At 41.0% G+C, this 72,089-nt stretch overlaps 1 protein-coding gene across 2 annotated transcripts; it reads right to left on the bottom strand.

Annotated features, from left to right (window-relative positions):
* Positions 1-20,712: 20,712 nt before the first annotated feature.
* Positions 20,713-52,175, bottom strand: CAT (catalase). 2 transcript variants are annotated; one of them, XM_032770672.2, is made up of 13 exons: positions 51,958-52,175; positions 46,554-46,725; positions 43,584-43,694; positions 41,983-42,113; positions 38,381-38,485; positions 37,015-37,140; positions 34,880-35,071; positions 33,001-33,153; positions 30,804-30,942; positions 25,803-25,936; positions 23,468-23,575; positions 22,014-22,100; positions 20,713-21,529 (listed from the first exon to the last, which is right to left on the bottom strand). In XM_032770672.2, exons 1-13 carry the CDS (start codon positions 52,021-52,023, stop codon positions 21,464-21,466), a joined length of 1,590 nt encoding a protein of 529 aa, XP_032626563.1. In that variant the 5' UTR covers positions 52,024-52,175; the 3' UTR covers positions 20,713-21,463. The 2 variants fall into 2 exon arrangements, with proteins under 2 accessions (XP_032626563.1, XP_032626564.1); XM_032770673.2 differs by lacking the exon at positions 46,554-46,725 and having other exon boundaries at positions 51,958-52,165.
* Between the last annotated feature and the right edge of the window lie 19,914 nt (positions 52,176-72,089).

Genomic DNA, 72,089 nt, shown 5'->3' with positions numbered 1-72,089 from the left:
GGAAGATCTGGCCAGCTGAGAGTCGTCATCCGTTCCCCCTCCACCTATATATCTACAGAATTAAATCTGTCTAGTCAAGCCAGTCAGCCATAAGAAAAACAGGGTTTTAAGCACTAATCTGATTTCCTCACTTAGCTACTAATTTGACTTCTGTAAATGTATTTTGCAGGTTTTACTGTACATACTATGAACGGTTCACTGCAAATATTGAATAACTGTTATTTGTGTTATGTTAGTTAGTTGTGATTGAGCACATGGTATTAATTCTGTTCCTTGATTGGGTTGGCATAACTCTTACTGCAAGCACTTTTGGTGCAACTATTTATCTTTGAACTAAAAATTGACTGTCCACAAACACTCACATGGGAGTTTGAACCTCCATGAAAGTGAAACTCCAGTGTTTGGGGAAAGCAAGCCTGAAAGGGAGCAACCATCATTAGAACAGATGCAAATGAATATTTGTTGAAAACTGTATAAAGAATTCACCCAATTTCTGCAGAGAATGGCTGAGAGCTTCAAAGCAGTCTTTTAATTTAAGTTAATATGTAGCTAAATGCCATTGACTGCTCAAATTTCAACCAATGAGTACATTTGTTAGAGTAGAAGGTGGTATCTGAACAATTCAATGATATTTTTGAAAGCTTCATAGATGTATTATATTTTAATAAAAATATTGCCCTTTCCACCTCAAGGGCTCAGGCATCCCCTCTTAGTACTGTCTAAGATGGCACTTTGAGGGTATAAATGAGGTTCTTTTCTTGTTTTCAAATGAGTCGCTCTTCTGCGTGTTTCTCTGTGGAACCTGAATGTAGTTTTGTGTGTTATCACCACTGTCCCCTTTACATGAGTCTGTTTCTTTTAAACTCAAAATATAATTTTACTAGTAACAGTTGTTTCTTTTTGTTCATAAAGACTTGGGTGGTGGGTCCTATTAGTCAGGACTGGCCAACAAGTAAGCAGCAAGCTAAATGCTGCAATGACACTTAGGCTGGTGCTGTGCTCAGGACCCTGGGAAGTCAATGGGGATGCAGAATGGCTTCAGCTGACTGTAGCAGGCATTGGAAATGTGCTTCTTGGGCTTGACCCCTGCTACAGGATGCAAGATCAAGCCCTAAGGGTCACACGAGAAATTCCTCTTACTGCGTTTCCCAGCTTCATCCAGAAATCCTGTATCTCTGTGAATGGATTCCTGTAGTTGCAGCTATTCAAAGTAGCTTTTGTTTTTATTTGGGTAAATGCTATGTAGGTTTTGAGTAGGCAAGAGAAGTCCTTCAGAAAGACAGATAGGGTATCAAAGTGGTATCAGAAAGTTTGAGTGCTGCCAGTTACTGCTGGTGCGCATCACTTGGCAAGTGAGAGCAACTTTGCAGAAATAGAATATTATCATTGTGTATCATGGCCATGACAAGGGTATTAAACCTAGATTCTAAAAAAACCCTCATTTTAGGACCAAAACACAATATGCAGCTGAAGGTTGAACATTTTAAAATACAATCTAAATTTTACAAATATTTCACATAATGAAAATATTATGATCAGGCTTCTTGGCCAATGCTAATACAAGCAGAGTTTTTCTACATCTTCATAAGTGGCAGAAATAGTCCAGGCATTTTCTAGTCAGGCACTGTTAAGTCATCACTGGCAGAATCTATTCAGAAGTACTGTATGATCCTCATTTCCATTAGACTAGTACCAGCAAAGAGAAATCAGCAAGATAAGAAGCACTGAAGTGCTGTATGGAGTAAGAAGCACTGATGTGAAATTTTACTGTAAATGTGTTTTTAAAATGTAAATTACTGTAAAATATCTATTTTTGGATTGTGTATCTTTTCCAACTATTGTAGTTTGTAAACAATGAATGAAATATTTAATATGTAAGATATGTGGCTTTGTTAGTTTTTTGGTTGGTTGGAGTCTTTTTGTTTGTTTTTTGGTAACTCATGCCAATGGTGCACAGAGTGCCCATAAACCTCTATCAATTGAAACAAATGTTTAACAAACTCAGGCAAGCCATGTCAGAGATACCACTGTAGACCAAGGTGCCCTTCAATTGCTTTTGCAATTCAGTTTATGATTTGAAGGCTATGGCTGAACTACAACCCTAGATTATACTTACAAGCACGTGTAGCAAGAGCCTGAGACAGACATTTGAAATAGTCCATTTATGGGCACTATGCTTTGCCGTTCCACTATAGCACAGACATGTAAGTAAAAGACGGGGTAGTCTATTATGTTCTTGTCAAGGTCCAAATTTTCTTGGTCAAGGTTCAGACTCCAGAAAAAATAATTTAAAAAATAACAACAATGATATGTAAATAAAAAGATTTCGGGATCCTTTCAAAAGTGTTTGGTGGTCGAGATTTGGCCCGCAGTCCACCTATTGACTATCCCTGTTCTAAGATTAACCTTAATAATGTTTACTCAAGTTCCATATTCACTGTGGTTGGCTCTCCGTGCACCACATGTAGGCATATACAGTGGTCAGTACTGTTGCTCCAGCGGGGTTGGTATGTCTATGTTCATGTTCAATAGCAGTATCACAGTATTGCTACTGTACAGGAGTGCTGCTCCATGAACTTACCTCACTTGCTGAACAAACGTATGAGCGAGTAAAACACTGTAAAGCTTGTCTACCCTCAAATAGTTTCTAAAATTTCAAGTGAAATTAGATTTTTTTAAAATTGATTCATCAGTGAGTCAGGAATGTGCTGCCATTCTAGATGCACGTTAAGATGATATAGGTAACTGGTATGCTGAACACATTGTAAAACATTTTACAAGGGGAGTGGCTGTTTGGACAGAGGAGAAACTGCCTGCTAGAAATTTGAAGAGAGAGTCTTAAAGAGCCTCAGCTAGTATAAATTGTCATATCTCCACTGACATCAATGGGACTATAAAAATTTACAGCTGCTGAGGTTCTGCCCCTTAGAGAGCGGCAAGTTAACATTGCTAGTAGTGCTCTCACCTCAGAGGTGTCTACAGCTCTTCAAACAATTCATGACTGGTACATTCTTTATTATGCACAGTTTTCAGACACACCCAAGGCAACTTTGAACCACAGCGGTATATTGGGAATAACTCCATTGAATCCAGTGGCATCATACCAGTGTGATCAAAATCAGAATGAGGTCCATAGACTACCCAACTAAAAATGCAGGTAATTTTGTACAAACGTACATACACTGTACATTCATTTCCAGAAGGAATCATTTTAATTACTTTCAAATACATTACTCTGTGAAAACTAGTGTTAAGCCATAAAGTTTTAAGCAGCAGGTAATTGCATAGGTATTTCCTTCCTTTATACCTCACAATTTACTTTTGTTTTAAAACTGCACACACTGGCTAATATTTATTTTTGATAATACTGATTGATATTTAATTACATAGAGAATTATAATAATACAGATGATTCTTTTAGTAATTTCATCTGCCGAATCAGACCAATGAATGAAGAGGAATTAAAGCAAATTCTTATGCTAATTAAATGCACTGAATTTAATTTACAAAAGTAAACAAATCATTTGGCCCCAAATTGAGATTGCCCAAATAGATTCATTATTAATAGCCTATAGCACTAGGTTATTAGATTCAATCACCTTCTATAGCAAATGTAAGCAAACATTTGTATTACCACATCAAGCCTGCAGACCTGCCACGTTCGGTAATGCCTTGAATAGCTTAATCTCCAGCTGGGTGAATGTAAAATCCATGCACTAATCTTGGGTCACAGTTTACAGATTAGAACTTTCCTTTGTAGACATGTGAGATGTAGTTTGCATGTGTGTGTGTTCTAATCATGTCCCTAAAAATAAAAAGTGAAATTGTGCCCCAAATTAAGTTATGTAAGAAGAACAATTAATACAAATTCTATTAAAGTTTCTTAAACTTGAGTGCAATCAATCAACGCTTGAAAGAAAATAACTAATGCTCATATAGAGCACAGCACAAATGAAACATTTTATTTGATAACTGCAATCTTAGCCCCTTGCCTTTATGGAATTTTAGGAGGTAAGGTTATCATGTGCTAAGCAAACTACATGAACACCATCCAGAATACAAAAGTGCTAAAATCAAGTCCTTGTAAGGAACAATCTAATTTGCACTGTGTCCTGCAGTTCGTGACATTCTCTCATTGTATGACTATCTAAACCCTGGCCTGGGCTCTGTTTTTTTTGTTTTTTTTTTAATATGGATCTTAAAATTAAATTCTGCTAAGATGGATAGTTCTAAAACAAGCTAAGATATTCAGCCAAAGCCTTGTTAACCAGAAAGAAACCATCCCTAGCATGCAATGCTGAGGCAGACATAAATGTATTTGTCCAATGGAGCTTGAAAACAGGCTCCAAAATTAGGAAGAATATCAGTGAAGTTTTTCACCTGAAATGGCAAGGCAAAGCAGGACAAAAATTTCAGTTCTCTGTTTCAGAGTCTCTTAGTTCTCATCTCCACTACAAGGCCTGCAATCAAGCTGCAGTTTCTACTCAATCAGAAGTGTGATCAACACTTCCCCCGACGAAGCACTGATTCTCAATCTCCAGTTTCTATTAAGTCACCTAGGCTGATATCCTGAGCCCTAGAAAATTAAACAGGCTCCCCAAATGTGTTTTCCATGGAAGAAGAGGAAGCAGGTGAAGAGCCATTAGTACTATTAGTACTGAATACTGGAGCCTCAGAGACACAGTAGCATCCAGAATCTCTGTACCCTCATCCTTGAGAGATTTTGGCCAGTGGACTCCTGTAGGCACAGATTCTGTGCCCACACACTCATGTTTTCCTCTGTGATGAAGCAGCACCAGTGTAGAATACTGGTCAACAGAGTGCAGATGAAGTACGAAGCCCACACAGTCCCTTCATAGTGAGGACTTAAAAGAGTGCCATGAAGAAAAAAAAAGCCACATCTGAGGCCTTTGACAGGCCACCGCAGTTGACACTAATGCATTAGTGAATGCATCAAAAGACTATTTCCATCCACCTACCAAAAAAACTAAGTGTTTTACATCTGTGACTATTGTACATCACAACCCAGGAAGCATGAGTCCTCTGCTACATTTCTGAGCTAGGGCCTGTCGCATGTGTTAGCATGACATTGGACCAGTGTGGAATTCTTCTTTATATACGAGTTAAACCTGTAAAATAGTCACATCATGATTTTCTTTCCATTGTGCTGAACATCCTCTGTATAAAATAAAGAAACAGAGCATCACCTTGTTCTCCAAAAATACAATTTTTGACCTTCACCATTTGTGCAAAAACTGTTGATTACCTGCAATACTGTAATACACCAGCAAAGGCTAGCCTGAAGCTAACAAAGTAAGATGCTATTTACATCTTCTGAATGAAAAATGGCTAGCAGTTATCTCATAGTCCTTGGTGAAAGAGAACAAATGCCACCTTGGTATAAAACACATCTATCCAATGATTAAAATGGTAACAAAAATGGGACTTACCTTACTTGTTAAATCCAGTTTTTAATCTGAGTCTATTAGCAGCTCCTCAGTAGTAGTGGATAAATTGCTAGAGCTCACTGTTTAAAAAATTACAGGAAAGCATAAAATATTGGTTGTTGTTTTTTCCAGCACATTCAAACTGCTTCCCAGAAGATATACAACTCTGCAAAGCTTTGACATGTGGGAAGGAATAAGAAAAGCCAGGCTGCTTGTGAAAATAACTCTTCCAAATCAATATTAGCTCAAAGATGCAGCCATTCTGCTTTCTAGCACCGTTAACACGATTCTCCTGAATTATTTGGTAAAGTGAAATTTCATGTCAGCTTTACCAGATGAGTGACTTTTATGCAAATCAATTTCCAACAACTCTTTCAGTTTCTAAAACTAATAGACTTTCAAGCAGTAACTGATACATTTACATCTGAAAAGCTATAGTATTGTTTTCTCTTTTGGAACAGTGTTTAAAAAAAGACAAGCTACTTAGTTTACAAATAAGACTATTTGCTAAAATATTGGCTACACAGGTCATTTCTACCCTGAAGGATTATTTCAGCAATTCTGTGTTCATTACATTATGTCAAATTATCCAGACAGTGATGCAAGTTGTGACAGATATGAGAAGTTCCTGTCATATCTAAGAAAAAAAATATGGACTGCAAAAGTTGTGTATTATGAGCTTGGATAATCAAAGGATTATATTGAACAAGATGGTAGACAAAGACTTGTTTTCAGACAATACATGTGACGTGGACTTCCTGGGAAAATATCTAGGGGGAAGTAAAGACAAACTCCCCACCCATGGTTATCCAAAAGCCTATCTTTTTGAAGCTACATCCTAAGGAGTGGGGCTCTGTCTGCTGATCACCTGAGCTACTCATGGGCGTGGTTATTCTGAACTGTTATGAATTTGTAACCACAGGAAAACCTGTTGTGGGATTTGAAGGATTGACTCCTACCATGGTCCTTATTGGAGCTGGGAGTGCGGGGGAGGGGGGAGGTTATCGCTTGTAAGCTTATTAGCACGTGTGTTACGATTATTGCTTTTAATATGTTCTCAACTTCAAAATAAATGTGCTTGCTTATAAAGGATTGTGTGGTAATTTATTACAGTTGGCAATTACCGCTATTTATAGCCTTCAAAGAAAAAGCAAAGTGCAGATGCTAGCCTGTTTAGGAAATATCACAGTGTAGCAGTGCTTAATTTGTGCCGGGGCTTGTCCAGGCTGAGCCCTGGCACCTCTGGCTTGGCAGTTCATAGCCCCGGCACCTCTGGGCTTGTTGCATCAGTTATGAAAGTAAAAAGAACTTGTTTAAGAAAACAAGTTCTTCCATGTGCATAAGAGATTCAAGCAGCAGCAGTACAATGCTCCCCCTCCACTCACAGGTCATTCAGCTGCCGGAGGAACCTCCCTGGAGAGTTATGTTACTAACACCTCTTGCTTGAGTGTTGTCACCTCTTTCAAGTGTGTTCAGGGAACTGTGCAGCCTGGAAAAAAATCCTTGTCAAGAGAGAGAGAGAGACATGGGTCTCTCTGCCCAGGAGAGGTGAGAAGCCGGGAGCCAACAGTGGGTATCCTGGACTCAAGGGACCACAGAGGGGGAATACAGGTGCAGTGGCCCCAAACAAAGGCCTGGTCTACGCTACGCGTTTAAACCGATTTTAGCAGCGTTAATGCTGTACCCGTCCACACTACGAGGCCCTTTATATCGATATAAAGGGCTCTTTAAATCGGTTTCTGTACTCCTCCCCGACGAGAGGTGTAGCGCTAAAATCGGTATTACCATATTGGATTAGGGTTAGTGTGGCCGCAAATCGACGGTATTGGCCTCCGGGCGGTATCCCACAGTGCACCACTGTGATCGCTCTGGACAGCAATCTGAACTCGGATGCAGTGGGCAGGTAAACAGGAAAAGCCCCGTGAAAATTTTGATTTTCATTTCCTGTTTGCCCAGCGTGGGAGCTCTGATCAGCACGGGTGGCAATGCAGTCCCAAATCAAAAAGAGCTCCAGCATGGACCGTACGGGAGATACTGGATCTGATCGCTGTATGGGGGAAACAAATCTGTTCTATCAAAGCTCCGTTACAGAAGACAAAATGCCAAAGCATTTGAAAAAAAAAATCTCCAGGCTACACAGTGCTGCGTGACAAGCGTTAACGGGAAGCCAGAGACTCAAATGGACGCTCATGGAGGGAGGGAAAAGGGGTACTGAGGACTCCAGCTATCCCACAGTCCCAGCAGTCTCCGAAAAGTATTTGCATTCTTGGCTGAGCTCCATGCCTGTAGGTTCAAACACATTGTCCTGGCGTGGTTCAGGAATAGCAGTTCAATCAATTTACTCCCCCCCCCCCCACGTGAAAGAAAAGGGAAAGAAATAGTTTCTGACTTCTTTCAATGTCACCCTATGTCTACTGAATGCTGCTGTAGACGCGATGCTGCAGCAGTGAAGAGCAGTATCCGCTTCTCTCCCCTCCCTGGTGGCAGACAGTGCAGTAGGACTGGTAATCGTCCTTGTTATCAACCGTGAGTGCTCCTGGCTGGTTCAGGTGAGGCTGGCGGGGGCGCCTGGGTAAAAAATAGGAATGACTCTCGGTCATTCCAGTAGATGGTACAGAACGGCTGGTAACCGTCCTTCATCATAGCAACTGGGGGCTGAGCTCCATCAGCCCCCTCCCTTTCATGTGTAAAGAAAAGATCTGTACTGCCTGGACTATCATAGCAGTGGGATGCTGGGCTCCTCTCCCCACACCACTTAATGTCCTGCCTGGACTGTCATAGCACCGGGAGGCTGCCTCCCCTCATTTTATCTCACTAACAAGTCACTGTTTTCTTATTCCTGCATTCTTTATAACTTCATGACACAATGGGGGGGACACTGCCACGGTAGCCCAGGAAGGGTTGGGGGAGGAGGGAAGCAATGGGTGGGGTTGTTGCAGGGGCACCCCCGTGAATGGCATGTAGCTCATCATTTCTGCGGGATCTGACATGGAGCAGCTGTGCTCTCTGATACACTGGTTCTCTAGTACACTTGCCCCATATTCTAGGCAGAACTGACTCTATTTTAGAAACCATAAAGGAGGGATTGACTCAGGGAGTCATTCCCAGTTTTTGCTTTGCACCCCCGGCCAATCTCAGCCAGGGGCACCCATGATAGCACAGACAGTACAGAAGGACAGATAACCATCATCTCATTGCCAATTACGCCCCGCAGGTAGACAGAAAAGCCCCGTGAAATTTTGATTTTCATTTCCTGTTTGCCCAGCGTGGAGCTCTGATCAGCAGGGTGGCAATGCAAGTCCCAAATCACAAAAGAGCTCCGCATGGACCGTACGGGAGATACTGGATTCTGATCACTGTAGGGAACAGATCTGTTCTATCAAGCTCCTGTTACGAAGACAAAATGCCAAAGCATTGTAAAAAAAATTCTGAGCTAACAGTGCTGTCGTGCAAGCGTTAATGGGAAGCAGAGTCAAATGGATGCTCATGGAGGGAAGGGAAGGGTACTGAGCACTCCAGCTATCCACAGTCCCAGCAGTCTCCGAAAAGTATTTGCATCTTGGCTGAGCTCCCAGTACTGTAGGGTCAAACCATTGTCCGGCGTGGTTCAGGGATAGCTCATCCAATTTACTCCCCCCCCCCCCACGTAAAGAAAGGGAAAGAATAGTTTTCTGACTTCTCTTTGAATGTCACCCTATGTCTACTGATGTGTGGTAGACGCGATGCTGTAGCAGTGAAGAGAGTATCCGGCTTCTCTCCTCCCGTGCGACGACAGTGCAGTAGGACTGGTAATCGGTCCTGTTATCAACCCGTGAGTGCTCCTGGCTTTCAGGGAGGTGGCTGGGGGATGCTGGTGAATAGAGGATGATCTCAGTCATTCCGTAGACTGGTCAGAATGGCTGGTAAACGTCCTTTAGTTTCATAACTGGGCCTGAGCTCCATCAGCCCTCCTTTTGGTTGTAAAGAAAAATTCTGTATACTGGACTATCATAGCCGTGGGAGCTGGGCGGCTCCTCTCCCCACATCCACTTAATGTCCTGCCTGGACTGTCAGGGCACCGGGAGGGCTGCCTCCCCTCTTCTTATCTCGACTTACACGTCTGTTTATATCTGTTCTTATTCGCTGCATTCGTCGTTTATAACTTCATGACACAATGGGGGGACACTGCCACTGGATGATGAGCCCCCTCCCATAGGAAGTGTTTGAATGGGAGGAAGAAAGGAAGCATGTTTAGGGGTGGGGTTTATCATATGCAGTATGGCACCACTCCCGTGATGGGCATTGGTAGCTATCATTTTGGCGGTCTCAGACACAGGCAGAGCTGTGCTCTCTGAATCTACCTGGTTCTTAGTACACTTTGCCCGCAAATAGAACTCAAATGAATTCTAGCAGAACGTGACCAATTTTTTAAGTAAACCATAAAGGGAGGGATTGACTCAGGAGTTTTCATGTCCCAGGTTTATTGCTCTGACCCCCGGCCAATCTTCGCAGGGGCACCCATATATTAGGACAGCTACTGAAGGACACGAATTATCTTCATCTCGACCTCCTCGGGGTTGGAATATGGGCAAATTCTTACACCAGCAGACAGGATATGGTAACAGAACACTAGATTAACACCCTAGGGAGGTGATAGAAACTCTTTCCTTAGAGGTTTTTAAGGTCAGGCTTGACAAAGCCCTGGCTGAGATGATTTAGTTGGGAACTGGTCCTACTTTGAGCGGGGGGTTGGACTAGATGACCTCCTGAGGTCGCTTCCAACCCTGATATTCTATGATTTTATGATTTTATTGCTTATAATGAAATAGCTTCAGTTATTTGCAGAATTGTATTAAAATGCAATATACTACATACATTTGTATCAGTGTTACCTTTGTTAAATCAAAGAGATTAAATAGTAATTTTTCTGCTGTCTCAGATATTGTGACCTGAAGTAGAGACTCCAAGATGGATAGTTTTCACTGGTGATAACATTGTAAAGATCTCACAATCTGTAATGATTATAAAGGACTGATATTCCTGCTTCTTTGATACAAAGGTTTTTGATGTCCTCATCAGTTTGAAAGCAATATAACAAAGACGTGATGTTAATTACAATTTATAATACAGCAAAATTGGCTAGAAAGTATCATAGAAATCAGAACAGCAAACTTAGGAACTATCAGATTGTGTGCCAAATTCTACCTTATATATGCCACTTTGAAAATCTGAATATTGGTAGGGAAATAAATACATTCTGAGCAGCATAACAGAAACCCAGCCCTTTAAATTAAAAAAAAAAAACAATAGATACTACAATTTTGACAAAAAATTGGCTAATGCTTTTTAAAGATATTTACATTTGCATTTTCATTCATGAAATTTCTAGGGCTTCTTTTCATTTTGTCATTTCTAAATATAAGTCTCCACACTCTATTGCATGTGTACACTCAGTAAAGAACATGTAAGCTACACTTCTTGTTAGAGGGAGAGCAGCAGTGGGGAACAGGAAGGAAGGGATTTGCTGCAATCAGCTGTGTTTCTATATATACGCAAAAAGCAAAGCAGGGAAACAGCTACAAGCGCAGGGACCAAAAAAAAAAAAGATCTAGAGGAGAGGGTGTTGTTAAGTACTTGAAGCCAACATGGAACTTGTCATGACAGCCATGTCTCAACAATCAGCACACAGGGATAATTGAGCTGAGATTATATGTGTGGGTCAGAGCCCTCCATTTTGTGTAAATTGGCTTAGGCCAATCATTATCTAAGACCATTAATAATGCCACAGCTGAAAGCCATGTTAAAGACACTTCTGAAGACTGTGTATTGAGGCACTGTGGGGTGCATTACTATTTGCTGCCAATAGAAGACTGCTAGAGAGGTTGGAGCTTGCACTAGTTTGGGGAGTTTCTACCTGGGGAACTTGTAGCTCTCACTACAGGAGAGTATCAGATGGGTAGCCATGTTAGTCTGGATCTGTAAAAGCAGCAAAGGGTCCTGTGGCACCTTATAGACTAACAGACATATAGGAGCATGAGCTTTCGTGGGTGAATACCCACTTCATAGGATGCATTTGACGAAATGGGTATTCACCCATGAAAGCTCATGCTCCTATACGTCTGTTAGTCTATAAGGTGCCATAGGACTCTTTGCTGCTTCTACTAAAGGAGAGGCTATTCTGGATTTGTTTCTGATAAACAGGGAGGAACTAGCTGAGAACTTGAGAGTGGAAGGCAGTTTGGTTGAAAGTGATCGTGAAATGGTAGAGTTCATGATCCTAAGGAATAGTAGGAGGGAAAACAACAGAATAAAGACAGTTGACTACAAGAAGGTAGACTTTAGCAAACCAGAAGTCCTTTCTTCAGCAATAGACTGCAGGCAGCAGAGGAAGAAGCAGAGCACAGCAGATTTCAATGAGTTAATTCAAATTAGCCCCCTAGAGACAAACTGTGGTGGTTTCTGCATGTTTGTTAACTGCCTGCAGCAAAAGTCTCTCCCTATTGCCCTGCTCTGGGAATACCAGGCCCAGCAATAGGTAAGTTTTTTTTTTCTCAGTTTGGGTGAGAGGAAGAGCTTTCACAGCTGTGGGGGGATCCTGAGCCTGGAAGGGGTGTCAGGTAGAAGGGGGAAGGATTCTGAGCCACCAGATGGATTTTCTGAGAGAGTTGGAGAGTTTTTTGTTGGGAGGGAGGCATATGGGGTGGTCTGAGCTGGGGTTCTCAAGTAGCAGAGGGTTCAGAACTGAATGTTTGCCTTCTAGCTGTGGAAAATTTAAAAAAGCAAGAGGAGGGGGAAATGGGTTCGGGGAGATTGTTACTGAGTTGGAGAGGACTGCAGTGTTAGGGAGGATCTGAGCAAGGAAGGGAATGGTTGGATTAGCAGAAATGAGTGCAGGGTTGAATGGAGCCAATTGGTGAATGGGGATATGGGTGAATTAGTGAGTCAGCTAGATGGGAGGGTAATGGCTGAGAAAGAGCTAGCTTAGAGGATGAGAGGTTGGAACTATGAGAAAAATGAAAAAAGTATCATGGAGAAATAAATACTGTTTTATATTCACTTACTCTTTACCCACTTCCCCACAAATATGCTTCTCATGCAATCTGTTTGAAAGGATGGTAAGCCTGCAGCGGAGGGAAGGCAGCCATAGCCCTCTCATATGCCTGGTTGGTTCTATCAGTGGGGCGGCTTCTACAAGGCGGTGAGCTCTCCCTTCTTAATCCAGAAAAATATTTAAGTGACGTGGGGAGAGGCTACTCTGGATTTGTTTATGACAAACAGGGAGGAACTAGTTGAGAACTTGAAGGTGGAAGGCAGCTTGGGTGCAAGTGATCATGAAATGGTAAGAGGGAAAACAGCAGAAGAAAAACAGTGAATAAAGACAATGGATAATAAGAAGGAAGACTTCAGCAAACGCAGAGAATTGGTAGGTAAAATATTGTAATCCTTGAATGCATAGCCCTGTCATTGCCACTCAGGGAATTTGTAGAAGATAAAGATAAGGTGGACCTAAGTTGCCTGTATGTGAAAATAGGCACAAGCAGCTCCTAAGGCTAATGCTGAATCAATCTGCAGAGAAAAAAAATGTTCTTTTGGAAAAGCTTTCAATCCCATGACATAGGCCTGAGACATTTATCTGAAAAGTTGATGTGTTTTCTATCTGCTTAAACTGAGTTTTGAAATATTAGAATAAATCCAGGGGAAAGAGTGGGCAGAGGACAGATATGGCAGTCAATGGGTGCATGATAAATGCATATTAGAACTTAGATATTTATGTGATAAATTGCTATCTCTATCTAAAATGTCATCTGCTACCCCCACGCTAATTACACAGCCTTACCAATAGTGGAGTATCAAATAGCAATTGGGGTTCTTTTTCAATGTACTTGAATACTTTTGCATTACAATATTTGCTGATATGAACCATTTCAAAATTGCCAAAGGCTCCTGAAAAGGAGAACCCAGAATCGGGTCTATATGTCATTAGACTCCAGGGATGATCTAAAATGACCAATGCCACACCTTTTATAATAATGGAAAGGGTCATCATAACCAAAGTCATATGGATATTAACTAAGTACCAAGATACTGTGTGTTAGCTTTCCTTAGATGAGCTTACGTACAATTTCACAGGTCAAGCTATGTCTGTTAGTTCCTTTCTCTCAAGGTACAGAGTGAAGTTGTACCAACTAGTGAAATGGATCATACTGTAATTTATGGATTGACAAATAGTCTCCTTTACTGTGTAGCAGGCCTCCTTGAGCCAACTGCCACTAGAGTCTTTTATGTAGTAGTTTTATTTTGTTGCTTTGTACTAGAAAACTAACTGCATGGGTATCAGTGCAAAGTTTCAGCAAAATAATTTTCAACATACATCCTAAGGGCTTATCTACATTTCACATACACCCACATTATGTTACCCAGTTACAATATGGTAGAAACTTGTCATGTGGCTGAGATCTAACTGTGTTGGAACTGGAATAAAGCTCAAGGCTTTAATTCAACTTTACAACACTGCCAAATCATGTGCACTATACAGACTTAGCCATGTTGCTACAGGTTCCCCTAAAGTTGCTATTGCAAATGGGTTGGGTCTTACATTGTATATTTATTATTATCCTTTTCTATCATTTTTTACAATGTTGCCTCATTGCTTATTACACAGACTTGATTGCTCTTGATTCTTTGGCTTTCCCTAGCTGCTTTTTATAAATCCCCAAGTTCCTTTGGCATGTACAACTCTCTTGGGAATCCTCTCTTGATCCAAGTGAACCATATCATCAGTGAAAACTACATCTTAATAAGAAAAGGGCCCCATGGCCCTACTGTCGTGATGTTAAGCTTATCTCCCACTGAATTCCCAGCCCCAGGGTCAAGGCTACCACCTTCTAATTTAAAACAAAAAACCAAGAGTTGCACCAGTGGAAGTAACAATGTAACTCCTATATGATGACTATTAGCTAAGCAATGTAGTACAGTGAAAGTTACCCTGAATACACAGAATAGTTCTTGAAGCTATAGGAAAAGTTGCTTCCAGAATCAAGGCTAATCTCACTAACATTCAAGACTGATTCCTATTTGAAATAGGAAGATCACTACAAGACCCATTCCAATTACACAGATTTTTGGACTTCTATAGAGAGAATCAACATGCAATAACAGATCTAACAAGTTATCATTCAAGTGTTCTGTGCCATGAAACTTAGAAATGATGAACAGCTGTTGCTGAAAGGTGCTTCTTATCTTTGAACTGCCAAATGAGCCTAAGCAAAATGGTTGGTTGTTTTTTTTTTTCAAACTATATATATGAAAAGTTAATCAGACCTCTTCTACTTGAGCTAAAGAAGCAATTGAGAGAAGAAGGCTGTCTTACGTCCTATGTGGCCAGCCACTAGGAAGGGACATGACACACACTTTGCCAGTGGGTTATACGGCTATTTGTGAGAACGTTGGTTAGAAGGGTGTCTGGATTCTGCTCCTCAGTCAGGGAAAAGAGTGTGATAGCCATAGATCTGGCAGTCACTGTGAAAAGCATTGTACTTCACATTTCAAACTGCCACATTAAAGACCAGGATCTATTTCCAGCTCTATCTGAAGTGCCTCCTGCAGCTTCTTAGTTACCTTCTTTGGAAAATAGGGGGATAAGAATTGCTTCTGGAATAGAGATAGTAACTATGAAGTATACAGAAATATTAAAAGCATTCAGTAGAAGAGGTGAGATCAGACCCAGAATACCAGAGCTTTGGGCCCAGAGCACCTTCACCTAAACCAAAGTGTACTTTGACAGCACACTCTTCCCCCACAATTTCACCATGACAGTCATGTCATCAGTCAGTCTTTTCTCTGGATGAAAAGGCCTTTATGCATATACATACTTACACAAGGGAACAGAAAACCCCTTAAATTAAAATACATAAGTAAATAAATGAATTGGAACATGCTATTTCAAAGGAACTCAGATACTGGAATGTCTTTGAAATCAGTCATAAAATCAATTTGACAATGTTTAAGATTTTTAGATTTCTATACAGAAGGACGGTGCAGTTCACAACCAACTTTTACTGATCTGAATGAGTTAAGGGTGTGCAGCATATTGTTAGGTTGAGCCATGAATCTGCAATTTTGTCGTCTTTAATCAGTGATTCTCTCCAGTAAACAAAAATCATAGTCCAGGAGGACTTCAACCTTTACATTAGATTACACTTACCTTAAGTAAACTGAGGGGTGAAGGTACATAGGTCTAATGAATGCATTATTTTGAGTTTTACTGTGTAAGAAGGCACTGGAGTATGCAGCATGTGTGTGTGTCCACTGCTCTTAAGGCTTTTGGGTCCTTGAAGACTGAAAGCTGTAATTGCAGGTCACATATTGGTTTCCTGTCACTTACGCATGAAGTGGAAGACACCACATCACCAATCAACTAACATCCCAGTATTGATGCCCACTGTGATGCTCTGTACCTCAGGGGAACACCCTACACCCCCATGTTCATCTTTATAGAATGACTGTGTAGTATCCAATCAACGGTTGTCATGCTGGGTGTCTTCGGAAGGCTCATGATGCACTGAGCATGGTTGTTATAGTGATGTTATAATAATTGTTACAGTAAGGTTATAGTATACAGTTCATGTATATAGTTATGAGGCTGAAAATGTATCCTCATGGCTTAAAGCAAGCCCAGACAAAAACTCCCCAAGAACAGAGAGGCAATTCACACCTCATCAGGGCTGGTATGGGACAAACCCAGCCCAGCTTCACAGGAACAAAGGATTCTGGCCTAGGTGCCAGTCCTCCTGCTCTACTGAATATTTAATTATTTGTAAAAAGTGGAAGAGCTTCAAAAACAGAGACCGAAATTCAAATCTTTCCTCCACATCAGGCAGAGGATACTGAACCCAGCTCTCTCATTTCCTGGGTGACTGCTCTAACCACTGCACTAAAAGTTCCAGGAGGGCACCACCTCCTCTGGTTGTTTTGTGTGGGTTTAGATGTGCTCAGAACACATCTCCTGGATTAGGTTCCAAAGATAAGAGAGGCAGGTGAATGGCTTGTTTGTGAATTCTGCTGGGTCATAGGCATCCGTTTGACACTGAGCTTCTGGGTGGTGACAGGATATAGGCAGCTGTGTGCATGCCTGCTACTTAAATTTAGGAGCCATGAGGACTTTAATGGCAGAAAATTATGCATCTATAGACTTTAGGCACTTATGGGGTTATGCAGCAGCTGAGTGTGGCTTTTGTCAATGCCGTAAGTGCCTAAATGTTGAGTGTTGTGGCTGAAGTCCCATTGTGAACTCTACCTCTAGGCTCTAGTGTAACGCCAACATCTGTTTTTTTGTAGGCACTATTCTTCCCTGACTTCTTGGGGTATGTCTATGCTGGGAAGGGAGGGAGTACTAAAAAACCCTGACGCAGCAAGTCTCTACAGACTCGGGCTTGTGCTGTGGTGCTGAAAATAGCAGCATAGAGGTTCCCATTCGGGCTGGAGCTTGGGCTCTGAAACCTGGCAATAGGGGTGGGCTTCAGAGCCCAGACAGGATTATCTACACTGCTATTTTTAGTGCTATAGTATGAGCCCTACAAGGCTAAGACTCTAGACCTGGGCTCTGAGACTTGCTATCATGGGTTTTGTTTTGGGCAGTGTTGTCAGTTGGTGTGTGCGTGCTCTCTCCATATAGTGCATCGGCTGTGAACACAGCCAGCTCAGCGGACCTCAGTAGTACAGGTCAGAAAGGCCAGACTTGGTTTGATGGCAAAGGCACTCGGCCAGGCTTATTGCTGATGAAGCCTGGTACCAGTGCCTAATAAGCTCTAAGGGTACACTAATGCATGTATGCCCATGACAATGGACTCAACTCAGTCAGCAGTGGGACTTTCTGCTTCCCCCTTTCTGCTGGACCAAGGTATCCCTCCTATGATTTCTCTTTTATACATTGATACAAACAAGTTACGTATTACACTCTTGATGTGGTTAGTTACGAACCCTACACCTTGTATCTGTTAGTTCAAACAAAACATTTTCATCCATCATCCTGTCCTGTCCTCCAATCCTTGTTTTACACAGGGGTCAGTGTGTTCCTGAACTTTCTCCTATGATTGTGTTTGTGTAGGGGTGTACCTGTACTAACCTTCTCGAATGTATACATGAATACTCTGTGCCTCGTACTTCTTAGGAGTGCTTGTGTTTTTGCAATGCTCAGTGCTTTTGCCAAGTTCCTGTACCAGACAGTGAACTTGTAAGCAAGCATTTGCTTTATGATCGGGCCTTTTGCTCATAGCATGGCTTTTGCTGACTTTGGTTCAAGCCTTGCACCAGGCGCTCTGCTCCAGGCTCACGCGCTCTCTCTTTCTCTCTACTACTGCAGACATTGCCTTAGTTGCTCATTCTGGTCAACGTATGAGACCAGTGCTTTGTCTAGACGCACCACAACTAGAAACTTTTTGATTTCTTGTGGAGATTTAGTTGCAAGCTTTCCCTCCTATGCAACTAGAGTGCAACAGACTCCCTTCCACTATGCCCTTCCCAAGCCAGGGTCTCTATCCCTATCTATCTACTATTTACACAGGTTGCTCTTCTATGTACAAAAAGAGCATAGGGTTCTGTTTGTATATGGAGCAAAAAATGATGATTCACAGAGTAAATAACTGCCAGATAAACAGAAAAGCTGATTATAGGAAGAGTAAACAGGCAAAGAATGAAATGAGGAGTTGTGTAACTACAAAATAGTAATGGAAGAATAGTCATTGGAATAAACCTTTTGGGATGTCACACAGTATCTGTGGAACACTGAATCCAGATTTTTCTTAGAAAATGAGCTGCTATTGAAACAAAGGAGATTAAAAGAGAATCCTCCCTGAAACAAGATTGAAGTAGTATTAGGAAAAACTGAGGGAAATCTCAAAAACATGTCAAGAACAGTAATTCTCATATTCTGGGCATTAGAGAGGGTTTAGAAAGTAAAAATATAATTTTTTTCCCTTCAGCAAAAGCTCTCACGGGCTACCAAACCTTTCTCCATTCATTATGGAGACAGTGCAGTGAATAGGCTAAAAATGGTAGAAAAATGCTAAAGCTAGGGCTGTGATATTTAAACTAATAATAATGGATTGATTAAGTCTTTTCTTTTGATATCTTATTGTAATATAAAATGTTAAATAATATAACCTTGAACCAGAGACTCCATGTCTCCTCACTCCTTTAAAAACAGATCAAGTATGAAATTATAAATTTAACCTCAAGAGAGAACTTGAACAAGTGGTTCTAGTGAAACTTTCACATTATTCCTATCTTAATACTTTTGGAAAATCATCAATTTATGTAAAACAGTGAGTTGTATGAATTCAACCGGTGACAGCTAGAGAAAGGTGCAAGCAGAATACTGTGTCTATTAAGGAAAGACGGAGCATTTCTTCCAGCTCCTGTTTTAATCAATGGCAAAATTTCTATTGATCTAAATAGGAGAGGGATTGCCCTACTGCTAAGTACATTTTTTTCCCCTCTGAAATAAACTGTAGTTAGTTTACAGCCACAGTGTGGAGTAATAGTTAGAACAGGGAATGATAATCAGAACTCTTGGGTTCTATTGACAGCACTGCCACTGTGTAATTTTGAAAAGGTCAATTGAAAAAAAATTTCTGAAACTTCCATTAGTTTTGGGTTCCTCTGTTTGTGTATCCAGCCTGAGACACTAAAGGCCTGACAGTCAGAAATGCTTAATACTTGCAACTCCCATTTACCTCAGCCACTGCTTTTACAATGTATGTGTAAGATCTACAGAGTGGCTTTTAGCCAAGAAAAACTCAGGTCCTTGCAAGCTCTGCCTAGCAGAGTTCCTGCTAAGTCACTGCTGCCTACAAAATCAGAAGTGCTCTAGTTCACTGAGTGTGATAAAGAGCATACTAGTGTTTTGCCAATGAACTGAGACCTGAGCAGTTTCTGAACTATCTGCCCTTTAGTTTCCAGACACAATGTGTATCAGTGGGTGCTTGTGTACTTAAGAGTAGGATCCAAACCCTCATTGATTTTTCTTTCTATGGGGAATTTTCACATATTTTATAATGCTGAGTAAAGCCCAAATTAAAATGTAGTAACATGCCATATTAACTTTAGGCATCTGAGACAGAATAAAAGGGAAATCTGGACATGCTTGCAGGTACTTGTTTACAATGAAAGCTGAACAAGTCTTGATAAGGAAGATATGAAAGGGCTTTAATAGTTTTGAAAAAAAATAATCCTCTACCATCAGCCCTTGGAATCTTGAAACATATCAGCTTCTTGTGCACAGCTTGGGTGTTTTGTTTTTTAAACAGTGATCATTATTATTGGGCTGCTTGTAATCAACTCCTATATAACTATTGTAGTTAATGCTTTTATTCTACGCCAAGAAGCCACATTACCAAGAAGTCAGAATATGTGGACTTTCCAACATATCCAGAACAAAGCCAATTGTTGGGCTCAAATTCTTTTCACTGTCACTGATGGGTCATGTGATTCAAGTGCTAATAGGCAACACCAATGGCCAAGAAGGAAAATACACACTACAATTCATTCCGAAGTGATGGTATTGTGGAACTGGTATTTGGATAACCACGTGCACATGGTGGCCATTCACTAAGGAAGCAAGGAAGAGAGACAGGAAGACCAGCTGACAGTGGCAGCTTCATTCCTGCATCTCCAGGATTCTTGGTTTAACCATTGCCCTTAGTGTTGTTTTAAATGTAACAATTTCTACATAGTCCATGTTTAACAGAATCAGATTACTTAAAATACACTCAAAAAGATTTGAAGATAATGCCACTATGTTACAGGAAACTGCTAAAAGTCCAGATTACATTTTGCATACCAATATGGAACACCTTTCATCCCAAAAGATTCCAAAGGCTCTTGTAGAATTCACCTGAGACACAAGCTTTGGGCATGGTCCTGGGCCCACTGAGGTCAGTAATAAAATTCCAAACTGACTTAAATGAAAACAGAATTGGGCCTTTTCATTCACCACTGAAATGCAGCCAGTTCGAACTAGAATAGTACACAGCAGCTCTACAGGCTTAGGGCAGGTAAGTAATATATCCAACTGAGCCCGTAAGAGAGATTTATACAAACTTAAATAAATTAGCAGAGCTAGTATCTGGCAAAGGTAAAAAATTGTACTGGATTCTGAAAACTGTTTCCTTAGTCTCCTGGACAACTAACATTTATTCAAAAGAAAGTAGTTGATAGGTGGTATATTTAGTAACCGTTATCTGCAGTTCAACTACTTATAGCCAAAAAAAAAAAAAAAAGTGCCACATTTGGTTAACTGCAAGCAATTTTATTGTAAAAATCTAAACTTTAAATGATTAGAAACAAAATTACTATTTTCATCACTACCTCCCTTGCATAAAATATACCCAACCTGATATTTTCATAAGTAAGCAAAACCAACTTTAGCTTTCAGTTGTTGTTCCACCTGGATATGAATTAACAACTTACAGATACATTGTACTACAGGAAACTAGAGTTAAGCAAGAAAGTTACTGTATGTATATGGGTTCCTTTACTTCTTGCAATTTATTTATTTTTTTAACTGTAATGCTCACATTACACATACTGGGCAATTTATTTGTGACAAAATCAAGTGAAGTTCTATCAGCTTGAACACCCTATTAGTTCACCTATATTGATAATCACAGTATTTATAAGTTGTTTTCAGAAGTTTAGCCAGAAATTAGGGTCCTTATCTCAAAAAACCAATTGAAACACAATCTTTTCATTTAAGTATTTTGAGTTAATTTCCAAAACTAAACAAAAATGTTGAAGAGAGATCTGCATAAAATCATTACCAGCCTAGAGCACTTAGTGTTAGAAGGTACTAAATTATTAGTCAGTCAATCACTTGATTGCAGACATAAGAATAGACACTTTGTATTACTGCATCAAGCCTGAAAAGCATTTATATCTTGTGCAGATATCTGCTACATTTGTTAACATCTTTGACAGCTTATACTCCAGTTAGGTGGATGTAAAATCCATGGATGGACCAAATGCATGTAGCAACCAGATTACAGATTAGATCGTTCCTTTGGAGATGCTGGACGTGTAGATTGTGTATACGTTCTAATCACATCCTAAAAGCAACATGAAATTAATTAGGCTATGAAAAACACATTTAGGGCAAATTCTACTAAGAAGTTTCTTAAATGTGAATGCAGTTAAATCAACATTTTAAAGAAATTAACCAGTGCTTATTTAGTAAACAGCACAAGTGAAACATTTTGTTTAGTAATTGCCATTTTATCCCTTTTCCTTTATGCAATTTTAGAGGTAAGGTTATCATGCGTTAAGCTAACTAGCGTATCAAGTATATGCATGAAATATAAAACCACTAAATTCAATCCTTGTAATGCATCAACTAATTTGTACCAATTATCATTGCAATTAATGGTAATTATCTCATTGTCTGACTATCAAAACACTGAATTACCTCCAAGTTTAAAAAAAAAAACAAAAAACCTCAATTATATTCCATCAAGGTAGAGAGTCATGAAACAAAGTTAAGGTATTCAGCCAATTAAAGCCTTGTTAACTAGAAAGAAACCATCCCTAACACACCTGTTTGCCAGCTTCAGCACTGTATTTGTCCAGCAGAGCTTGAATACGGGCACCATACTCAGGATGAACATCAGTGAAGTTTTTCACCTGAAATAGTAAGGAAAATCATGGCATGAACAATTTCTCAGTTTCACCTTCATGCTTGGTTCTTGCCAATTCCAAAGCCTGCCATCAATATGCAATATCTAATAAGAAATATCATCAACAAGTCCCCAAAATCAAGCACCAGTTCGTATCAATAGACCGGGTAGCAAGGAGTGAATGATAGGTATTAAGTCACCTAGGACAACATCCTGATTTACTGCAAATTAAACAAACATTGCAAAGGTGTTTTCCATTGGAGATGATGAAGCCATTCTTCCTCTTAGCACCATTAATGCTACTCTCCTGGATATTTCAGTGAAGTTAAATTTTGGGGAATTTTCATCCTCCAAATAAAACCTTTATGGCCTTGACCAAATGAGGGTGGTTGGGTTTTTTTGTTTTTGTTTTGCTTTGAGTAAGATATCACTATTTTAAATACCTAGTGCAAAGCACTTGTGCAGTTTAATACCTTTACAATTCTGTTAGCCCACCCCACAATACAGGAAGCACAAATCACTATACTTCCACATTTGTGTTTTGAAAGTGTCAGCTCATCATGCTGCCAGCTTTAGCATTCTCCTTGTTAATGATGTAAAAAAAATGTTTCTTCTTTACACTCTACTGGTCATTTTTCACATAAAATAAAGAACAGATCACCTTATTCTCCAAAAATACAATTTCTGACCCTCTCTTTTCATTCCCAAATTTGTTGATCAACTGAAATACTGTAACACACCAACAGAAGCTAGATTTAAGCTAACACAGTAAGATCCTACAGTAAAAGTTGTGTTAGCTGGCACTTTACCAACCAGAAAGCTCTAAAACCAGCATTTCCGGTATCCATTAAAAGCCTGGTTAGCGTGGGGCCAGCAGGCTCCCTTCCTGGCTTTGTGTGGCTCCCCCGAAGCGGGAATCATGTCCCTACTGCTCCTAGGCAGAGGACCAGCCGCTGGGGCTCCATGTGCTGCCCCCACCCCGAGCAATGGCTCCACAGCTCCCATCGGCTGGGAACCGTGGACAATGGCAAATGTGGGGGCAGCACCTGCAGGAAGAGGCAGGGAGCACAGTCGACTGGCCGCTCGTCTGTCTAGGAGCAGAAAGATATGATGCAGTTATGGAGAATTTTCCAAGGTGAGTGCTGCCCAGATCCAGCATGCTGAAACCACTCCTACCCCAGTCCCCTCTCACAACAAAACTCCCTCCCAGAGCCTGTGCCCCGCACTCTTTTCTGTGCCCCAATCCTAGGCCCCCTCCTGCACTCAAACTCCCTCTCTCCATAGATAAGTATAACTCTTAGTTAACCGGAATTTTTGATGACTTGGCACCCCCTCTTTCCCCAACACACCAGATAAAGCTTTTACTGTACTTACAGCTTTCTTCTGGATGAAATGCTGAGCATCTTTAAGATGGCTAGCAATGTTCTCACAGAGTCTTTGGCGTTCATCTTCTTTCAGCACTTTGGTATAGAACACTCTCACCTTAAGATCAAAGTTAGTAGTTTAGTTTATGCAAGGCAAGGCCAGTTTTTAAACTGATTCCATCAAAAGCTCTTCATTAATAATAGTTAAACTGTTAAAGCTTAGGTCTTTAAACTATTACAAGAAAGCATGAAATACTGGTTCGTATTTTCCTAGCACATTCAAACTGCTTCCTGCCATGATGTACAAGTTCAAGTTTTTAGATGAGGGAAGAAATAAGAAAGAGGCAAAGAGAAGGACATGCTGATGATGAAAGTAGCACTTCCAAATCAATATTAAATTAAAGATGCAGCCATTCTACTTCCTAGAACCATTACCACTATTCTGCTGGACAGTTTTACAAAATTAAAATTTTGAAATTTTACATCTGCTTTACAAGACAAATCAATTTTAACTACTCTTCCAGTTTCTAAAATTAGACTATTTCAGGAAGTAACTGTTACAATTGTATCTTTCAATTACATATTTCTCCTTTATGACACTATCTGTAAAAAAATGTATGAATGAGATTTGCAAATGTACTGGCAACACTCTTTCTAGCAGTATGTCACAAATTTGGTGTTCACTGCTGTTTGTCTAATTACTTTCATTATCTTATATATCAATGTAATTCAGTTCTGTTGGAACCAATTAACACAGTGTGATATGAATGTTATAGTTTAGGTATCCGCAAAAACTAATTACATCAAGCTTGGAAAAAAATCAGGGCTAAATTTTGCATCTGGGTATTAGTGTTCAGGTTGGCCCGAAAAATTGACTATTTGCATTACATAGTGTAAAGAAACATTTTTAAAGGTTCTCTGAAATGACAGTATTTTAAAGGAAAGGTACTTAAGAGTAGGGGTAGTGTTACCAAGATACCTAGAGAAAAGTGATGAAATATGGAGAAATACGTTCCTGGTAAAATACTGGACTTCATATTCTCTTGGTATCACACTGCAATAAAAGAGGTCATCTCTCTTTTGCAGGTGCAATTTTGCATGCTTCAGTCTCAAAGGCATGTACATGAAAATTTGAACACGTCATGTCTGGTGAGTTGAACAAAGTGCTGTGCAAGAAGAATTTGAGAGGAACCACAGTTTGTTTGCTGGGCAGTCAAACTCAAAGCAGTCCATGACATTACAGCTGTCAAACTATCCAAAAATTAATCTTGATTAAATTGCAAGATTTAAAAAGCATATCAATTAGTTGCAATTTAATTGCAATTTAATTGCAGTGTTAAACTATAACAGAATACCAATTGAAATTTATTATAAATGTATGGAGGTTTCTATATTTTCAAATATTCTGATTTCAATTACAAAGTGTACAGTATTCACTTTATTTTTATTACAAGTATTTGCACTGTAAAAAGAAAATATTTTTCAATTCACCTCATACAAGTACTGTAATGTGATCTCTTTATTGTGAAACTGCAACTTACAAATGTAGATTTTTTTTTTTTGCTACACAATTCCCCTAAAAAACAATGTAAAACTTTAGAGCCTACAAGTCCACTCAGTCCCATATTTTATTCAGCCAATTGCTAAGACAAACAAGTTTGTTTACGTACACGGAATTATAATGCTGCCCACTTCTTATTTACAATGTCCCTTGAAAGTGAGAACTGGCATTCACATGGCACCTTTGTAGCTAGCATTGCAAGGTATTTACATCCCAGATATGCTAAATATTCATGGTTCAGCCACCATTCCAGAGGACATGCTTCCATGCTGATGACACGCATTAAAAAAGTGTGTTAATTAAATTTGTGACTGAATTCCTTGGGGGAGAACTGTATGTCTCCTGCTCTGTACCCGCATTCTTCCATATATTTGTAAGCTGCACTTTCACAATAGGATCAGACTATATACTTGTACGAGGTGAATTGAAAAATACAAATTAAAAAAAAAAGTGAGCACTGTACACTTTGTATTCTGTTTTGTAATTGAAATCAATATATCTGAAAAATGTAGAAACATCAAATATTTATAAATTTCAATTGGTATTCTATTATTATTTAGAAATGTGATTAATCATGATTAATCACAATTTTTCTTTTAGTTAATCGCGAGTTAACTGCAATTAATTTGCAGCCATACTTGAAATGAATTGGCAAAGATCTTTCAAAGCCTCCTCAGAATGGTCCTTAAATTTAGGCTAGATGCTTCAAAGGAAAACCCACATCCGGATAACACAATCAAGTTCCATGACAGACAATGTAATAAGTCCTTTTCACATAGTTTACCTGAGACACATTATCCTCATTTGCACTATTGAAGCGCTGCACATCACAGCATGCGACAGACATGTGGCTCTCCTTCAAACTGGGCTGATCTTCAGGACCAGTAAAACTGTTTGGATAATAATTTGGGGCACCACCTTTAAGAGAAAAGATCAGAATATCAGCCTTTTAGTTTAGATTAGGAGACAGTGAAATTATAAAGCACACTTGAAGGAATATATTCAAACTGATTTAGATAATCCTTTTACCCTGCTATCATGCCTATATTTCCTTTGCTTTCTTTGTAAAACAATTGCCAACACTTTGCCTCACATTCTGCACAAGATATAGCTCAGCAGTTACAATGTCCTGCATTCTGAAATGCGTATCTGATATAGTTGGTCAAAACTTGGAATTTTGAACATTTGTTTTTGTTCTAAATCAGAATAAAAGCAAAGTTTCCTGTGAAATGGAAATTCTGAAAAAATAAAATAAGAGTATTTCAAATGTCAATCACATTAAGCACTATCACTACAGGTGTCATGAAATAAAGCACCTAAAAATATACAAAAAGTTAGTTTTGAAACAATATTTCCATTTTTCTGAAATGATGTCCGCAAACAAAAATTTCTATTTTGGAAAATTTGTTTTTGTGGAAAATTTCTTTTAAAAAATCCCACAACCCCACAGTTTTGTCAAAATGATGTTTTCTGAAGGGAAACTTTCAACAAAAATTTTCCAACCAGCTCTAACGTCTGAATTTGAATCTATCTATTTCTCATTTCCTGAGTTTTCTTAAAAATTTCTGGTATTAAAACTTATGGCAGGATCTAAACCCCACTCCCTGTGTGACGAGAACCTGTTCCGTGCAAAAAGGAGGCTCAGTCACCTGCACATACGATCTCTCATCACATTTTTAATGGCTCAATTATGCAAGATGCCGAGAGCTCTGACCACAGTCGCAAAACACCTGAATACATGCTTAGCTTTAAGCCTATGAGTAGTCCCATTTACTTGATATACCACTGACGTCAATGGGACCACTCACATTCCTAACAGTTAATCATGTGTTTGACTGCTTTGCTGGATCAGGGGCCAGAATGCTCAGCATCTTGTAGGATCAAGGCCTGTGGGAGATAAAACGGGTGTTTAAAATTGTTGAGCACCAACTACCTTTATCCCAAAAATTACTTAAATTTAGTCCAGTAAAACAAAAAATGGTAGGCCATATCTTAATTGTCTCTCAATACCAATTCAGGGATTCTACTCCCACAATTTTAGTCAAATGGGGTTCATCACTCCTTAGGGAACACCACAATTAAAGACAAACAAAAGAATCTATTAATAATGACTACCAACAAAAGCGCTGGTGTGGACAGTGCTGTGGGTGGGAGACACTGTCCTGTTGACATAGCTTCCATTGCTTGTCATTTAATTATGCTAATGGGAGAGACCTCTCCTGTTGGCATAGAGCAGCTACACAGGAGACCTTACAGTGGGGCAGCTGCGGTGGTACAGCTCTGCTGCTGTAAGGACTGTAGTGCAGACATAGCCTTATTGTCTCATGGATAACCATGAACAAAGAAATTCTGTTTAGGGGTTGATGAATCCTGTTTGGTTTATCACGGACAACCTAAATAGTTTATAAATGAGCAGAGTTATGTAATCTTAACTAAGTCCTATGAAATCAAAGTTTTTGACTTGGTTAATTTAAAGAAGCCAGTCAAGATAGAGTTTTGATGCAGGAAAATGAAAGAAAACTAAGAATCTTACATTCAAATTAAATCCCATTATTTCTTGCAGTTTACCAAGGACAGCTCATGGTTCCTTTCTAGGAATACATAGTCTAAATATTCTGGCATTTAACAAGAGAAGCTGTTAATACCTTAAATTACAATACCATTTCACTATCCCATTAAAATTATTACAGGAAAAATTTAAAGCAAATCCTTTGGCACTGCTTTTGTTATCTCCATCTCACCAATGATGCTAAAGTCTAGGTGGCAGAAGCAGTGCTGCATTGGGAGGCTGTTTCTTCCTGATGCTGTGCGTTGTGGCTTCTTTGCCTTCTCAGCTATCTTGTTGCTGCTGCTGCTTGCTTATAAAGAGGCAAACCGTGCTGAACTGAGTTCTGCTTTTACTCCTTTAGTTCAGAGAGGTTTATTTATACCTCTCTTCCCTTTCCATTATCTTTCTGTAGAGGAAGGCAACCCCTCTTTCAGGGGCTTGGTTGCCTCGGATATCAGTCATAGTTCAGTACCTTAACACCTTTGTCTGATGATTTTAGTATCTATCTTCATCTTACGAATATGCTGTATGCTACTGAATATACAGCAGGATTGTAATTCTTCAACTTTATGGTTATTTTGCATTAGTCTTCGTGGTGGTAAATTAGCAGAACATCTTTAAGGATAGAATTCTAACTTTTTATTCAGCATATTTTTTTAGATTAATCCTTTGAACTCCACCAGGGCTTACAAGAAGTTGAAATTCCCTTTCAAATGAATCCAAGCACTATTTCCTCTGAGCTCTGAAAGTAATTTTTGTAAAATTAAATAGTTCTTAACAGTAGGGATGTAAAATGTTAACCGGTTAACCCATCTTAACTGCTTACCCTTGCACTAGCCCCAGCTGGCCCTTTGATCAGTTAGCCATTTAAACTATTAAAATATTTTGCTTAAACGGTTAGCTTTTAAATGGTATTTACATCCCTACTTAAGAGTGTCTTTGAACTTAAATGGTCATCACAGATGGTATTGTCTTTTTTTCTTACCATTCTTGGAGAGAAGATTCTTGTCTTTGAGTTTGGTAACAAGTTGCTTAAGCAATGCCAGATATTAATTTGAGAATTAGTTATCAATACTTATTAAAATGGCTTCTTAGTAACCAGTTATAGCACTGAATTATCTTGTTACATTTGTACATAAAATCTCACTATTCACACAACCATGGATCAGGCAGTTATTATATGATGGCTTGCATTTAGACGCAAAACTGCAAATATCTCAAAAACAATTTTATACCATTTTAAGAATTTGAGAAGCAATGGTTTTCTTTCACCTTAAACATGGAAAGGATGGAAGTAACTAATATCTTCTGTAAAATATTTCCCAATCAAATATTCTCCTTCAAATTTAAACCATGAAAACTTCAGAGTGTTTACATAGGAAATCAACTTCAAGAAGGATATTTCTAGAATTCTTTGTGTGGGTTTAAACTAAGGGTTTTCTTGGCAAAGAGGAGGAAGAGACTCATTTTTCCCCCCTTGGTTTATAGTTCTGGTAACACATCCTGTCAGAGTTCCTTCCTCACTCTGAACTCCGGGGTATAGATGTGGAGGCCCGCATGAAAGACTCTCTAAGCTTATTTTTTTTTTTACCAACTTAGGTTAAAAGCTTTCCCAAGGCACAAATTCCACCTTGTCCTTGAACAGTATGCTGCCACCACCAAGAGATTTAGACAAAGACTCAGGGAAAGGACCACTTGGGAGTCCTATTCCCCCAAGCCCTACACCCCCATTCCTAGGGAAGGCTTGAGAATAATATCCTCACCAATTGGTACAGGCGAACACAGCCTCAAACCCTTGGATCTTAAAAACAATGAAAAATCAAATCAGGTTCTTAAAAGAAGAATTTATTCAAAAAAAGATAAAAGAATCATCTCTGTAAAATCAAGATGGAAGATAACTTTACAGGGTAACAAAAAGATTCAAAACATAGAGGATTTCCCCTCCAGGAAAAACTTTAAAGTTACAAAAACAGGGATAAGTCTCCCTCTTAGCACAGGGAAAATTCACAAGCTGCAACAAAAGATAATTTAATGCATTTCCTTACTATTACTTACTATTTCTGCAATATTAGATGCTTAGTTCAGATATGGCTTCGGGAAATGTATTTTCCCTGCCTGGGTTCCTCGCTGACTCCGAGAGAACAAAAACAAAAACCTTTCCCCACAGATTTGAAAGCATCTTCTCCCCTTATTGGTCTTTTTTGTCAGGTGTCAACCAGGTTATCTGAGCTTCTTAACTCTTTACAGATAAGGAGGGATTTTATTAACAAGGCAGTATACTTAAAGGGGAAATGCGCATCTCTCTCTCTCTCTCTCACACACACACATCACACACCCACCCCGTGTGTGTCTCTGTCTGTGATGTCTCCTGTCCCTCCATTCATGCTGCCTTGTAGAGTGGAACAGTTAACCCTTGAGGGCTCAGCCAATTGCTAGTTCATCATTTAGCAGTAAGGGAAATATCCCACATTCTGACTCCTCCACCTCAACCAAGCTTCAATTATCACTGTGTATCAGTATTAAATTGTTTGTTTAAAACAGAGAGAGAGAGAGAGAGAGAGAGAGACTCTGTGTGTGTGTAAAATTTCTCTAGAACCTAACCCCCTCATTTACATTAATTCCTATGGGGAAATTGAATTCAATTAACATCATTTTGCTTCACATCGCATTTTTCAGGACTGTAACTACAATGGTAAGTGAGGAGTTACAGTAATTAAATAAGCAACTAAATATAAGCATGTAAGCTATTATATTCTCCAAGCATTGTATGTATGAAAACAATTGTAAGTAACATAAGAATAAATTATAACCATTTTTGTATCAATACTGAGGTCTATACCTACATCTCTATGCATAAATGATAAAAATTGATCAGATATTAACAATGATATGCACTTAAATATTATGGATCCATGACTGAAAATTTAGTAAAGTTCTTATTAAGGAGCAGCTTCTGCATACTTCTACTACACTTTAATTAGAAAAAAGGTAAACCTCGTTATTTAGAAAACAATCTATATGGAACTGAATATATTCAGTCTGTTTACTGCTACAAAGACACCGAAAAGAGTATTTTAGTGTTTCACTGCTCAGAGTAGTTTGTTTTCAACTACTCCTGCTAAGTGATAGGTCATTTCAGAACAAAATCAGCCTATCTTCAAGATTAAAACAAACAATTTTAATGACTCTATACATAATGCAAATATATTACTTTCTAAAAAGTATTTTTCAGGATACCTTGGTTGTCAGACACACACATAGGTCCATCTCTCTCATAGTTGGCCACACGAGTCCTATAGGGACAATTCACAGGTATTTGTAGGTAGTTGGGTCCTAAACGGTGTCGGTGAGTATCAGGATATGCGAAAAGACGACCCTAAAAAATCACAATGACGACATGTTGTATATTCAACATTTTTTATATTTAGTTAGAGTTTAAGGCCAGAAGGGACCACTAGGTGATCTAGTCTGAACTCCCATATATCACAGGCCACTACGCAGCACCCTCATGCTAAATCCAACAACCTAAATTAGACCAAAGTATTACAGATCACAGGAGACCAGGCTATTGTGTGTCACGGGCAGCGAATAGGAAGACTGAGGTGTACCAATGCCTGAAGTCTCCACAATGGCAGGGAAATTAAGTGAGATATACTCAGAAAATCCTGGAAAGTGACTAGCATCCTACCCCGCAGGAGATGACCAGAACCTCCCACGGTCACTGCCAACCTGACTGGGGGGAAATTTCCTTCCTAACTCCACATATGGCAATCAGTTTGACCCTGGGCATATTTTTCATGACTACCTTTTAAAACTAAACACTGAAATAAGCAGTTGTGTGAGGAAATGCACATTTTGCAACATGGAAATAATCATTTCATAATCCTTAATCCTCATATAGATAAAAAGTCAAAACAACAAGCTGTTCTGAACCTTCAATGATTCTTTCTGAAATTCTGTTTCTCTCTCATACCCCTCCCTTTATTTTTCTTTCATATTTCCATAACAACATTGCAGTGACTATTTTTTAAAAGAGGCTTTGAAGTAAGTAATGTGACATAAGCACAAGTGACTACTTATGTAATACTAGAAACAAATTGTTTACTACTTTATAGAAACAAATTAAAATCCCCACTGTAAACCAAACCATGAAGGGGCTGACAGAAGGAGCGATCAAAAGAATATCTGATCTGAAAATGGAAAGACTTGATATTAGCTCCACAACAATCACGTGAACTATTTACTATGGACTGCGCCTAGCCCAAAAACTTACTAGTCAGTTAAAGCCTTTAATCTCTTATTGTTTAACTAAATCACATCAATTTTGTAATTGATTAAACCAGTTTCCTTCCATTAAACCATGGAAACAGGTGACTCTTATAATCCCTATAGTTCTAGGAGTAAGTGTGTGTATTGAATGAAGTATCTGCAGAAAGTAGAAGCTTCCCAGAACTATGGTTTGGGAGAAAGAAGTTAACCTGCAAACCAGGTGAGAGAAGTGTACAAAAAACCTGTGCTCAGAAATCAGACATCTTTTAAATTATTCATAAATGAATTATAAATATTTATACTTGTAAAAGCATAAATATAGGCACACAGACTACTAGAAGTAGTATCAGCAGTTACTTAAAATGGACTTCCATTAATTTTAAAAATTTGGGGGCTTGTTTCTGAGAAATGACCACTGATTTTGCAACTGGTAATAAATGCAGGTGTATTTTACACCACCTGAAGTGCAGCTATACACCACTGATATCAGTGTAAGTGGCTGTAGACTGTAGCCATTCCAGGCTACACACTAATACTGTAATTAAATTACTTATTTCCAAATGCTTGAGACATATTGACTTGATTGTTCAACATTTAATTAAAAAGCCTGACTAAAGAGAGAGTAGGAGTTAAGAGGTGAATAAGATGATTAGAGGAAAATGAAAAGCTCAGCGTGACTCAGTGTAGAAATTAGGTTATCAAAGCGGATATGGAATTCACCAGTCCAAAAGAAGAGATCAGTACAGGGTAAAGTCATAAACATGAGATAATCAAAAGATGCTATATCGCCTATCAGGATATGTAACACCCACACTAATAAGAAAGCTTTAGGCATAAACACTAAAAAGTTAGGCTGATCCAACTACATTGCTCAGGGGTGTGAAAAATCCACATCTCTAAGTTGTTAAACCAACCTAATCCCTGGTATAGACGGCACTAGGTCAATGGAAGAATTTTTCTCTGGACCTAGCTACCATCTCTCGCTGAGGTGGCTTAAATATAGTGACATAAGAACCCTTTTGGTCGCTGTAATGGAGTATCTACACTGAAGTGCTGCAGCTGTGCCACTGAAGAGGTTTAAATGTAGACATAGCCTTACAAAGAGAAAATGCCATGTAGGAGATTTACTCTGTGTCAGAGTGATATACCAAGCTGCTCTGTTTACCTGTAACATTTTATCAGGGCTAGGTTCAATGCCTGGTGGCATGTTGCTTGGATCAAAGGCTATTTGTTCTACCTCTGCAAAATAATTGACAGGGTTCCTGTTCAAGACAAGTTTTCCCACAGGAATTAGAGGATAGGATTTGTGAGGCCAAACCTAGAAAACATAATACATACATTGTGATTACTACATGTTATAAAACACAGCAAGAAACCAGATTCAACTACTTAATGCAGTCATTGTGCCTAGATTTAATCTTGGTAATGAATGATATTGGGTGGTGGGGTTGGGGGGAAGTATACACTTTAAGAAACATAGTAGTACTTTCCATTACAAGATTTTGCTTTCAGCAGCTTATAAATTTGCCAATTAGTAACAATTTGGGTGGAAATTTTCCATGCTGGACCAGGCTGGATTTTTTTTTTTTTTTTTTAAACTAAAAGTACTTGAGCAAAAATAGTTTAACCACTTTCAAGAGGAACGTTAGATAAAAGCATGCAGGGCTTGCCAATGCTAACATTTTCCCCTACTGTTCTTTAAGCACTCTAGCATTGCCATACTTTGAAGCAAGAACTTGATGATTGGCAGAGGATTAGACCTGATATCAGAGAAGTACATTTTACTGTTCTCCAGGAAAACCCACCTAAATTTAGCTAAGTTATGAGGCTCTGAAAAAAAAAACCCTGCCATTTGAACATGCTCAGAAGAGCTTGTCAGAGCTTGCTGATACAATCACAGAACATGGTCCATCTATAAAAAGCAAGCTCCCAGGCCCCTACACAGCTTCCTATATGGTAGGTACAGAGATTATGCTTGAGTTGGGCCCCAGAAGCAGCAGTCATCCCATCCTTTTGGCCTCAGGGAAGTTGTGCTGAGCAAGAAAGAGACCATAAGTTCCAGTCTCAATTCCTCTTCCACTGACTGGAAGTGTTAATGCTTCGTACTGCAAAGTCATCATTATTGATGAAGGCTTCATGCTCCTATTTTACATGATAAAGTAACTGAGAGGCTGTTCAAGGTAGTTTCTATCAGAGTTGGGGAAAGAACTCAGGTTTCTAACATTGCAGAGCCAAGCCTGATCCAAACAGCAACACAGCCTTTCAAAAAGAACATTCCCAATCTACTAGATCACAGCCTTCCAGAGCCAATACCAGAAACCAAGATTCCCAGCTCCAAATATCTATTACCTACTTAATTGCATAATCCACTGGCAAACTGTATCACATTACCCTATGCTGTTTAATAGCCTCTCTCTGTTACCAGTTACTCCATCTCCAATGGTATTAGAGGTCTGTGGTATGGATCTAGAAATCCTGGGCTCAAATCCTACTCATTACCCCATTTTTTTTTTCCTTGGAGCAGGAGTGGAAGGTGGGACAGGAATAGTTCCACAGGAATGGAATTTGTCTCTTTTTGAAAGAAAACTGAAAACAAAGATCTAGGAAATTACACGTTAAGGTTGCAAAGTCAAGAACCCAAATGTTAGACAATTCCAGAATTAAGGTTGCTATGCGGCCCTATTTTGGCCCCATTGTCTGTATACATTATGATATGCTCTTTATTCACTTGATCACATTATCTGACTAAGATTCCCTCCTCATTCAGAGCACATAATGAATAGTGAATGAAGAGGGAGGTAGTAAAAAACAGGATATTCTTTTGTGTTTCAGGCATTAGACTGGGACCCAGGAGAGGAAGGTCTATTGTTGGTTCTGCCACCCACTTGTGAGATGTTAGGACATAATGCATATGTAGAAGGGGAAGGGGAGAATTAAGTTTGCACATACAACTTAATACTGGCATTTCCTCTCTGACTGCTTGACTTTGTAACTTTAGTATTTTTTTGTATATATGCACACATACACACACCATAGTTAGTTACCTTAGTTAGATCAAAAGGATTAAATGGGAACTTCTCTGCTTCTTCAAATGTCATAACCTGAATGTAGAAAGTCCAGGATGGATAGTTTCCATTGGCAATGGCATTATAAAGGTCACGCAATCCATAGTCAGGATCAGTGGAAGCCAATCTTCCTGCTTCTTCGACAGAAAGGTTTTTGATGCCCTGATCAGTCTAATAGTAATTAAATGAAGTGACACTCATTACCATTTGTAATTAAACAAAACTGGCTATGAAATACCGCAGGAATAAAAAAAAGAGCAAACTGAAGAACTATTAGACTGTTTGTATATTCCACTTTACATCTGAATTTCAGCAGGTAAATTAAATACCACTCCACAGTACAATCTGAACATTGTCCCCTTTCTTAATTTGAGCTCGGCAAGGTAACAGAATATTTTTAAAAATAATAAAATTAGGTAACTGCTTAATGTACTCTGTTTGGTACTAGAGGTCAGATTCTGTATTCCCTTTTATGCCACCCAAGAGGCATAGAAGGGGCATGAATGGAACAAAAACATCCCCTAGGGTATATCCTCTGAAAAAGAGGGCTTTCTACCCAGCTACACAAATCTACCCTCTCCTGTATAGGGTGTTTTGGGGGTGAACAGAGGGCAAGAGGAAAGCAGTCTTTGGTGTTGAAAGACTGATTAAAAGTATCTTCTTGAGAATGGTGCTTTTTATTTCTGGAATAATTTTCAGTGCTTAGAAACTGCATTCTCATTTCCTTGTGTTTTGGAGCAAAGAAAAAAGGCTCAGAGTTGCCTCAACAAAGCTAGGAAGAGCCCAAGGATTCAAAGGCCTACATCAACAGTAGAAAAAGGCAAGTTCTCAGGGAACCTCTTTTAGCTTTATATTGGGGAATCAATGCATCAGCTATAGTTTCTGGAGCCTTAATTAGCTTAAGATCCTAAGGACATTTCAGCACCCTCTTGGACAGGCTAGGCCCTAAAGCTCCCTTCTAACCTGGGGACAGGGGTCTGAGGGCTTTTGTTCCAAAGAGCTACCAAAACCAGAGCCCTTGACTTGAGGTCTTTGGCTTGTCTCCAACTGGAGCTACAACCACATTAGACTTAGTCTTATCTCTGGCAAGTTATGGTAAGAATTCAAAATCACTCAGGTGCTAATGACAGCCAGTCCAGACTTCGCATGTAACCCAGACCATGGATCTCAGACTGTTCTGCAGATTTTGCTGCTGAAACTTCAGCATTAGGAAGATCTGGAGCCTTGCTTGACTGTTTTTTTGGACTTTGGATGTGAAAGCCCAACACACCTCTCACCCCATCAGGAGATATGATTCTCCTAAGCAAAAAGAAAACTAGACGTAAGCACTGGACTCCAGAAAAATCCTGGATAAGAAGTGCATCTACTGAATCCCTCTCTGGACTATACCCTAGGCTGTATGAACCAAGGAACCAAGTGCATCACATGCACAAAATAGACTAAGATGCCATTTCTGAAATACACACAAAACCCCCAAAATCCTTACTATCCTAGAAATTATTCTTAGTACTTAAATATATATAAAAGAACTTTAAGGAAAATGAAGTGTGATAGGGTTGGGCATGGGTATATGTAGGATTCCTACATCTGCACTGAATGGCTGCAAGAAAGGTGTTCAGGACTGTTCCTCCCTTACACAACCCTCAGACCCAAAACCTATGGGGTCATAAGAGAGCTGCAGCAGACACAACCAGCATGGTTTTCCAGAAGGTTCCAGAAGCTCACTGTGTAAACACCTTGAATACCATAAGTGGTAACATACTAAGATCTTTGAAGAATCATCTCTGCTAATCACAGCATATGGGAAGCAGAGTGGAAATCAAAGCAGGGACAACCTGGCCCTTTATGTATGTTTAATGATGGATTGAAAAGATTCTTGTAATAACAGCCAGTAAAGCATACAGAAAAACCTTTTATAGATCTCTTAAATTCGACTAGTACTCTAATGCCTGTAAGATCTTTCCTGAATGAGACCTGCAAGATTATATAATATTCCCAAGATTTGCATACAAATTTGCAGAACCACCTATTGCAGAACATTTTGATCTATTATACTCCAATTTATAACGGTGGATTTGTATTTAGCACAAAGTAGGCGAACTTAAAACCAATACCTTAGCATGAAACTTGCAGTAAATGGCTTTGCCATGAGCATTAATCAGTTTAAAGGTATGAGATCCATATCCATTCATATGACGGTGCCCATCTGGAATACCACGATCACTGAACATGAAAGACACCTAAATAAAAAGCATAGTCCATTCTAGTAATTAATAAACTGATCCAATATAAAGTCATTAATCCATAAACAGCACATAGGCTCCTCTAATCAAAGGTATAAATGGAAATGGTCTTATACTGCAGACCATAATGACTGTTCATGTGCCAAGACCTGTTTGACTAATTTCGTGTTTGAAAACTTCTGAAACATAATCACAACAGCTCTAATAACTGGATCACTGAAGATGCTGAACATGCAATAAAGTTAAGTCTATATGAAATATTTAACAATGAAGTGAAAGATGGGAACCAACCTAATGTGTGATTACAATGATTTTTTTCAAGAGGAATAAGTTAGCTACTGTAGTTTTAGAGCTAACTGTGACAACTTTTCCAGCAAGCACCATATTTTGAACTTAAAAAAATAAAAAAAATAAAAAAAGTTAAAATCCTCAACAAACCAGTATTAGCAAAACCCTTCAAGGCAGAGTAATTCCATGCACAGCATTCAATAGCCACAGAAAATGCTGTTTGTTCTTGAATTTGGGGTTGCACAAAACCATTTAATATCAAGCACTTTTTCTTAAAGTTACTGAGCTTTTCATCTTTTACCAATGTTTACTTTTACACTAACATTCCAAATGTATACCACACTCTTTATTTACTGTTTTCTGACCATCACTGTTTCTGAAATTTATGATGTGTGCTGATATCAATCCCTAAACATTTAGGCAGAAGGAAAAATTACTGCTTTATACAGATTTAAAAGTATATCAGCATTATCTTCCCAGAAATATTTTTAATTTTTTGATGTTATTTTTCTTATACTTGGTTGACTAAACAGTAAGTCGTTGCTGTTTCTGAATGGTTCAGCTGCTTTAATTCAACAGTAGCATACTGATAGTCTTAAATTCTTTACTTTTGTGTTGGTCCGAGTAAAATACAGCTAAGAAAAATAAGGACACTAGATAATCACTTTAATCATTGGCTAACTTAACAGAAAATTTTAAAAAGTCCCAGAATCTAGTAGTTACAGTTTAACAGGTAGCTAAAAGTATATAATTTGAGTTTCACTGTATTTCGGTTAACTGTTAATAATTTAAGATTATTATATAGCCTTACTGGTCCAAAAAGATAATAGAAATTTCCAGACTGTCCAAGAAACTGAAATGTTAAAAAAACTGAACAAAACATGACTTAATATGCGAGTTCCCTGTTCATGGAAGAATAAGTTGAGTTCAAAATACAATAAGCTCCCACCTGGTGCAGAGATTCAGGGCGAAGGCTCCAGAAGTCCCATACCATGTCTGGATCCTTCAGATGAGTCTGAGGGTTCCTCTTTTGGCTATGTATAAAGGATGGAAACTAATTTCAAACAAAAACAAAATTAAGATGAATTTACTGGAATTAAAAGTTTGAAGATAGTCAGTTCTTGCAAAGTCCTCTACAATTATGCTCAGAGTCCCTTTATATACTACTAGCATTTCAAGAAAACAGATCACATAGTATCTTGATATATAGAACCGACTTCAGCCACAATAAATGGAATATGGCTCTTGACTTAAAGTATATTTTAAGCTACTGTGGGGCAGGTATGAAATCATCAGCACTTCAAGATGGTATTAGGAGTGACAGGTCAGAGTTAGAGGTGGGAGAAGCTGTAACAAAAGGAAAAAACAGAGCACTGAGGAGTTTTCAGCTTTGTCCAGATACTACCAACAAAACGATTATGTTAATTTCACCCTCAAGCCTGAACTGGTGAAATATTTATATGAACAAGAACCAGCTGCATGATGAGCCAGCTGGTTAAAAAGTCTGGAAGTTCTAAGGTCCTTATAGCCTGGAAGTCTCTACTGTGAGGCTGCCCTAGAGCTGCAAATCCTGGGAGTTAACCCCAGGACTACCTGGCCCTCAGCTCTGCAGCAGGGAATCTGGAAGCCCTGACAGCCCCAATTCAAGTTCCAGGTGCCCTCCTGAGGAAACCCCAGCTAGAGCTAAGGGCTTCCAAGGTTTTCAACATCACTACTTCATGGCAGGGAACCTGGAAACCCTGGCATAGCAAGGTTTTCCTGGAGTCACAGACCCTGGAAACCCTGAGGCAGTCCAGAGGGCTGAACTGCTGGAAGACCCTGGAAGCCCAGTTTCCCAAGCAGCTTGGTGGGGAAGCTGGCAGGGAACCAAGCAGGTTTCCGAAAGACATTTTGAGTTTGATTGCAGGCTAAAACAGATGCCAGTTAAAGCCATCATTTTATTGTGCCTTTGAGTTCCTCAATGTAGTCATGAGGGAACTTGGCAAGGAAACATGTCACCCTGCCTGTCTCATGCCAAAGTCATACCTAGCCACCAGGGCCAGACATAAGCCACTCGTAGCTGTAGCAATGCTGATGAGTAGGATTTCCACCCAAACAGGTTTAAGCATTTGGAGTCTTTGTCCTTCAGCGTACTCATTTGACTTTGACTTTTCAAGTATAGTTGAAATAACTAAAGGATCCGGTGTTCTGGTGTAGAAGTACTCAACCCCCACAGAGGGTACTTGGCACCTCTTCTCAATAGGTTTTGCTGCTGGGGATATAACAGCTGGCATCTGCCACAGAGATTTCACTGGATCTAGTAATCTCTCATTAATGGGGAGGATGATTCTGCAAGGACCAGAAGCTGATAGGATGTTGAATAGCTTGTGGGGCTTTTCTGAGATGACTGAAGTCTCGCTCTCTAGAGTCTCAGCAATCCACACAAGCAGCTCCTGGACAACTCTGACGTCTTCCAGTACTAGTGTCAAGCATATCACTTCATCTGGCAATGATGTGGAACTATGCCTAGGAGGCAAGACAAGGTGTTGATTTTGTGCCCCTGGATGCCATTCCTCTTGATATTTCAGTGTTGACAATCCAGCCAGGGAAGCTGCTGGAGCAAACTTCTCCCGCATGGTGGATATAGATTTCTCAGTGCCTGTGAAGGTAGACCCAAGACCCAAACAGGCCCATGGTGGCATCCCATATGGGTACAGGTGACTGGACCAATTCCAATCTTGGTTGCTGCTGGCCATTGGGGTCTGTAAAAGTCCATAGATCTCTTGGTGATGACACACCTGCAGACTTCAAAAGGGATGGTTCCCTGTATGACGACCGGGAAAAGCATGCCCAAGTGATAGTACGGAGTAAGAAGACCTTCTCGGGGAGCGGCACTAATGAATAAGATGCTTTTGGTATCTGTGGCGGTGGATATCTTGGCACCAGGATGTACCTGGTTCAACCCAAGCCTCCTCCCCCAAGGCTGGGGTCAATGCCACTGGGAGCACCTTTGTCACCGGGGTCAATGCTGGTAATCTGCTGCATTGCTGTCTTCTTCTCCCCAGTCCTGGATGCTGTGGGTTTCAAGAACTTATCAAGAAATGTTCTGCTTTACCAGTCCTTGTTGGAGGACATTGACCTTCTTCAGTTGCTCCAACCACCAAGGCAAGAGACTCCTTTCAATGCACAACTTCTACGCCTGAAATGTAGGTGTTTGCTTTGGTCCTGATGCCAATGCTGTCACCAGGTCTCTCTTTGGTGCCAACTGCTCCATAGTATTAAGAGTCATTTGTCTGTTCTATGGGATGCTAGATGATGCAGGATTGTCTATTAAGGAAGATTCTGGAGCTCCTTTCCTCTGGATCTGATGAGACCTTCATGGACTGCTCTAGAAGGTGGTGATACTGCTTAACAACGTAAAAGTCCTTGAGAAGCAGGATAAGTATACCAAGCATCTTCTCAGAATATGATATTTTCCAAGATGGAAGAGGCACCTATTGTGCCTGTCCTTAAAGATAATTATCTCATCACAGTATAGACAGGATGTGAAGCTCCTGCAGGTTTTGAGTCTGCCATTACAGAAATACTATATAGGGTGGGAGCATATAGAGGGGTGTCTGACCAAACAAGTCAAAACAGAAGATCATGCATAATTACGAAGATTTTTCACTATTAAGGAGTTTAGGCTGAGCAAAGAACCAGGAGGTTGGTCATCAGGTCTTCTTATGCTTTTATATGGGCACATAAGGAGACATGGGGCACATACATGTCTCCTATCTCACATGCATGAGGTGCAGTCAACCCTATATTGGGATGCATACTGGCACATATAAAAAGCATTTAAGACAAAGGGACAAAACTTACACTGGACCAAATTCTATGGTTTTAAATTAAGCAAGACTTCCACTGAACTCAGTGGGAGTTTTGCACAATTAAAGACTGCCAAATTTGGCCCTGATCGAGTGAACTATAGTGATATATTAGGCAATTATCTCCAATGTCTTAACTGAATTTGAAAGAGATAATAATCCTGCCCTCTCATTCAAAATAGGCCTGCATTTTACAAAAGTTTTAATGTCAATGTAACTACTTTACACATTTAAAAGACTATCCTCTTACCAAATAACAAAAATGGATAATGAGTAATGAGCAAGGTCTAAATTTGTTTCAACATTTAAACAGGTTACAGGAACTTTTCAAAAGTGAAAAAATTTTAAATGATCCAAATTCAAATGACAGGTGGAAAATATCTTACCCATTTTGACTCATACTAGTGATATTGATCACACAAAAAGTAAAAATACAAACGTATTAAATACTAAGCCTATTTACTAGCCATTCTGAAGTTATACAGATTGTTTCTTTAAATGCAAATAAGCTTAATTACTTCTCAAAGTAGCTTCATTTTCAGTCAAAAAATTTCAAATTTGTACTGAACTATCAGGGTACAATAAGATTTCAATGCCAATCTGTATTTTATGTTTCTCTGTACTCTTTCTTCACCACTTGTACAAGTCCTTGGACTTCTTTATCTCATCTGCTGAAACCACCTACACGTATGGTCTCACTCACCAGAATGGCATCACGGATAAAGAAGATGGGAGTGTTGTTGCCTACAAGATCCCAGATACCCTCTTCTGTGTAGAATTTCATTGCAAAGCCTCGAGGGTCACGAACTGTGTCAGCTGAACCAGACTCTCCAGCTAGAAGAAACGCATATATGTCAAGATGTGGGCGCATTCTTTTTAAACCTTATCCACACTGGAGAATTTTAGTATATTTCAGGCACCTGAATGCTTGTAACACATTGTAGACAAAGTGAGCAACGCGTCTGTAGATCCATGAATAACTCTTGTGCAACTGAATAAGTTATACCAACCTGACCTATTAGAAGTTTTTACACCAGAATTCCTTACATGTAGACAAGAGCTCCTAATTAACCCACTTTACTTCTGAAAAAGTATGTCTACACAGCAATTTATTACGCTTTAACTAATACGCCTTAGCTTCACACCACTAGTTAAATCGTTATGAATTTCCTGAGAGTCCATGGATAGACAAGCCCTATGATGCTATACAGACAGGAGAAAACTCATGTAAGCAGTGCTGAAAAAGCTCAGCAGCCTACTTTAGTACATGCTCTGTTCTGTCAGTAACTCAAATTGCCCCTCCAGATCCTAAGTGCAAATAAATGTTGCTCGGCTGCCAGAGCTTTGAACTACACGAGGAAGTCCACCAGGTTACTAAGATCTATAGACTCTTTACATTGTTCCAGAACACTCAAGAATCCTCATGATTTTACCATCTTCAAGATTTTAGAACAACTATCACAAAAGATGCAAAAACTTGTAACTATAAAAGTACTGCAAAATATAAACAGCTTTAGAACCTCCCACTTTCTAATAAAGCAGCAAAAAGTCCGGTGGCACCTTATAGACTAACAGATGTATTGGAGCATGAGCTTTTGTGGGTGAATATCCACTTCTTCGTATTCACCCACGAAAGCTCATGCTCCAATACATCTGTTAGTCTATAAGGTGGCACAGGACTCTTTGCTGCTTTTACAGATCCAGACTAACATGGCTATCCCTCTGATACTTGTCACTTTCTAATGACATAAAAAAGATTACATTTTCAGTCATATAATGTACAAGATATTGGCCTTTGAAGTCAATTGTAAAAAGCTGTAACTTATCCCTCTTTGGATTTGAGAAAGGATAGTTTATTTTATTTTACAGGAAGCTGTTTTGTTATGGTCCTCATTCCAATAATGAATTTATCCTCGCAACATTGCTGCCAGGTAAGAATGAAAAATAACGATAATTATTCTAATGGAGGACCAAGGCAGAAAGGTGTTAATCACAGCCTGCCCACATTCATAAAGAAAGCCTATGACAGAGCAAGGAATAGAACCAAAGTCTCCTGAAAATACCATACTTTCTCTTACACTTGGGAGGAAAAATGTCTATGGTAGACTGATGTTACATGAAATGGCAGCAGCTTAACACTACTCAAGATTTTAGAATAAATCTAGGGGGGAGAAGAGTAAGTTGGCAGAGGGCAAGCGAAGTGGTCAAAAGTACATGAAATTTTACACAATTCCACAATATATTACACTAGCAATTCTATACATGTTATATAAGAGGCCACACATAATAATTACACCACCTTACCGACAGTGGAGAATCGAATGGCTATTGGTGTTCTTTTTCCAATGTGCTCAAATACCTTTGCCTTACAATATTTGGTGATATCATGAGTCACTTCAAAATAGCCAAAAGCTCCTGAAAAAACAAAACAAAATTACTTGTATACATGATTGGATGAATAACTGTGAACAGCAAAGAGGCCAGATGACTTTGGTTAATATCAGGAGCACAACCAACGTACTGGATGTTGGAGAAGGGCAACTGTGGAGAAATAATTATGGCAGTTGGACAAAACTCATAACATTCTCTTCCACCTCAAGCCACCACTCTGCTGGCTTCTTTACTCTCCCCTTCTCTACCTCTAGATACTTTTACTTCTTTTGTAGCTTTCCCTCTTTCAATATTATGAAATGAACTTGTTGCTCACTGTATCTGTGTTTGCTGGGCTCTGAAGCTACACCTTCCAATTAGATTGCTCAATATTCTCTTATGCAGGAAACAGGTTCCTGATCCTAGTATGCAACCAGAGATATGGAGCATGTCAGACTTCACAAATCTTAACATACAGCATTTCAGTAGAGAATATTAGTGACTAGTGGCAGATACACCTAGGCTGGCATGCTGCTGTAAGCAGCAGAGGTTTCTGTGAGCCATCCATCCCAGAATCACAACAGAGCATCACATGACTATAAGACTTCCCTAGCATAAAATAAATCATAGCCTAGAAGTCTAAGTTTGACTTAGTATTCAACGTGAGTGATATTTTAAATGTATTTCCCCATTTATGTATATACAGTACGCTGGATATGTTTTTATAGTTGCAGGTTGTACATGATCTCAGATAATAAAGACAGGTAACTAAGGTCTTTGTTTAGTGTTCCGCAGCCTTGATAACTTGAGACACCTCAGAAGAGTTTGATAGGAAATGGAGGAGAAACAGCTAATGGAAGTTGTGGCAGTGTTATCAGCAGATGAGTTGGTGTACCTACCTATGAGGACATCCGTTCCACCAAAGACCTCATGTAAAGGCAAAAAGATGTAATCTTCTCATTTAGGAAGTGGGAGATTCTACACAGTAAGTTTTATTTTCCCCTCTCTAAAATTCTTATCTGTAATTTGACTGGTAAATTCCTCTACTCAAGAGCAAAATTCTGTCATGGGACAGGCAAAGTCTCATTTTATTAAGAAGCATAGCCTGTAACTTTCTACAGTTTCTGTAATACCACTTAACTTCACAAATATGGTAACTTCATACAACCTATGAAGCAATGATAATGGGTAACTAACAGCATGAAGGGAAAAAAATCTGCAGAGGGAAATTCCTGTCAAACTCTTAATGATACACTCATAATTGACCTGCCTTCATGGGAATTTGGGTCTATGAGAGTCTTTTTCTTTGGGGTTGATGACTTTTCTCCTCCTTTTCTGTTGCTGGATAATCTCTCTCATTCTAATAGTGCCAATACTGTGGCTTTTACCACAAAAGTCACACAAAAATTAGGGATTATAAATTAGAAGGGCTAATTACTAAATGCTCATCAGCTAATAATTTGCAGCTGTAGGTGGTATGGCATAACTAGCACCTATGATCCTAAGGATTCAGATAGCCATGTGAGTAAAGGGTATAAATACTTATGAATATATTTGTGCTGAATGAAAAGATAACCACAGTGAACCAGAACCTCAAAAGGTATTTAAATCAATGGAAGTTAGGAGCCTAAATACCTATGAAGATCTAGGTCAATATGCTTGTTGTCACTGACAACAATGTATGTTAGTGTTGTTAACAAAAACTCTTACCTATTGGTTTGAGGGAGGCACTTGTAGTTGATAGGGAAGGGATGTAGGGAAGGGGGCATCATTTCTGATTTCCAATTAGCAAAACAAGTTAAGAGTTAACTCTCATAAAATTAACTAGGGGATGAATAAACCTCAGCTTGAGACAAAAGCATCACTCCTGGACAGGTACTGTTGGGGAAAAGAGATCTTAGACATACGTGAGTACTCCTTTTATATGTTTTCATTTGCATGCACTGAAAGTTGAGTTTTACTTAATGAAACTTTCTATGTCCTTCACTAAAACTAGATACTTATTTTTATGAACCTTGAAAATCTACTAATCCTTCATGTTAATGCCATAAACACATGAGACTAATAAAAATAGCATGTTACATCATGTAAACTGAAAATATAATCCAAATTCTCAGACTGACACTAGAAATAAGTAATCAATGCTATTCTGACCATGAAACCTTGATCAAAAACAATCTATGAAAGGCTTACAGTTTTTGCTAGTCTCTCCCCTTTTATATGAGGCAACTTGATTACTCATTTTAAATACAGAAGTCTTATTAAAGCATAGATGATAGAGAAATTGTTCCTTTAAAAAGGAACACAGATGTGAATAAGAACATTTTTTACTGTTGCTAGTAAAAGTTTATTCAGATATGAAGTTACAGATTTTTTTTTTTAATAAGTTGTCCTAAAGGGTAATTGAACTGGTATTTATCTGCTTAGTAAACTATATAAGTACTGACATCTAATCATTCCCTAGGTAAACACTAGATCTGGTAATTAAAGGTTTTATTCCAGGACAGAATTTTGAGCAATTGTAAAACAAATGCCTCTACTCCTCTTACTTTAAATAACTAAATATAGACACCGAATTGGTGTCAGATTCTTAAGTCCTCTGAAAAGAGAAAACACAACACAAGTGTTTTGCAGGTCCCTGCAGGACTTTTCTTAGGAGGTAAGCTACTTTGCCTCCCCAGTTATTTCTCTCTGTCAAATGCGGGGGGGGGGCGCAACACCACTTTGTTTTCTCTGGCTAGAGTTCACACGCACACATCCCTGATAACAGGATTTGGCCTAATATTAATATCATACATCATGCCTTTTATTGCCTCATTACATAATCTTGATTGCAACATTAATTCACTGGCATTCTCTAGCAGACTTTTACACAGCTAAGGAACACATGCCTTTTAAACCCACCTGCTCCTTTGGCATGCACAACTCTCTCAGGAATCCTCTCTCTGTCAAAATGAGCCATCTCATCAGTGAAAACAACATCCTGAACAAGAAGAGGGCCCCGTGGCCCTACTGTCATGATGTTAAGTTTATCGCCTACTGGGATCCCAGCTCCAGTGGTCAAGGCATCTGGTTTCTAAATGCAAAAATGATTTTTAAGAAATCAAGTTACTACAATGGAAAAATTAAAATAAACTTCTATACCCTTTTAAGTGGTTAACCAAATAGAACTCAGTGAAAATAACTCTAATCATACAGACCTGTGGAATAAATAGTATGACTCCTGAGGGTACAGGAAAAACTGCTTTCTGCATCGAGGCACATTATTTAATGATAATGGTTACTGTAGGGGTATTAATAATTTTAAATGTAAAAAACAAAAACACTGAGTTAAAGTTTGATAGTTGTGTGAAGCTGGAAAAATACTACAAGGCATACAACTTATTGAATATAGTTTTTGTACTTCAATAACTAAAAGAACAAGCATTTAGAAGCAGATAAAACATGCTAACTTTCAAGAGTTTAACGTCAGTGGACTTAGAAATAACTAGTGTAACATTTTAAGCTTTGCATTTTTTTACATTGGAACTTGCAAAATAAGCAAGTGGTTTGGTTTTCAAACTTACAAAGTATTTTAATGATTAAATTCTTAAATGTAACTCTAGGAGTAATGGTATATGTTCTGCACCCCTCTTGCTCTCCTAATATGCTTTGTTTTAAAGAATGTTAATAATCTTTATAGATTTTTCCAAGTCATTCAAAATCCAGGAACTCTGCTGAAATGTTACTTCAGAGTTCCTTGCTAAGCTCTCATGCTTCACTCTAGAAGCCAAAAATACATTTGTACTATACTGGAATGATAACCCTCCTAGTAGTTAAAAGTCCACTCTTGCCCTCTTCTAGCCTCAATACTGAACAAGTAGTTCAGAATGCACTTCTGAAAGTCAGGCACTGAAATGCCATCAGCATTGACAATGTAACCAGTGTCTGACAGTGTCCAACAGCCTCTCTGTGCCCTCAAAATGAGATGGCTGATCCACTGGAGTGGACAGTCAATTAAGTTAAACATCTACTGCTACGAAGTGTGATCATGACTGCTATAGCAAAAGCAATCAAGTTTATTTGCTAGCTTAGGCAGCCTGACGTAAGTGTCTAAAGATGTGGTTTCTGCACTACAATGAATATGTAGGAAGCAAGGTGGAAGAGAGGCAGCAAAATCAGAACAATCTTGAAATCCTTAGTTGACTCTCTCTGTACACACCACCAGCCAGAATGCTATTTCAATAGCTACCACAAATCCACTACTTTTTGAGGACATGCACCTTTTGTATAACTGCATAAGAATGTTTTTCTTCGCTATCGCACTGCAGATCACTCTAAACTGTATTAATGTTTACAGCACTTGCTGTAACTTTTTAAACTGAGTGACTTTTCTACTCTCTCAGCTTCATTGACTGGTCTAACCATGGAAAAATTTGAAAGCTAAACCTTAAATGAGTTATTTAATCCCTCCTCATCTCACAAATAGTCATTTCATGTATGATAGAGTCGGGCAGTCTGAATATTTTCTTGACAGGATTTTGGGGCATATTTTAGAGTGACACACTCAAATTAACTCTACATGGATTAACCTTAAAAAGTTAAGTTTGATACATTCCATGCTGTTTGAAGGGCCTTTATTACTTATTTAAAGGTATTTGTTTGCTTCTGTAAGAGATCGTACTGCTCTTCTGATAAAATGGCATTTAGCTTTAGAATAGTTAAGTTCTGAAAGTTGGCCCCACATGACTAAGATTTTAAACACCTAGTTTATCTTGAAAAACATAATACTTGTGCATGCACAGAAACAAGTTTTTCATTATTCATTCCATAGATCAGAGGGTGGAGTTTGTTCTTTAGTTCTAAGTGGGAGGTGTTCTGTACAACAGGAACATTTATCCACGCTTCCCTGAAGGGGTCATTACTTGTAGTAGCAAGGTCCACAGATCTTTGATGGTCACAATTAGCCAAGGCAATAGTAGTCTTCTACCATAACCAGCACCACAGAATGTATTCAAGTCAATTCACTTGTGTATTAGCATAGATCAAAGTGAGGGATAAATGTGTAAATTGTGTTCAGATGTTTAAACTTCACGAAAACTAGTGGAATGTTACTTGTATTATTCTTACTTATCTATTTCTGTTATAATGTAACAGAAAACATTTACAGTGAGTATTGTAACTAAATAACCCATCAAACACAAATTAAACCTTGGGGAATGCAAATGAAAAGTAGTTTCTTAAAAGTAAGTGATCATTGTGTGTAATGATTGGAGCTCAAAAATTCAAAATGCATTCCTCTCTCTGTCATCAAAGGAAAAGCTCATGTGGATAAAGCCACCGTCAGCTTGCTTTTTATGTAGAGGGGCTAGAAATATGGATTCAAGAAATGATCCATCATCTTTGACTGTTTGGACTCTTACAAGGAAGCCTAGCAGATGCAAAGCAGAGATCCCAAAGACCATCTGGGTACCCTGAAAAGACTTCTTTGGAAAACTGACAGATTGTAAATCAAATGATGGCAGTGATGTAATAAACTATGACCTACTTATTAATATATTTTACCTGCTTTAACTGCTAACTCATTTCTTTTTCTTAGCTAATACACCTATAGTTAGTATACTATAGAACTGACTGCCAGTCTTGTCTCTGGTGAAAGGTCTGGAGTATCAATTGATCTGGGGTAAGTGGGTAGTCCCTTGGGACTGGGGGCAACTTGATAAGGATTGATTTTTGGGGAGGGGGGTTTCTCCCTAAATCCAGTTTGTCTGGGTGGCAAGATAGGCTGGAGAGCCTAAAGGACTGTCTGTGACTCCATAGCAAGACTGGTATAGTGATGAAAGAGTTCACATTTGTTACTTACTGGCTTGGTGAAATCCAATTATAGAATATACCACCAGTCTGAGGTGTCTGCCCTGTTTTCTGACAGTCTGATCTGAGACTGGCACTCAGAGTTTGAGACACTCCAGATAGCATGACAAATTCCTGCTCATCCAAACCCTACCACATTTTATCTAATTACCAGGCAGCAGACATGTACAAGTAAAACCCACAGCAATGCCCCTCTGCCATGTACATTGGCCAAACCGGACAGTCTCTGCGCAAAAGAATAAATGGACACAAATCTGACATCAGGAATCATAACATTCAAAAACCATTGGGAGAACACTTCAACCTCTCTAACCACTCAGTGACAGACTTGAAGGTGGCAATTTTGCAACAAAAAAACTTCAAAAACAGACTCCAAAGAGAGACTGCTTCACTAGAATTAATATGCAAATTAGATACAATTAACTCAGGCCTAAAAACAGAGATTGGGAATGGTTGGGTCATTACACTAACTGAATCTATTTCCCTATGTTAAGATGACCCATAGAAGGTGTGAGGAGAACTTAATTATCACTTCAAAAGTGGTTTGTTTGTTTTTTCTTCCTGCTGATGATAGCTCATCTCAATTGATTAAACTCTTCCTATTGGTATGCATACTTCCACCTTTTCATGTTTTCTGTATGTATAAATATCTCCTGTCTGTGTGTTCCATTCTGTGCATCCGAAGAAGTGAGCTGCAGCTCACAAAAGCTCATGCTGAAATAAATTTGTTAAGTCTCTAAGGTGCCACAAGTACTTCTTTTTAAAATTCTAAACTCTGAGAACATCTTTAGTTTCTATTCCAAGGTTCTGTTTTTACTAAAGGGTATAGGGCACCTTGTGGTAGCCCACTGTTTCATCAGTATGAATTTTACCCTAAATGTAAATAGCTTTTATCAGAGATGTCCACCTGCTCAACAGTGAATACTACAATACACAAATATAAATTTTTGTGAAGTGTATTAGTGATATCAGTGTGTTCATTTGTAATTATCTCCTCCATTTTTTATGAAATATCTTTTCATAACATTGGATCAAGTTCATATTAACTCAACTGAGCAAAGTGGGAGCTAAGCTACCTTTCAAATTAGTACTTTGTAAAAAACGAGTATTAAAATTCTTATACTCATCCGTATTGGGATATGTCTGAACACTTTCTTCTAACCTCTATTCTGTAATGATGGAACAAGGAGGAATCTGAAACCTATATTTTGATTTGGTTAGAGTGGGAGGTAAGTGACTAAAACCACCATAACTATTGCAGTACTCATTGACTTACAGAAATGTTTTAATAGTATGCATTTATACGATTAAAAGCACTATATAATGTGCGGTCACAATCTACTTTCAAGACAGATAAATGATAGAGCTTCCCTGTTGCATCCACCTGACATAGCATCTATTTTATTGCCTGTATAGGACTCTCAATCATACTTTTGCTTAAACTGAGGTATAAAACAATATGTCTAAGGCCAGACAAAACAAAGTCTTACTATATAAAGTGGTAGCAGCAGAATCTTAGGTCCTGATTTTTCAGAAATATAAAGTATCTGCAGCTACAGTGCACTTCAGTAAGTGTTTTGGGGTATTAACAGTTTGGAAAATCAGGTCTCAAACTACCATTGAGAGCAAGGGACTAGGAGGCTGCAATCTGGGGATTCTATTCCCAGCTCAGAGTCTCTGTACCTGTTTTGTCATCTGTAAAATGGAAATACCTCCTTCTAGATGACTTGTGAGACTGAAGGGTATGTCTACACTACAGTAGCACAGGTAGGGTGCTGTACCATCCCAGTGTAGCCATTTCAGTCAATGTAGTTAAGCCATTTCTCTGGCAGAACAGCTTTTTCCCCGGACCTAGCCACATCACAGCAGCTGGGGGTGCAAAACTGCCACAGGCCTCAGCAACGTGTCTAGGTCAATCTACTTTTTAAGAGTAAACTACGCCTAGGTCCTCTGACGCTGAAATGAAGTGCTCCGCCAAGGGGCAAAGTATCATCCTCTCCAGGGCCCGTGCGCAGCTCCCCATGGCTGCAGCCCAGCGAGCCCCAAGGGAGCCCCACTCCCGCAAGCACGCGGCATCGAATCAGTCAACCCGCGCCCCTCCCTGCGTGGTCGCCGCTCTCCCACCAAGCCCGTCGCTACCATCGCACCCGCCCCAAAGGTGGAATGTACCATCTCCCCGCCCGCTCCCCTCGCGCATAGTGGGAGCTACCATCTCGCGCACTCGTCCCCTCAGGAGGCAGCCACAGGCGCGCGCCCTGTTACCGTTAGCCTGCACGACGCGCAGGCTGGGGAAGGGGACGCTCTGGGATACCCCGGGGCGCGGCAGGGCGGGACAGCGCCAGGCGGGGAGCGAGGCCCCTCGGAAAGAGAAGACCCAGGCTCACGGGCCCCTCGTTGGCCCGCTTAAGGGGCTCCCTGAGCCGCGGGGACCCGAAGCACGGAACCCCTACTGGGGTACCTGAAAGCCTCGCTGATCCTGCCATTGCTTCAACTGGTCCTCGGCGTGATTCCGCCTGTCGGCCATTTCGTAGCTAAGCGACCCCTGCAGTGGAAGCGGTTCGTTAAGAAAGGGCTACTACCACCCTGCTCCCCTCTCCCTGCACTGAACTTCCCTCCGACTCGCAGCCGGAGAGCGCCGCCGCCACCTCCACTTTTCAGCTATGCCCGCCCCTCACTGCCTCATTGGTCAGCAGCCCTCCGACTTCTCCATCTCGAGTTCTGATTGGGTTCAGAATACGCCAATCACCAAAGGAAGGGGGGATGAAGTCAGGGGCACCTCGAGGAGCAAAGGGTAGTGTGCTCTGCTGTTTACTCCCAAGAATGTTTTTCGGAGTGCGCCCTCTTGTATTTCACCAGCCCACCCCAGCAGTCTGAAGTGTGCCAAAGGTCAGAGAAGGAAAACCAATGATGGGAGGACCCTAGTTCTCAATTTTGTTGGACTTTAGAATAGTTTCTGGCTTCTCCGTTGTTTTGTTTTATTCTTGGTCCTCAAAACCTTCCAGAGCTGAAAAATAAAGCGGAACAGAAAGGGGAAGGCGACACTGGGGAAACTCTAATGTGTATATATATTTATCAGGTAGCAAAAAAGCTATTTAGAGAGACAAGATGGGTGAGGTGATCTTTTATTGGATGAACTTCTTTTGGTAAGAGAGACCGGGTTTGGACTTTGCACAAAGCAAGGCTAAACACTGGAGAGTTAGGAATACCATTTTCACAGTTGCCTGTGTAGTCTGAATTCTATCCCTTTGTGCTTCTATTCTGTGCACTTAAGGAGGCAGGAGTACCTTGAAAAAAACATGATCATCTAATTAAAGATTAGTATTGCATATGCACAAGTGACAGAGTTAACGTAACAATCATACATTTTATGTTTATTAATTTTCCAGGGCTTGAATTTGAAATCTAAATAACATTTCTAATAGGAGTGTGTTTTTGTAATTTCCTAGGATTTTTTGGAGGGAAAGAGGTAAAACCAAGTTCTATTATGTAGCTGTAACTCTGCTTCCTAAGATTCATGCATTAACAGCGGTGGTTGAATTTTGAGCCCTGTACCACAGACTTCTATGACTTGAGCTACAGGACAAACAACAGTAGCTAGAAGCATGAGATGTTGTGTTCTTTTTGTTTTGTTTGTTTGTATTTGTTTTTTTAAACCCTAGAGAGGATAGAACACTGGGTCCAGGAATGATTGACAGGGACCCAGCATGAGTCTCTTTCTCCTTCCCCTATTTGGGAACTGAGAGAGTTTGTGCTTCATGTGGTTCCTCCAAAGGTGTGGATGGGCCATGTGGAGAGTGTGTTGCCAATGCATTGGCACTTTAGAATGTCTATGCTTAATTATTTTTGGCCAGGCTGCCAAAAACTACTAGAGGCATGTGAGTAAGAAAAAGTAAATGGTGATTTTATATCTCAGCAAAACCTGAACAGAATTTCAGGAGACAAAGAAAAGGCGCTTCTCTAGCCTGAGGACTTTCCTCCTACCTCATTTCTATGGCCTGTTGTAAATAATGGAAGTGGTAGAGCAATTTTAAAAAGTCTCAAGTCACATACCAGCTCCCCATATAACATATCATAGCAACTACTCAGTGCTCGATGGAAAACATAATCCCAGCTATACATACAAAATGATGGGGTCTCAATTGGCTGCTGCCACTCAAAAATCATCATGAAGAGGTCTCTAAAAACATCAGTTCAATGTGCAGTGTCAGTCAAAAAAGGTAACAATATTAAGAACCATTAGGAAAGGGGCAAATAATAAGACAGAAGATACCATAGTGCCACCATAAAAATCCATGGCACATCCACACTTTGAATACGGTGTGCTGTTCTGGTGGCCCCATCACAAAAAAGATATATTGAAATTGGAAAAGGTAAGAAAAGGACACCAAAAATGATTAGGGATATAGAACATATGAGGAGAGATTAAAAAGACTGTGACTCTTCAGACTGGAAAAGAGATGACAAAGGGGGGATATGTTTATAAAATCATGAATGGCATGGAGAAAGTGAATAGGGAATTATTTATCCCTTCACACAATGAACCAGGGTCGCCCAATGAAATTCATAGGCCGTAGGTTGAAATAAAATACTTTTTCACATGAGCACAATCAACCTGTAGAACTCTTTGTCAGGGGATGTTGTGAAGGACAAAAGTATACATAGGTTTGAAAAAAAGAATTAGAGAAGTTTGTAGAGGATAGGTCCATCAATGACTGTTATCCAAGATGGTCAGGGATGCAACCTCACTCAACTAGAGTCTAGGCAATCTCTTAATCATGTCTAAAAATATTTCTGTACTGGAGAACTGCAGGCCAGGTACTTGGAGTTTAGCTCATACCTTGACCCAACATTACATCCTGGAATGGATGATTAGATCAGATGCCAAATTACAAAAAACAGTTCTGCGATCCTTATTTAGCCAGCTGTAGTGAGGACTTGTCAGAGCCTCCTCTTGACAATCTGGGAACTGCTAGCTACTGAAGTTAGACGTTTTTAAATCAAAAGGTCCAGCTTACTTGCATCCAATAATTTAAAGGAGCTAGCTGATATTGATTTTCAATTAGGGATGTAAAATATTAAACAGTTAATCAGTAAGTATTAATCTTACCTCTAACCCACCCTAACCGTTAACTCCCGGGCTGGCTGGAGCAACCCTAACCTTGGGCCGGCTGGAACAGCCTCAGCCCCCCTCCCTTTAATCGGTTAACTGGTTAAATGATGTAATTTTAATAGTTTAAATGGTTAATTTTTAAAATGATATTTGCATTTCTATTTTCAATAAGTCTTAGAACTGTTGGGAAATTCCATAAGACTGGAAGAAAGCTAAAGTGCCAACGTTTAAAAAATATAAGCATAATGACCCAGGTAATTATAGGCCTGACAGTCTGACATCAGTCCTGGACAAGATAATGGAGTGGCTGATACAAGACTCAATTAATACAAAATTAAAGAAGGGTAATATAATTCATGCCAATCAATGTGGATTTATGGAAAATAGATCCTGTCATACTAACAATGTCTTTTTTGTCAGATTACAAGTTTGATAAAGGTAATGCTGTTGATGTAATGGATTTAGACTTGTATAAGGCATTTGATTTGGCACAGCACAACATTTTGAGTAAAAAAAACTAGAAAGATAAAATGAGTATGGCACACATTAAATGGATTAAAAACTGGCTAATTGATAAGTCTCAAAATAATTGTAAACCTGCAATCATCAAGCAGGTGTGTATCTAGTGGGTTCATGCAAGAATCTATCCTTGGTCCTACACTACTTAACATTTCTGTCAATGACTTGGAAGAAAACATAATATGAGTATGAAAGTTTGCAGATGACACACAAATTGGGAAAGTGGTAAATAATGAAGAGCGCAAGTCACTAATACAGAGCGATCTGGAGCAGTTGGTAAACTGGGTACAAGTGAATAATATATGATTTAATACAGCTAAATGTAAATGTGTACATCTAGGAACAAAAAATGTAAGCCATACTTACAGGATGGGGGACTCTATCCTGGGAAGCAGTGAGTGAAAATGATTTGGTGTCATAGTGGGTAATCAGCTAAACATGAGCTCCTAATGTGACACTGTGACAAAAAGGACTAATGAGATCTTTGGATGAACAAACGGGGAAATCTCAAGTAGGAGTAAAGAGGTTATTTTACTTCTGTATTTGGCAATGGTGTGATTGCTGCTGGAATACTGTGTCCAGTTCTGATGTCCACAATTCAAGAAGGATGTTAACAAATTGGAGAGGCTTCAGAGAATAGCCATGATAATTATAGAATTAGAAAACTTGCATTACAGTGATACACTAAGGGAGCTCAATCCAGTTAGCTTAACAAAGAGAAGGTTAAGGAGTGACTTGATTACAATCTGTAAGTACATCTATGGGGAACAAATATTTGATGATGTGATCTTCCGTCTAGCAGAGAAAATTAAAGCAGAGACAGTTAAAGATAGACAAATTCAAACTGGAACTAAGGCTAATTTTTTAACTATTGGAATAATTTAACAAGGGTCGTCGTGGATTCTCTATCCCTGGTAATTTTAGAATCAAGTTTGTATGTTTCTCTAAAAGCTATGCTCTAGGAATTATTTAGGGAAATTCTATGGCCTGTGTTATACAGGAGATCAGACTAGATCAGGGGTCAGCAACCATTCAGAAGCTGTATGCCAAGTCTTCATTTATTCACTCTAATTTAAGATTTTGCATGCCAGTAATACATTTTAGTGTTTTTAGAAGATCTCTTTTTACATATATATAAAAATATATAACTAAACTATTGTTGTATGTAAAGTAAATAAGGTTTTTAAAATGTTTAAGACACTTCATTTAAAATTAAATACTGAGATTCTGAACTATTGAGGAAACTGAAAGCCAGTTGCGGTTCTTGGGTTGCAAGTGAGCATGAGATCAAAAGCTGGTCAAAAGATTCCGAACTCATGCACTTCATAAATGGGATCAACACAGGCAAAAATTCTCAGAGTACCACTGCTAGTGTAAGGTAGATAACTGTTCTTTGTGAAAGCTTTTTATAGATAACCCAAGGGGAAGATTAGGTGAGAAGTCTCACTTGTGCAGAAGTGTTTTTGAAGAGCAGGGATCTATTTTGTCATTTTAAGCAAACCCTATGTTGAAACATGACAGTTATATTAACATTAGTCATATAACTAAAGGAACAAAGGAAATGTGGATTGTGCTTGTGTTCCTTTGTTGTCTCCTTTGCACTGAAGGTCATACTACTTAGCAAGAAAGCTATGCGGGTATTATTAATATAACCTTTATCATGTTGAAACAGATTTCTGTTTTATAGAAATTGCTTCTCTTTATCTCCTCTGGACTCAGGCTGCTAATTACAGCTGGGCTGCTGGGATGTACTGTCCTATGTATATGGAAAATATAAAGGAATGAAATATTGGCTTGGGAAACACATGCAGTATGTCATTAATTTTGCAGAGATTATGGAGCAACTGCAGTGACTCCACAGTTGCATAAATTGCATATTTGTTCTTGTATGTTGATTAGGGTTACCATATTTGAACTTTCAAAAAAGAGGACACTCCCATGGGAGGGGGGTTAGCCCTGCCCCCATCCACTCCCTCCCACTTCCTGCCCCCTGACTGCCCCCCACAGAACCCCCAACCCATCCAACCCCCCCTGCTCCTTGTCCCCTGATTGCCCCCTCCACCTCCGGTACCCCTGCCCCAACTGCCCCTTGGAACCCCACCACCTATCTAAGCCTCTCTTCTCCTAGTCCCTGATTGCCCCCTCCTGAGACCCCCCCACACCCTAACTGCCCCCTAGGACCCACCCCCTACCTGTCCCCTGAGTGTCCCAACTCCAATCCACTCCCCTGACTCCTATCCACTCCCCCACCCCCTGACAGCCCTCCCCTGAACACCTGGCCCATCCAACCCTCCCTGTTCCCTGTCCCTTGACTGCCCTGACCCCTCTCCACACCCCCGCCCTCGACAGCCCCGCCCCCAGGAACCCTGGACCCATCCAACCCCCCACATCTCCCTGTCCCCTGACTTCCCCCTGGGACCTTCTGCATCTTCTCCAACCCCCCAACCCCCTTACCGTGCCACTCAGACCAGCGTGCTGTGCTCCCCCACTGAGCGCACAACCCCCTTTCCCCCCAAGCGCTGTCAGTGCAGTGTGCAGAGGCTGTGGGGGAGGAGGGAGCAGGGAAGGGGCTCTGGCTGCTGGAGTCCCCAGGGTGAGTGGCTCAATCCATCCTGGCCGCTCTGTCAGCTGTGCCACGCTCTGCATTGGGAGGGACATCCTGGACCTTTTTAGATTTTCTCCCGGACGGCTATTTAAAACTCCAAAATCTGGACATGTCCGGGATAATCCGGTCACATGGTAACCCTAAAATTGGTAGGCACAAAATGAGGAGGTTGTGACTGAAAATCTGATCTGAAATATGACCTGTTTAAAATTAGTATCAGTTGTGAATTTGTTCATTTTTCATTTCTAACAGGGCTACCTGGGAAGAATCTGCTGCCTCCTCAGTGATTAACTGTGCACTTAGTTTGAATTGGAGAGATCCCAGGCCTTGGTGGCTGAGCTAATCTCTTTTATTGGACCAACTCCTTGGCTATGTCATTTCTGACTTTTGTGGCCTACCTATCATACTCCAAAAATCTTGTTTTTCTGTTTTGATGTTCCTGTGACATTTTATTTGCCTGAGTACGTCTCCTATTATAGGTTCAATAAGTAATATAGCTTCACAAAATTCTAAATTTATCAACTTTATTTGCCTGAGGAAACTAGATCTCTAGCTGCATGTTTTCCTCAGGTGCAATCTAAACCATGCTCTCCCTTTAATTAAGTTTCTGTGAGATTAATAATGATGTATACTTAGAATTACTCATGTTGTACTGCTTGCTTTTAAAGTACTGTATAAACTACATAGTTAAAGCACTTTTACTCACTTTTTTTTTTGCTGCCTAATCAAACCAGTGAAACTATTCTCCTGTGATATTGCATAAAACAAGTATTCAGAACAACAATAGAAATAAATTCCCTTATATTCCATAAAAGCTGGTCTGTTTGATATTACTATGAGTATAGAAATGTGTATATATCGTAATATTTTGTGCTTCTCTAGTGTTTTTCATCTGAAGATCTCAAAGTGCTTTATAAACATTTAGTGTATTATTGTTTGTACTGAAGTAGTATCTATGGGCCCCAGTAAAGAATCAGAGCTCCATTGTGCTAAACACTGTGTACATGTAATAAAAAAGAGAGTTCATATCCCAAAGAGCTTACAAATTAAGTACAAAACAAGAATCAATATGTGGATATAACAAACATTTGGGGACAAGCGTTATTAGATAAGAGTGAGAAGATTAAGTGTGATAAGTAGTGCTCACAATACACCACGTGTAATATTTTGTAATAATCACAGCAGAGATGAGATTTGAAGGAGCGTAGGGTGTAGTAGCTTTGTGGACACATACAGGGAGCACCTCCTGGGCATAAGAGTAGCCTGGGAGAAAGTGTGAAGGAGTTTGTGGAGAAAATGACTAACAGGCAAATCAGAGTTAAGATCTTGAATATCAGGTCAATAAATATTCTTAGTCAACAAATGGGGAAACTTGAGCTGAGGTGAATTGCCAAAGGATATTCAAAAAAATGTGGCAATATCAGGAATAGAACCTTGATTTAATCACAAGATCATCCTTTCATTCAATACCACACTTTCAAATGGGTGTGTTACTCTCAAGATTTTACATATTCTATACCTTGTGCACCATCTAAAGAATGTTTTCCTATGAAAGGCAACACTCAGAACAAAAGCCCTTCTGAGTTACCCCCACTACTTCATACTGCTTAATGCTTTACATTGTCAAAGTGCTGTACAGTTGGTAATTAGACCATCAAAACCAACAAGTTTCCTTGGTTTCTATCTGCTTTATTAAAGAAAAATACCGAGAAGGGCTGTGCATTTTTTGTATGAGTAACCTAGTTCAATATTCAGGATACTAGGTTTTGTCATGCTTTGTTCACTGTTAATTTTATGGTTTAGTGCCATTTGTGTTGCTATTTGTTAATATAATATGTTCTGCAGTAATTTACTTTCATGATTGGACACAGACTATAAGCTAACTTTTTCTATTAAAAAGCCAGCTCTATATGTTTCAAGTGGCTCTGTATTTGAAGGGCTTCCTTTATACATCAATGGCTCCTCACCTAATATGACTCTTCCTCATCTTAAAGGATGAACTAGGAGAATCAACTTTCATAAAACATGCCATGTGAGTGCAAACTGTCATCACCAATAGAGTCTGCTGTTCAGATAACATTCAGTGCCAATGTGCCAATTCACTGTGGTCTCGGACCGTTGGACCAAAAGACCCCAGGAAAGAAAAGTATGGACAATCTGCTCAGGGCCGAACAGATGTGCACCACACTGCACCAAAAAAAAAAAAAAGGATAGCTTGATACCCTACAAGTATGTTTCTCTACAATGGAAATCAAATTTTTTTTCTTTTGGCTGATCTTCCACCATCACATTCTTGGGTATCTAAAAGCAAATTGTGATAAAATTACTGGCTTAAAACAACCATGAGTTCAGATAAGACCTCTCTATTCATTTCCTATTTAATGTCACTTTCTCAGTTGGGGCAATTGTGACCACGAAAGTCGTGACAGCCACAGTGCCACTGAAAGCTCAGAGAACATAAAGAGGGTATGAAGGACATGAGAAACCCAGGGACAGGAGGTATATAAAATAAATTCTAAGGGATAGCTTTTGTTTCTAGTGTCTGAGTTATTAAAGCCGCACAACAATATATATATATCCAAATATGTAGAGACTATCAGACAGCAGGCCAGAGGTTTGATCACATTAACAAAAATACCACAGAAACTGACAACTTCATTGGATTTCAAATGAAATCACAGGAAAGATAACACATGCTTTCCAAAAGTCATGAGCCAGGTACAGTTATTCCATGTGTTTCCAATGCAAAATGACATAATCATGAAAATATCAGAGATCCTGTAACATATTCCAATAACCCTGCCCTATCTCCAGCCAACCCCTGAGGCACCCCCCTGCCTGAAGCCAGCCAGTCCCACACTCCTTTGTCTCCAGCCCTGCCAACCCATGCCTCACCCCCCTGTGGCCCTGCCTAAGCCAGCCATCCCACCCCACCCCACATCCCCCTGTCATCAGCCAGCCCCGCACCCCTTGCCCCGCCTGCAGCCAGACCTTACCTCCAGTCAGCCCCTGCCCTGCCTCCAGTCAGCCCCATGTCCACTGGTGCCCTGCAGTTCCCAGGGCAGTAACCCTGCACACCTGCTTCAATGATGGGGGCAGAGAGCAGCTGGGACCCACACATGTGCACACCACCCCCAGGGAGTGGCGGGGACCCACACATGTAAAACGGAGCTCATTTCTAGTTCAGGCCCATCTTTTTTAAAAAGAACTTTAGGTAGGATTAACATACATCTGTATTTTCCCAGACACGTCAGGCTGTTTGGTTCTTAAATCACCATCCGGAAGGAAAATATGACATATGGTAACTCTACTGGCACAAAAAATACATACTGTGGCACATCCCTTAAATCAGAACTTTTCATAGGGAACCGGTTGCTAAGAAATGAGAGGCTTTTTTTTTACATTTTTTTTTTTTTAGTCATCCCTGCCAGAGCCCCACTGAAAATGTTCAAATTGGGCCCCGCACTTGCTAAAGCCGGCCCTGCCCACAGGCAAGCCACTGAAGGCAGCCTGCCTGCTGTGCTTGGGGCAGCAAAATACCTAGAGCCGCCGCTGCTGCCACTCAGTATGGAGCAGTTGGTTCAATAAGAGATGGTTTAACCATAGGTCTGTAGAGCCACAACTTTGTAGTAAACTTGGTGTCCTAATGTCGCCACAGAGATTGCTGAAAAGCCTGGAATATGGCTGGGGCTGCTATTTGAGCATCCACATCTTTCAAATATTCTCCAGCATTATCTATGAGGCTTCACAAATTTTTGAGAGTTGCCACTTGCTCAATATTCCATCCAGACCAGGGACTTCTTTCTGTCCAAATTAATAACCTGACCAATACGAGCTGCCTCTTGCCCAACCAGACCAGCCATCAGCTGCAGCAATTCACCAAACTGAGCCAAAAAGACAATGGCATCTTATTCAAAACACACACAAGATCTTGAAGCAAAATGGTGTTCAGCTCGGTGCCACTGAGAGCCGCCATATAAATGACTCTCATAACAGCTTACACTTTAAGCTGTCACATGATACAAAATGTATTGTTCAGTAATTTTTGCTACTTTCTGTTTACATCTTTGATTAAGGTTATGTTTTCAGTCATCACAAATTTTAAGGAAGATATTAAAGGAACCATTTGCTGTGAAAAACAAAATCTCAGGAGGGAAGGGAGTCTCAGACAGCATGATATGTTTGATCTTAGTGAGGTGGGCCTGAGAATGCAGGAAGGCAAGTGGGAGCCAGCTAGTCTGGTATGTTTTACTTTTTACTGCTAAAATAGTTGTGTTTTTACCTCATGGTAACTAACTGGTGCGAGCCCTATCTTCCCCTGGTCCCTTGAATTTGTTGCGTTCTTTATCTCCTTTCGGTTGTGCTCTGTAGTTCTCGGCATAGGCTCCTTCTTTAAACTTTTTGGAAGGGGGAGGAAAAAAGAAAGTAACCCATTCAGAGATGAGAGAAAAAGAAACAGTCAAAGATTTATAGCACTGGTTTTCCAGGGACATGCTTATGCTCCTGATTTCTAGTATTTTCCTTTCCTCTCCAGACGTATTTGATTCCTCACAGATCACACAGGCTTTGATGATCCTAGCACAGCTGTATCTGTAGACAAAACAAAATGAGGCCCACTGAAAAGCATAACAGGCAAACTGTTGCAAAGTAGTGCAGTGTTTTTAGTGTAGTTTTCTGTTTTGGCTTTAATGTGAAAGTTACTATACGTGGACAGTAAATGTCAAGGTAGGCAAAAGCTGATTCTGAAGTAAAATATTTTGGTAGCAAAAAGGAAAGCAGAGTGTTTTGTATGTCTACCTGTATGTTTTGCACTAAATGCAGTTTTCTAGATGAGCAAAAAAGAAAAGATACATGTGATCACCATCTAGGAACTCAAGCACATATTTAGAAACAGAAAAAGAGTTGCCACAACCTGCTTTGGGGCCAGCAGGGGGAAGAGAGGGAAACAGATTACCGTGAAGAGTTTAGCAGAAAAATAAACCAGCAAGAAACATGGCCCTTTTTTATATGGAAAAAGTATGTTCCCTGCCTTTGATGCTCTGGAAGCAATATTACTAAAATCTACTTTTCTATGGCAAACGTTCCTAAAAGTTTCTAACGTGCACATTTTCCTTGGATTCTTTCAAATTAGAATTCTAATAATCTTGTTCATGTATTACTGTAACTTTTCTAGCAATGTATAAAGAATTTAGTTGATAATCATTATTTTATTCTTACATAAATAAATACATATTCTTATGAAAAAGACGGTTACTCACCTTTGTAATTGATGTTCTTCGAGATGTGTTACTCATATCCATTCAGTTAGGTATGCGCGCGCCACATGCATGTTCGTCGGAAGACTTTTTACCCTAGCAACACTCGGCGGGTCGGCTGGGCGCCCCCTGGAGTGGCGCTGCTATGGCACCAGATATATACCCCAGCCAACCCGGCCACCCTTCAGATCCTTCTTGCCGGCTACTCCTACAGTGGGGAAGGAGGGTGGGTTTGGAATGGATATGAGCAACACATCTCGAAGAACAACAGTTACAAAGGTGAGTAACCGTCTTTTCTTCTTCGAGTGATTGCTCATATCCATTCCAGTTAGGTGATTCCCAAGCCTTACCTAGGCGGAGGGGTCGGAGTGAGATGTGGCAGCGTGCAGAACCGCTGAGCCAAAGGCTGCATCATCTCTAGACTGTTGGATCAGAGCATAGTGCGAAGCAAAGGTGTGGACTGATGACCAGGTCGCTGCGCGACATATCTCCTGGAGAGGCACGTGGGCCAGGAAGGCGGCTGATGAAGCCTGAGCTCTGGTAGAATGTGCAGTAAGATGGCCGAAGGGACATGAGCCAGGTCATAGCATGTGCGTATGCACGCCGTTACCCAAGAGGAGATCCTCACGGAGGAGACTGGCAGACCTTTCATCCATTCAGCGACTGCCACAAACAGCTGGGAGGATTTCCAGAACGGCTTTGTCCGCTTGATATAAAAAGCAGGCGCCCTACGGACATCTAAGGAGTGTAACTGCTGCTCCTGTCGAGAAGACTGAGGCTTCGGAAAGAAGACCGGGAGGAAGATGTCCTGGTTGGTATGGAAGGCCGATACTACCTTAGGGAGGAAGGCCGAATGAGGTCGCAACTGTACCTTGTCCTTGTGAAAGACAGTATACGGTGGATCCACCGTAAGCGCTCGAAGTTCGGAGACCCTTCTGGCCGATGTAATGGCCACTAGGAAGACCATCTTCCATGACAGGTACAGGAGTGAGCAAGTCGCCAATGGTTCAAATGGCGGATGCATAAATCTGCTTAGGACTAAGTTGAGGTCCCAGGAGGGGGCAGGGCAGCATACTGGGGGGTAGAGGCGCTCCAGGCCCTTAAGAAATCTAGTAACTGAGGGGTGGGAAAACACGGATTGTCCACTTTCTCCAGGATGGAATGTGGAGATAGCCGCCAAGTGCACCCTCAAAGATATCGCCAGGCCCTGTTGCTTAAGAGACCAGAGGTAGTCCAAAACAGCGGGAATCGAGACCTCAGAAGGAGTAACATTCTGCGTTATACACCAGCAGGAGAAACGCTTCCACTTGGCCAGGTACGTTGACCGAGTGGAAGGCTTTCTGCTACTTAGGAGAATATGCTGTACTGGAGCAGAACAGCGTAACTCCTATCTGTTCAGCCATGCAGGAGCCATGCCGTGAGGTGAAGGGCCTGCAGGTCTGGGTGGTGAAGACTGCCGTGGTCCTGCGTTATGAGGTCTGGAAGGAGTGGCAGGGTAACTGGGCTGGCCATGGACAGGTTGAGCAGTGTGGTGTACCAGTGCTGTCTGGGCCACGCTGGCACAATCAGGATTAGATGCGCTTTGTCCCTGCGGAGTTTTATTAGACCTTGTGAACCAGAGGGAACAGTGGGAAGGCAAAGAGCAGGTGGTGCCTCCACGACATGAGGAATGCGTCCGTGATCGATCCCGGTGAAAGACCCTGGAAGGATCAGAACGCTTGGCATTTCCTGTTTGTGCGAGAGGCGAACAGGTCTATGAGGGGAAAACCCCACCTCTGGAAGATGGAATGAATAACGTCTGGTCTTATCAACCATTCGTGACAGAGGAAGGATCTGCTCAGCTGATCCGCCAAAGTGTTCTGAACCCCTGGGAGAAAGGACGCTACCAGATCTATTGAGTGGGCTTTGCAGAAGTCCCAGAGTCGAATGGTCTCTTGACACAGGGGAGAAGAGCGAGTCCCTCCCTGTTTGTTGATATAATACATGGCCGTTGTGTTGTCTGTAAACACTGACACACAACGGCTGTGAAGATGTTGCTGGAACGCCTGGCACGTGAGGCAGACTGCTCTCAGCTCTCGGAGGTTTATGTGGAGCGTCAGCTCCTGCGATGACCAAAGGCCCTGGGCACGAAGGTGACCGAGGTGAGCCCCTCAACCGAGAGATGACGCATCTGTCGTCAGGGACAGCAAGGGCTGTGGTGGATGGAACGGTAGCCCTGCACACACCAGGGAGGGAGTTAGCCACCAGTCAAAGGAGTGTAAGGTGCTCGGGGGAATGGTCACGAGAGTTTCTATTGGGTCCCTGCCGGGACAGTAGACCAAATTGAGCCACATTTGAAGGGGCCGGAGGCAGAGCCTGGCATATTTGGTCACATAAGTACAGGTGGCCATGTGGCCTAGTAGGCTGAAACACGTGCGAGCCGAGGTGGTCGGGGAGTTCTGCAGACCTCGAATGATCGCCGTGATCGTCTGGAAACGTGGCTGAGGTAGGTAGGCCCTGGCTCGAGTGGCGTCCAGGGTTGCCCCTATGAAGTCCAGCCTTTGTGTGGGAACCAGTGTGGACTTTTCCGCATTGAGGAGCAGCCCCAACTGGGAGAATAGGTCCGTGATTATGTCCACGTGCTGTTTGACCTGAGTCCGGGAGGTTCCTTTGATGAGCAAGTCGTCCAGATACGGGAATACATGTATCTGCTGCCGGCGGAGGTGGGCGGCTATGACGGCCATACACTTCGTAAACACCCTTGGGGCCGTGGAGAGGCCAAAGGGGAGGACCGTGAATTGGAAGTGCTGGTAATTGGCTACAAAGTGAAGATACCTCCTGTGCGGAGGGAAGATGGCAATGTGGAAGTATGCGTCCTTCATGTCGAGGGCAGCATACCAGTCTCCAGGATCCAAGGACGGGATAATAGTCCCCAGGGAAACATGTGGAACTTCAACTTGATCATAAACTTGTTGAGGCCTCACAGGTCTAGGATAGGCCTGAGGCCTCCCTTGGACTTGGGGATCAGAAAGTAGCGGGAGTAAAACCCTTTTCCCTTCTCGTCTGGTGGTACCTCCTCTATTGCTCCTGCGGCGAGGAGAGACTGTACCTCTTGTAAGAGGACTTGCTCGTGAGAGGGGTCCCTGAAGAGGGACTAGGTTGGAGGGGGGAAAGGCGGGGTTGAAACAAGTTGGAGGTGGTATCCTTGTTTCACCATGCATAGGACCCAGATGTCTGAGGTCAACTGGGACCACGTCGGGAGGAAGTAGGAGAGGCAGTTGGAGAAGGGAGGAGAAGGATCCTGTCCTGAAACTGGTACGCCGTCCTCGTGCGTACCTTCAAAAGGTAGACTTAGGCCCCGGAGGCGCTTTTGGGGGGTCGTGGTTTTGACCCCCTTGGGGCCTGGACTGGCATCTACGGCCACCGAGCCCGCGCCTTCTGTTGAAGTCTTGTCTGTGCCGGTGCACGAAGTACAGCCGGTGGGGTTGAGGCCGGAAGGGTCACAGACGTATGCATGCCCAACAAGCGCATGATGACCCTGTTGTCCTTTAAACTCTGTAACCTGGGGTCGGTCTTTTCGGAGAACAGACCCTTGCCATCAAAGGGTAAGTCCTGGATGGTGTATTGGAGCTCGGGTGGCAGGTTGGAGACCTGTAGCTATGAGATACGCCTCATGGTGATACCTGAGGCCAGAGTTCTGGCTGCTGAGTCCGCCGCATCGAGAGAAGCCTGGAGGGAGGTTCTAGCCACCTTCTTCCCTTCTTCAAGGAATGCGGCAAATTCCTGGCGAGAGTCCGGGGGTAGTAGTTCTGTGAATCTACCCACCTCCGCCCAGGTATTGTAATTATAACGGCTCAGGAGAGCCTGCTGGTTGGGCACCCGGAGCTGAAGGGCGCCTGCCGAATATACCTTGCGGCCCAGTAGGTCCATCCGCCTAGCCTCCTTTGATTTGGGGGCTGGCGCCTGTTGGCCATGGCGTTCCCTTTCGTTGACCAACTGGACAACTAATGAGGAGGGAGGAGGATGGACATATAGGTATTCGTACCCCCGGGAGGGTACCATGTATTTCCTCTCGACTCCCTTTGCTGTAGGGGGGATGGAGGCTGGGGACTGCCATAAGGTGTCAGCAGTGGCCTGGATGGTCTTGATGAAAGGCAAAGCCACCCTAATGGGGGCATCTGCCGACAGGATGCTCACAACTGGGTCCTCGACCTCTGGGACTTCCTCTGCGGGAAGATTGATGTTGAGCGCTACCCTCCTAAGGAGGTCTTGATGGGCTCTGAGGTCTATCTTCGGGGGCCCTGATGATGAGGTCCCTGCCACCGCCTCGTCTGGAGAGGAAGAGGATGAAACTCCGGGAATGAGGGAGTCCTGAATGGCCTCTTGCTCATGGGTCGGTTCCTGCTCCAGCGGTACCGGGGAACCTGGTGGATGGATCATCTACTCCTCTGTCCCAGCTGGAGGGGGATGGCTAATGGTGGCCTCCGGAGCTTGATGCTTTGAGGAAGTGAAGCAGGTCTGGAACAATGGAGCACCTTGGGCCTGATGGTACGCCCAGGGTGTCCAAAAGGACCACTGGTGAGGTCCCGGGTCCTGAGACCAGACCTCCTGGAAGACCCCGGTAGGTACCTCCGTATCTCAGTCCTGGTCGTAATAACTTTCCTCCGCGTGAGAGGACACCGACGTCTGCCTGGATGGCCATGGAGGAGCAAAGAAACCTTGGGCTGAGGTTCCAACGGACCTCGCTCCCCTCTTTAACGGGGACCGGTGCCAGTATTCATAACGGTACCGGGATCAAGACCGGGACCTGCGACCAGACCGGTGCCAGGAGGTCGACTGAGATCTCGAGTAACTGCGGCATGAATGGCTCCAAGAGGTACAGTGCCTGCATTGGTGCCAAGAACTGGAGCAGTGCCGCGGATAGTGAGGTGGAGAGCGGGAGTCTGACCGGTGCCATGTAGGAGAGCGGTGCCGGGACTGCGAGCAGCGTCGAGAGTGGGAGCGTCATCTCGACCTGGAGCGTCTGCAGGACCACGATCTGGAGCGGTGCTGGTCCGCTGTGCCGACAAACCGTGGTCTAGTCAGGGTCGGCTTGCCCAGAGATTGGATTACCTGCACCGGGGGTAGAGGCAGTGCCAAGTCTGTTAAGGCGATTAAGTCTCTCGCCGCCGAAAACGCCTCTGGCATGGATGGCATGGTGAGCTCTACCGCGGTACGCGCCGGGGAGCTATTAGGCACCGGACTCAACGGCCCTTGTGGGACCAGAATCAACGGTGCCGATTTAGTCGGTGCCGCGGCAGGTATCGGCGCCGGGCAGTCCGATCTGGGTGCACTCTCTGGCTGCGGCATGGGCGGTGCCAAAGCAGCAGGAGTCTTGGCCTTCTTCGACCTCGGGGAGAGGGAGCAACGTGGAGCCGACTTCGCTGCCGGTGACAGCCGGTATCGAGAGTCTTTAGGCATACCGGTGCGATCCGGTGCCTTAGGGTCGCTTCTGCTCACCGACTGATCAGCGCTCGGTGCCGAAGGTGGCGGTATCAGGGCCACCTCCATGAGGAGCTGTTTCAGTCTGATGTCCCGCTCCTTTTTAGTTTGTGGCTTGAAAGCCTTGCAAATAGAGCACTTAGCTGTTAAGTGCGATTCTTCGAGGCACTTCAAACAGGAGTCGTGTAGGTCTCCTGTTGGCATCGGCCTGTGACAGGCCGAGCACGGTTTGAAGCCCGGTGAGCTGGGCATGAGCACCGGCACCGGGTGCGGGGAAGGGGCTATAACCCAAGCCTCGCTAACTAGTACTAAACTAACTATACTAAGAACTTACAACTAATTCTAAATTTCTACAAGAACAACAACTATGTGCACATAACAACAAGAAACTATGAGTAGCTAGGGAGGTGGAGGTCAGCTAAGCCGCACTCCACTGTTCCAACGACCGACACGGGCGGTAAGAAGGAACTGAAGGCTGGCCGGGTCGGGTGGGGTATATATCCAGAGCCATAGCGGCGCCACTCCAGGGGGTGCCCAGCCGACCCGCCGAGCGTTGCTAGGGTAAAAAGTCTTCCGACGAACGTGCACGCAGCACGTGCACACCTAACTGGAATGGATATGAGCAATAACTCGAAGAAGAACTTAATGTTGCCTTGTGACACTTGCCATTTTTTCTAGAACAAATTATGCTTTTTCTGGGATGGAATACAGCCTCAATTATTATTTGAAGGATTTTATAGCCACACAATAAAATTAATCCATATTATGAGTTTTCTGTATAAATAATGGAATATGTCTGCCCTCCACACCACTTACTTGGCCCTTCTGGAAGGAAAACCATAGTAATTGTCTATTGTTACTGCAGATCAGAAGGTCTTACTATAATGCTTTTAAATATGGCACCTATCCAGCATCTGATACTTATTTGCTTCAAATTAGGCACATATTTAGTTTTTTTGCTGGATGGTGGCCTGTATGTGGATTCTTGTTATAACAAAACAACTATAATTGCTGTCAACTTACATGGTGTTTAACATGCATGGAAATAGATATGTTCCTTGCACAAACAGTTACACCCTCTCCTATGGGGAAACTCTCAGTTATTAAATGAAAATACAGGTGAAGCCTACAATCAAAGAATTTCATTGAATTCTTTCCAGGGATAATCCAAATAAGGGATTAATTACATAGGCCTTGACAAATGCAGATACCGAGATACTTGGGACGTAAGATGCATTTAGTGCTGCTCCTGAAAAACTTAACTATTTTATTTAAAATATATTACTATGGTAACCTTGGTATTTGAAGTATTGCACTGTATTTTCTTAAACTTACGCTAGGAAATATCTTTCATAGTGAATAAATTCTAGTTACCTAAATTAACTTTTGGCTTCCTAAGAGCATTGCTATAATTAAATATATTGTACATAATGTATTACTTCATTAACCTGCTGCCATTTGTTTCTGAAGTGGCCTGTATTTTTCATTTTCATACCACGCAGGTGATTGTAGTTACAAGTAATTAATAAATAAATGCCAGATCTGTTTATAGTAGCAAACAGTGCCATAAAATAATAGCTGACACTGCATAAGTGACACCATATGAAACTTATTGGGCTGCAGGAAGTAAGATAAAACTAGAGCATTATCAGAAAGATGCCACAGTAAATGGCAGCGATTGCCTGTAATGATACATTGCCCATTCCAAGCAATACTGTGATGCTTTTCTCAATAATACTTAGTACTTTTTACATTTTCAAAGGTATGGACTATAGCAGATCTTTTAGAAAAATATACAGTCTTGATTTTAAAATTACTAGTGATGGAGAATCCTCAACAACCTTTGGTAAATTGTTCCAGTGGCTAATTACCCTTACTGTCAAAAATGTACATCTTGTGTCCAGTCTGAATATGGACTCCAGGGAGATTATTGAAGAACCCAGCAAGCTGAGTAACATATACTGCCTCCTCAGCCATCCCAGAACTAGCATGGGGCATATCAAAATCTCAGGTTCTTCCAGAAGAGAGGAGCTTTTGACTTTCCCTGGGGGAAGCTTGGGGTCTGCGGAGGGGCTCCTCCAAGCAGGTTAGGCGGGAGACTCAGAGCTCTGGCTGGCCTGGGACTCCTCTGGCCACGGAGGAGGAATAGGGGGTCTCAGGCCCTGGGGATCCAGCTATGGGGGGGCACTGGGGCAGGGGTCTTGGGGCTCCGGCCACGGAGGTGGGGGCATCAGGGCAAGGGGTATCTCAGGGCTCTGGTCATGGGGGGGGGTCTTGGGGCTCTGGCCACAGGGGGGACAGGGGATCTCGGGGCTCTGGCTGGGGGAGGCAGGGGGTTTTGGGGCTCCAGCCATGGGGAGGGGCCAGACAGAAGGGGTGGAGCTGGGGAACTAGCCTTCCACTGCCCTCACCAGTTCCAAACATGGAGGTAAAATAACCTCTCTACTTCTGCTAGAGAGTCCCCTATTTATGTATCCAAGAATAGCATTGGCCCATTTGGCCACAGCATGGGAGCTCATGTTCAGCTGATTATCCTGCACAACCTCCAAATCTTTCTTAAAGTCACAGCTTCCCAGGATAAAGTCCTCCACCAGGTAAGTATGACCTATATTTTTTTGTTCCTTGATATACATTTAATCACATTAAAACATGTTGTTTTTGCCATCTTACCAAGCAATCTGGTTTGCTTTGTATCAACAACCTGTCCTCTGCTCAATTTCTGGTTGTACTGAAGGTTTCCTATGGAACTTGGGCAAGTCATTTAACCTATCAGTGCCTCATTTCCACATTCCTTTCTCCCACTCTTGTATGTCTTGTCAGGTTAGACTGTAAGGTGTGCAGAGGCCATTTTACTATGTGAATGTACAGTGCCTGGCTTTGGGACCCTGGTATCAGATGGGGCTTGTAGGCATTACTGAGTTACAAAGAATTCAGTTCCTAAGTGCATATTTAGATACCTAAATAAGTGACCTTATTTTCCCAAGATTACCTGAACATTCAGAAATTCTTAGTAAGTGGGAGCTGTTGGTGGGATTTAAGTACCTGATATTATGCACCCAAATTTGAAAATCATGGCAATACATGTGTAGCTAGGTATATCAACACTTGTCCATGGACCAAGATGTGGTATTGAGAGAATATTCACACAGATTATTGTTAAACACCCAGTTAGCCTACTAATAATAATGACCGTAAGTTGAAGCTGATAGTCATGTATATATGAAGATCACATGTATGCAGTTGTATATTGCTTAGACACCATGGTGAGGATGAGAACCACATAAGGACCTAGACAGACATAAAAGCTAACCATGCTCAGTTACCATGATGCCCTGTTCTGTGGTATTAATTGCATGAACGAGTTTGCACCCTATGTACTATTGCAGATAACTAATGATTCTTGAGAATTTTTCTAAGGTTTGGCACATCTCTTCAGTAGCTGGCAGCAAGAAGCAACACCCAAGCAGTAGTGTGTGTGACAGCATTTTTTACAGATACGGCAGTATTTGTGAGACACTGATAAATGCTACAACACAAGCATGTTCATGTAGTTTTATCATGAATATAAGATGTTTGTAATTTTGTGCTGGAAGTGGGGAGCCATGTCTGATGAAAGCTTTAGTACAGACCAGTAGAATGCA

Source organism: Chelonoidis abingdonii, chromosome 4 (genome assembly GCF_003597395.2).
Source record: "Chelonoidis abingdonii isolate Lonesome George chromosome 4, CheloAbing_2.0, whole genome shotgun sequence".
Lineage (NCBI taxonomy): Eukaryota > Metazoa > Chordata > Testudines > Testudinidae > Chelonoidis > Chelonoidis abingdonii.
This window is presented reverse-complemented; position numbering and strand designations above follow the sequence as displayed.

Bases quoted from the DNA above. Each gene is read 5' to 3' on its own strand.
- CAT (XM_032770672.2), bottom strand. From the start codon at position 52,023: ATGGCCGACAGGCGGAATCACGCCGAGGACCAGTTGAAGCAATGGCAG. The intron at 46,726-51,957 runs GTACCCCAGTAG...TTTTGCATTTAG, and splicing joins AGGATCAGCGAGGCTTTCAG to AAACCAGATGCCTTGACCAC. The intron at 22,101-23,467 runs GTAAGTACAGTA...TTACTATTTCAG, and splicing joins ATTTCATCCAGAAGAAAGCT to GTGAAAAACTTCACTGATGT.